Source organism: Rosa rugosa, chromosome 4, assembly GCF_958449725.1.
Source record: "Rosa rugosa chromosome 4, drRosRugo1.1, whole genome shotgun sequence".
Lineage (NCBI taxonomy): Eukaryota > Viridiplantae > Streptophyta > Magnoliopsida > Rosales > Rosaceae > Rosa > Rosa rugosa.
Genome location: NC_084823.1, coordinates 53727465 through 53793617, shown reverse-complemented (window position 1 = coordinate 53793617; position 66153 = coordinate 53727465). Strand labels below are relative to the sequence as shown.

General features: G+C 39.6%; 16 protein-coding genes across 16 annotated transcripts in view; 10 read left to right on the top strand and 6 right to left on the bottom strand.

Annotated features, from left to right (window-relative positions):
- Nucleotides 1-235, top strand: part of LOC133743762 (protein Dr1 homolog) — a 3052-nt gene extending 2817 nt beyond the window's left edge. Inside the window, exon 6 of the mRNA XM_062171793.1 lies at nucleotides 1-235. This exon is cut by the window's left edge and continues 195 nt beyond it. The gene's annotated coding sequence lies outside the window, so the exon portion shown is untranslated.
- An 860-nt stretch (nucleotides 236-1095) lies between these two features.
- On the top strand, nucleotides 1096-2210 carry LOC133743763 (protein MIZU-KUSSEI 1). The gene has a single exon (XM_062171794.1). The coding sequence runs from the start codon at nucleotides 1099-1101 to the stop codon at nucleotides 1924-1926; it is 828 nt and encodes a 275-aa protein (XP_062027778.1). The 5' UTR covers nucleotides 1096-1098; the 3' UTR covers nucleotides 1927-2210.
- A 3783-nt stretch (nucleotides 2211-5993) lies between these two features.
- Nucleotides 5994-10423, bottom strand: LOC133743891 (kinesin-like protein KIN-8A). The gene is given in 8 exon segments (XM_062171962.1): nucleotides 5994-6338; nucleotides 6341-6392; nucleotides 6580-7266; nucleotides 7595-7960; nucleotides 8048-8140; nucleotides 8251-8301; nucleotides 8703-8976; nucleotides 9499-10423. Coding segments are annotated over 8 exon segments (2349 nt in total). The 5' UTR covers nucleotides 10278-10423; the 3' UTR covers nucleotides 5994-6291.
- Nucleotides 10424-12152: 1729 nt separating this feature from the next.
- On the top strand, nucleotides 12153-16430 carry LOC133743127 (DEAD-box ATP-dependent RNA helicase 51). The gene is made up of 12 exons (XM_062170908.1): nucleotides 12153-12644; nucleotides 12731-12916; nucleotides 13327-13512; nucleotides 13758-13841; nucleotides 14331-14372; nucleotides 14588-14659; nucleotides 14785-15084; nucleotides 15252-15290; nucleotides 15395-15499; nucleotides 15629-15697; nucleotides 15782-15907; nucleotides 16039-16430. The coding sequence occupies exons 1-12, from the start codon at nucleotides 12243-12245 to the stop codon at nucleotides 16222-16224; spliced, it is 1797 nt and encodes a 598-aa protein (XP_062026892.1). The 5' UTR covers nucleotides 12153-12242; the 3' UTR covers nucleotides 16225-16430.
- Nucleotides 16431-17549: 1119 nt separating this feature from the next.
- Nucleotides 17550-18446, bottom strand: LOC133742434 (early nodulin-like protein 6). The gene is made up of 2 exons (XM_062170082.1): nucleotides 18110-18446; nucleotides 17550-17997 (listed from the first exon to the last, which is right to left on the bottom strand). Exons 1-2 carry the CDS (start codon nucleotides 18282-18284, stop codon nucleotides 17672-17674), a joined length of 501 nt encoding a protein of 166 aa, XP_062026066.1. The 5' UTR covers nucleotides 18285-18446; the 3' UTR covers nucleotides 17550-17671.
- A 513-nt stretch (nucleotides 18447-18959) lies between these two features.
- Nucleotides 18960-20312, bottom strand: LOC133742432 (piriformospora indica-insensitive protein 2-like). Its single transcript, XM_062170081.1, has 2 exons — nucleotides 20184-20312; nucleotides 18960-20089 (listed from the first exon to the last, which is right to left on the bottom strand). Exons 1-2 carry the CDS (start codon nucleotides 20292-20294, stop codon nucleotides 19007-19009), a joined length of 1194 nt encoding a protein of 397 aa, XP_062026065.1. The 5' UTR covers nucleotides 20295-20312; the 3' UTR covers nucleotides 18960-19006.
- A 1137-nt stretch (nucleotides 20313-21449) lies between these two features.
- On the top strand, nucleotides 21450-26093 carry LOC133742429 (uncharacterized). The gene is made up of 7 exons (XM_062170078.1): nucleotides 21450-21609; nucleotides 21820-22033; nucleotides 22486-22609; nucleotides 22730-23067; nucleotides 23384-24338; nucleotides 24892-25070; nucleotides 25239-26093. The coding sequence occupies exons 1-7, from the start codon at nucleotides 21524-21526 to the stop codon at nucleotides 25335-25337; spliced, it is 1995 nt and encodes a 664-aa protein (XP_062026062.1). The 5' UTR covers nucleotides 21450-21523; the 3' UTR covers nucleotides 25338-26093.
- Nucleotides 25550-27162, bottom strand: LOC133742430 (peptidyl-prolyl cis-trans isomerase CYP26-2, chloroplastic). The gene is made up of 2 exons (XM_062170079.1): nucleotides 26120-27162; nucleotides 25550-25808 (listed from the first exon to the last, which is right to left on the bottom strand). Exons 1-2 carry the CDS (start codon nucleotides 27010-27012, stop codon nucleotides 25706-25708), a joined length of 996 nt encoding a protein of 331 aa, XP_062026063.1. The 5' UTR covers nucleotides 27013-27162; the 3' UTR covers nucleotides 25550-25705.
- A 103-nt stretch (nucleotides 27163-27265) lies between these two features.
- On the bottom strand, nucleotides 27266-29079 carry LOC133742431 (single-stranded DNA-binding protein, mitochondrial). The gene is made up of 4 exons (XM_062170080.1): nucleotides 28780-29079; nucleotides 28430-28656; nucleotides 27595-27695; nucleotides 27266-27482 (listed from the first exon to the last, which is right to left on the bottom strand). The coding sequence occupies exons 1-4, from the start codon at nucleotides 29029-29031 to the stop codon at nucleotides 27406-27408; spliced, it is 657 nt and encodes a 218-aa protein (XP_062026064.1). The 5' UTR covers nucleotides 29032-29079; the 3' UTR covers nucleotides 27266-27405.
- A 2194-nt stretch (nucleotides 29080-31273) lies between these two features.
- LOC133745999 (uncharacterized) lies at nucleotides 31274-34275 on the top strand. Its single transcript, XM_062174153.1, has 4 exons — nucleotides 31274-31599; nucleotides 31736-31857; nucleotides 33255-33437; nucleotides 33661-34275. The coding sequence occupies exons 1-4, from the start codon at nucleotides 31378-31380 to the stop codon at nucleotides 33758-33760; spliced, it is 627 nt and encodes a 208-aa protein (XP_062030137.1). The 5' UTR covers nucleotides 31274-31377; the 3' UTR covers nucleotides 33761-34275.
- Nucleotides 34276-35715: 1440 nt separating this feature from the next.
- Nucleotides 35716-38875, top strand: LOC133742300 (zinc finger BED domain-containing protein DAYSLEEPER). The gene is made up of 4 exons (XM_062169972.1): nucleotides 35716-36221; nucleotides 36361-36588; nucleotides 36730-37586; nucleotides 37690-38875. Exons 1-4 carry the CDS (start codon nucleotides 36182-36184, stop codon nucleotides 38599-38601), a joined length of 2037 nt encoding a protein of 678 aa, XP_062025956.1. The 5' UTR covers nucleotides 35716-36181; the 3' UTR covers nucleotides 38602-38875.
- Nucleotides 38876-39084: 209 nt separating this feature from the next.
- Nucleotides 39085-43023, bottom strand: LOC133742301 (uncharacterized). Its single transcript, XM_062169973.1, has 7 exons — nucleotides 42344-43023; nucleotides 42061-42195; nucleotides 41249-41616; nucleotides 40001-40745; nucleotides 39804-39900; nucleotides 39666-39720; nucleotides 39085-39435 (listed from the first exon to the last, which is right to left on the bottom strand). Exons 1-7 carry the CDS (start codon nucleotides 42834-42836, stop codon nucleotides 39376-39378), a joined length of 1953 nt encoding a protein of 650 aa, XP_062025957.1. The 5' UTR covers nucleotides 42837-43023; the 3' UTR covers nucleotides 39085-39375.
- A 686-nt stretch (nucleotides 43024-43709) lies between these two features.
- Nucleotides 43710-47264, top strand: LOC133745030 (uncharacterized). The gene is made up of 3 exons (XM_062173033.1): nucleotides 43710-44214; nucleotides 44911-45980; nucleotides 46207-47264. The coding sequence occupies exons 1-3, from the start codon at nucleotides 44174-44176 to the stop codon at nucleotides 47262-47264; spliced, it is 2169 nt and encodes a 722-aa protein (XP_062029017.1). The 5' UTR covers nucleotides 43710-44173.
- Nucleotides 47265-54261: 6997 nt separating this feature from the next.
- LOC133745160 (protein CHUP1, chloroplastic-like) lies at nucleotides 54262-56499 on the top strand. Its single transcript, XM_062173157.1, has 3 exons — nucleotides 54262-54568; nucleotides 54665-55317; nucleotides 55557-56499. Exons 1-3 carry the CDS (start codon nucleotides 54457-54459, stop codon nucleotides 56433-56435), a joined length of 1644 nt encoding a protein of 547 aa, XP_062029141.1. The 5' UTR covers nucleotides 54262-54456; the 3' UTR covers nucleotides 56436-56499.
- A 2409-nt stretch (nucleotides 56500-58908) lies between these two features.
- LOC133745709 (oleosin G-like) lies at nucleotides 58909-59745 on the top strand. The gene has a single exon (XM_062173828.1). The coding sequence runs from the start codon at nucleotides 58935-58937 to the stop codon at nucleotides 59493-59495; it is 561 nt and encodes a 186-aa protein (XP_062029812.1). The 5' UTR covers nucleotides 58909-58934; the 3' UTR covers nucleotides 59496-59745.
- Nucleotides 59746-60750: 1005 nt separating this feature from the next.
- Nucleotides 60751-61984, top strand: LOC133745029 (uncharacterized). Its single transcript, XM_062173032.1, has 2 exons — nucleotides 60751-61083; nucleotides 61166-61984. Exons 1-2 carry the CDS (start codon nucleotides 60751-60753, stop codon nucleotides 61982-61984), a joined length of 1152 nt encoding a protein of 383 aa, XP_062029016.1.
- The last annotated feature ends 4169 nt before the right edge of the window (nucleotides 61985-66153 follow it).

The following is a 66153-nucleotide window of genomic DNA, read 5'->3' as shown; positions in this document are numbered from 1 at the left end:
GGCAAGCATCGCTCATCGATTGTGCTTCTAATATCTCTACAATTTATGTACAAAATCATTTGACTAGTTTGCTGGCCTATGCCAATATGCACTCCTAAGTTGTATTCTCGTTATGGATCCATGTCTATAAGTGAATGTAATTAGTGCGAGTTTGTCCGAATCCTGGTCTCACAACTTTATGTAATTATCTGGTGTCGTTATTTTAGTTATAGCTTGCTAGCATTTAGCACTGTCACTGGCTTTACTGTGTAGTATCTGTGCGATGCAATATCCCTCTTCTAGCTTCGATCGTTGATTCTTTCTGGGTTTACATCTCTCCAATCAACGTTCGTCTGATAAGATAGTTCCACTAAATGAATCGTTTTGATTAAGATGCTTCAATGGTTTAGTGGTTGGGGTCCCCCACAAACATTGAAGTGCCAGTTCGCAGGTAGGTGAAGATCGAAATGTTAACTCTGTGCCCAACATAAGCCATGCCCATGAGAGCTCAGGGACTTTGATATTGGAATAGAGACCTGTTTGAGAGCCCCAATAAACACCACCACCACCATACCTCTGGCACTAGAAGAAGACATGGGCATGGTATGAATTGCTCACATCAGCATGTCTAGTGTGAATAGTGATGGCTTTGCTCTTTCTCCAGTGTGGGTTTTGGGCGCAAATCCCTTTACTGTTTTTGTGATTGAAGTCAAAAAGAGGCAGTCAAGCAAAAAATCCCTACTATACAGTAACAGTATACACCTTGCTTTGCTTACCCCACCAGAAAGTGAACTCACAACCCCATTGTCTCCTCAGATTCCCCATCTTTTCTGTTTTCAAAACAATAAAAATCTTCACCTCCATTGTTACAGTTTGGTGGGTCAGTCTATGTTTCTTTTGTCAGGATTCTCTTGGGCTACTAGAAACAAAGAGAGAATTAATGTACAAACACCACCTCTCCCCACACACCACCACCACCACCACCACCTCTTCCTCAATAAAAGAGAAGAGACCAGAACTACTCTTTCTCTCTCTCTTTACTCCACCAACCACCCTCTTTAAGAACACTGCCTCTTCCCCTTGATTGCTTTCAACCTCTTATGATACACACCTACGCTCATGGCAAAGAGCTTGCAGGACTCCTCTTCCAAAAGACACTTCCTCTGGACCAACAAAGTTGGCAATGAAGATGATCATGATCATGATAACCATGAAGATGGAGTAGGAGTAGGAGTAGGTCTTCCAACCTTGAAATATTCTCTGTCAAAAGCAGTTTCTGATGAGGAAGAGAAGAGAAAGGAGGGTCAAGCGACTCAAAAGGTTCAGCTACAGAGAAGGAAGCTCCAGGCAGCAGCAATTTCGAGGCTCCGGTCGGTGCTGACCGCGTTTGGGAAGAACAGGTCAGGGCTCCCACTGGGTCTGGGGCCGAGAGTTATAGGGACCCTTTTTGGGTCTAAGAAAGGGCATGTGCATTTTGCTCTCCAGAGAGACCCAAATTCACACCCGGCTTTCCTGATTGAGCTTGCTACTCCAATTAGTGGGCTTGTGAAGGAAATGGCTTCTGGGCTTGTGAGGATTGCTTTGGAGTGTGACAAGGAGGAGAAGAAAACAGAGGATTCGAAATCGAAGTCGAAAAGTTCAGCTGTGAGGTTGCTGGAGGAGCCTGTGTGGAGGACTTACTGCAATGGCAAGAAGTCTGGGTTTGCTAGCAGGAGGGAATGTGGGCCCAAAGAGTGGAAGGTGTTGAAGGCTGTTGAGCCCATTTCAATGGGTGCCGGGGTCTTGCCTCCTGGGAATGAAGGTGAAGCTGGGTGTGATGGTGAGCTCATGTATATGAGGGCCAAGTTTGAGAGGGTTGTTGGGTCCAGAGACTCTGAGGCTTTCTACATGATGAACCCAGATAGCAATGGAGCTCCTGAACTCAGTATCTACTTGCTTCGAGTTTAACTGAGCTCGGATTAGCCACTCTGTGCTTCAAGTTCTTGAAGAGTAAGCTCTTGTTGGAAGCTTAGTTCTCTCCTAGTATTTTTGTTTCCTTTTTTTCTTTTTCTTTTTTCCTTAGGTTGGAATATTTGGGGAAAATGGTTAGTGGGATTATGTCTTTCATATTTTGTTAGTGTAGGTGGGGGGCAATACATTAGAACATGATGGTAGGTGGTGGGGGCATGAAGGTGTACATGTATAGCTTTTTCCAATCCTTAATGAAGTGATGATGAGACCTAATGTTAATGCAATCCTGATTGTCATCTTTACTAATGCTGCTTAATTTATGATGGACTTGTTTGTTTTTTGACATGAAAAGAGGTTTAAATTGTTGGAGAAATTATATATGGTTCTTTTATATATGCCAAGTTAGCAGGTAAGCAGAGGAATTTGTGATATATTCAGTTTGTAAATCAAATTTTGGTACAATGCTTTTAGAATATCCAGTTATCCATCATGCTATCATTCAGTTTGTTTTGTGATTCTGTACGCTTGACTTGCCATATCAAGAAAAGAAAACAATATTATTCTCTCATATTACCGGTTGCATACAATTATGTATTTATCTCTCTTATCATGTGATTCTAAGAGCGATAGATACAAAATTCTAATAAACGACCATTTCTCTATCTCTCTCATCACATGACTTAGCATATAACGAGCGAGATAGATCATAAACAATCAGTGGCGGTGAGGAAAGGTCTTTACTTCAATGTCATACTCCAGATCAGTAGACTAGCTAGTACGATGATTCCTTTGCTATTTGTAAGGGGCCTCCCCCTGCATAATGTTTTTGGTAATTATAACTCTTGGGACATCAATATGTAAAACACATAAATTGCTTTTCTTCTCTGTAGCTGAAAGATCTGTGCTTTAATCATATGATAGCTTCAATGCATAGCCAAAAAGAAAAAACTTAATGACACAAAGATGCAATTCTCTTTTTTCCTTTTGTCTGTGTGGGTCTTTCTCTTCTATATAGGATAGCTTCAATGATAGGTTTGATGTCTCTTTTTTGCTTTACTGTTAATTTCCTTTCCTGTTTAACTTGTTTCCTTCTCTGCAGTAATGGTGATTCACACACATTCATACAATAAAAAAACCAGCATTTGGTCCAAAAGTATAGGCTATTCCAGTTTCCAATCATTGCTTTTGATATATAATTTTGTGTTAGAATGATCCCAAGATAAGTTTACTAAAGTAATCATAGAAGTCACCAAAAGCTAAATATAAAATGAAAACCCAAATCCAATTCCTGACAGCAGAATTTTGGCTTTTGCTTATAATTGACTGCTTTTTTTCTCTGTTCTTCTTTTGTTTTTCATTTTCTTCTGCTAAATGTAAATCTTGTTGACTGCTTTTTCCCCCTTGGCATTTGATTCCCTACTGAATTTAAATGACTACTGCTTACATTCTATTCACTATGTGAATCTGCATCAGCAATCTGAAATGACATCCTTAAACCCAGAAATGAAATCCAGATGACATTCTTACAAGGGTAGTTCGGTCATGTTCTGTAGCTTGTGTTACAGTCCTGGTGTGCCAGACTGCCAGTGTCTGTCTTCCCCTTTTATCCTAGTTTCAAGGCTTTCATGTATGAAGTATATGCCTTTTCTTTTTCTTTCCTCTCTCTGCAACCACAATGAGAAAGAATAATGGGAAGGAGAAGGCCCAGAGGACAATTTGAAAGGGTGCTAATGGATGTGTTACAGCTAGGATTATGTTATCGCAGGAATCGAGGTTCATTTTGATGATCATCCCCCCATCATTCTTCAAAGGGTTCAAAAGTTGGTGGTGGCTCTACCTAAAGTAAGGCCACTGCTTTGCTCAATCATTATTTCAATTAGTACAATCATATATCTCATTTGATTTGCGGATTAGAGAGTTGAAACGAGAATATAGTTCATTTCTCATGTTTCGTAAGTAATCGAGACCATTAAGCTCTTTCGGGTTTGCTTTTTCTTTTCTTGAAAAATATTCCGCGAACTCAACGGGATCTTAGTACAGGTGGACAATCATACAACCCGGAAAAGGCAACACATATAGGAGGATTGAACTATAAGTTAATCCTAGACTACACACAAAGAACAGCATTGAATTGATTGCGTGTTGCCCAGAGCTCTAGTGCATTGGCCCAAGGTTGGTTGTCGTAATTAATGACTACTGCTATCTCAGGTCCAAAGTTGGGTGCATGGTGCCATATTATTGTAGGGCAATCGTACCTTCTCTATTGGGAACATACATGTAGATAGCTATGTGACCTCAAGAAAGTTAATGGAGTGAATGAGAGATGTGAAACATGTAGGGTTTGTTCTTTGGAATATTAAATTTTTTAACCAAATTCCTGCACCAAGAGGTATCATACCTAATATCTAAGGTAAATAAGTAACAGCCCCCACTCAAAATTATGTAAACCATTGAAGTACTCCATAGGTTCGGAATTTGTGCAAATGGCCGGCCTAGTCTAAGGTAAAGTGTTCGAAAAATTGCCTCAATGAGGCGACGACAATAAAAACTAGACAAGTAAAGCAAGCTAGCGTGCATACTTTTTCATCTCGCTCCATGAAGAAAAGGTCTTGGTTTCGCTGCCTCCGGGTAGTGGTAGTCTTTATTTGCCAAGTGATTGCTACAGCAGATAACATATTTAAGCTGTTGCTAACCACTGTAAGTGGCCTAGTGGTTCTTGTCTAATTGGGTGTGCTCCCCAACCTAGGTTCGAACTCCGAAGGTGTCAAAGTGGTCAGGCACTGTGCTGCAATGCACAATTGAAGCATTTCACATGCGCCGAAGGAGTTTATCTTGGGCCTAGAAAGTCTTTAATTAGGTTCCCCTTGACAAAGTCAAAAAAAAAAATATATATATATTTAAGCTGTTGTTATGGGAGGGGACCAGACTAAAGACTCTGAGCCCCGTGCGCGGAAGAGCTGATGATATTGCTCAGACTTTAAGCTCAGCAGGAGGCCCGGAAATGCAGAAAAGCCTTTAGCTTTTTCTTCTCTTAATGTCTTAATCTGTGGGCAGCCATTAATCTTTTCCTTAATTGGACAAGAGGACGAAATATATGATATCTACAAGTGGAAGTTAATAAGCTTAAAATGCTTAATTATGTATAAGCAGAAGCAGGGCCGGATTAGCTAGAAGTGGACTAGCTTTTTGATCAAGTGGTGCTGTAGTGGTGAAGCTTATTTGGTATTCATGCACACAATGGGTTTGGATTATCATCATCATGGTTTCAGTGTTTGATAATCTTAAGACTTCCAGAAGGAAAAAGGAAACTGAAAAAAGACAAACAAAAGAGAAACAACTATTAATAATCTATATATGTACCCACAGACTATTTCTTTTTCTTTCTTTTTTTCGCCAAAGGGCGCCAGCTCTCTCAATGCTTTGGATTTCCCATTACTGTGAATCACAAATAGAAATTTCCTTCCAGATGGTGGAATTTTATTCATCTGTAACTCAAGGATTGATATGTAAGGCTGTAGTCAGCTTAGCTCCATTTGGTTCACTGGAGCTCATTCTGCAGTTTATAGTCTAGAAGTGAGTAATGCTGCATTGAGCCTGTTGGGGTTTATTAATGTATATTGATTCGTTTAGTGATGCAAAACATATCATTGCTGCTTGTTCTTTTCTTTCGCTGCCATTCATCGCAAATTCAAGACTGATGTTCTTGCTTTAGTTTCCAGCAATACTCTTTAGTTTGGAAGAAAAGATGAAGAGCCCCTAAAAGAAAAGGACTTTGAGTTTGAGCCATGTTCACAGTCCTTTAAGCATCATGGGGGTATAATTTGGAAGTAACAATAATTAAAAATTAAAAAAATTAAAACCAGCAAAAAAAGTACTCAAGCCACTTTTACTTTAAGTAACCTTTCTGAACTCCACTTGAGAAAAGAGGCTCGTTATGTTAACTTGACCTTACACGCTGCAACGTAAAAAAATGTGCTCGCTTCTTCTTTCTAAAATAACAAGAACAAGCAATAATGCATTCATCTGGGTGTGCACTGATGATCTCTAAATGAGCTTGGAATAAGTAACCATTATTCTGACGAAGAAACAAAATATTAAACTAATGAACTGTGTTTTGCTGACTCTACAGAAGAAACAGTATGTAGAAAGAATGATGTGATGAACACAGACTCCATTGTGATATGATTGATCACAGCAGCACATGACATAAAATACAAGTAACAGCAGCCCCGCTCCTACCCAGTAATAATATTTCCACCAGGTAACAGCCCGCCACTTTAGCTAGAATGCCATAATCTTTCCATTTTGCAGACAACTCCAAGTAGTCCTTTTCTCTTTCCCTTCATCTTCATCCTTCCTGTGTTACTTCAGACGCTCGGGCTTTTGTCGTGCAAAACCTGGCTGGTATAATTGATGATGTGCGGTCCAAAAAATATCACAAAGCAGAAACATGGATAGACAAGCTGCATCAGTTGCAGAACAAAGGACAAGGCATACATAAAAGATTAAAGAGAGCATGTTTTCATGGAGGATATTTTAGTGATAGGTCCTGTAAATTATTTTTTAGAAGTTTCATATGAGGGCCTGTTTTAAACCATACACATTTTTCAGAAAGTATTTAAGGGAAGACAATGAGAAAAATTAGACTACCTGGAGAAGCATGGAGGGAACAGCAGGTGGTTCACAAATAACATGACTTCTAGTTTTCCTTCCATTGTGTGTAGTAACTGATGGGCTATTTGCGGTTGTTATGTCCCAAAAGCTTCGTTTTTTCGCTGTTGGGACTGGTGACCTGAAACGATGGCTTGGACTCTTCAACTCACCTGTGCTTGGCTCCTTTGGTCTCAAGCTAGCCCTTGTGACTACCCTCTTTGTCCCCTCCCTCCCCACTGCTGGTGCTGGTGTTTGGTCACTTTTCCGTGAAAGATCACGAATAAGATTATCCTTCTGCTTTAGCTGTGAAGTATGATCCTTCTTCATCCTTTCTATTTCTGCTTCTAATGCTTTTACTGTCTTTTGAAGCTCTCTAACTCCTTCATCAGCCCCTCTTCTTTTGGATTCAGGTGTGAAACAATTCCTAGCCAAGAAAGATGGTCTGGGTTTTCTCTTCTCATTTGCTTGGGCAGACGACGGAGGAGTCAAGAGAGAGGTAGCTGAAGAAGGGGTTGGAGATGCATTGGCAGCCAAGGATTGTGCTTGGACAACTAATAGTTTCTGTTGATGACGTGCCAGTTGTACTCGAAGTTCACGGTTCTCTTTCTGTAGTTCAAGTAATAGTTTGGCACGATCAGTTTCAGATTCAGGTACTTCCACTACTTCCTCGTTCACCTCAGAGGCCTGCAATTGTGTAAGTTGGTAAATATTATTTTTATCATTATGAATTGCCATTAAAATTACAGTGCAACTTTTGGAACTGACATGTTGAAAGAAGAAAACCAAGCATGGAATTTTGAGAAAGACGAAAACCAATGCCTGTTGCTTATGATAGTTCAATGAAACTAGCAACATACTGACATGAAACTCTCAGATGGGCAGAGTAATACACAATGTAAAAAAAGAAAGATAGAGCATTACATGTGACACTTCAACAGTTGATATCATGACTGCATTTTACACCATCAGTGAATGAGTGGAAATTGAAGAATGATATGTAAGGAGGACTGACCTTGGTCCTAATTTCCTTTGCTCGATCAGCCCAGTGAAGGGTGTTTTGGGTTTCACCAAATGAGAGGTTACATGGGCTGATGTTGGCAATCATTACAGTGTTACAATCTCCTCCTAGAGAATCCTTGAGAAGTTGGGTCAACTTTGAATTTCGATAAGGTATGTGCTTCTTTCCCTCCACGAGAGCATTGATGCAGCTGCTCAGTGCTAGGAGTGACCGATTTATATTGGCACCCTCAATAGATCTTACTGTTCTCTGATCCGTGGCAAGGGCTCTCTCGGACCCGGCAAGATCAATAAGTGAAAGCTTGCCTACTCTGTTGACCACATTCATAGAAGCATCTTTTACCTGGTATTCAACCACAACCTGGATACAGAAGAGAGGCATAAGAAAGAAAGAAAAAAAAACTGAATGGTACAATTGTAAGTTTTGACTTGAGAGCTCTATTGTTACCTGTAAAATAGCATGGGAGCGAGAAGAAGTTTCATTACAGCGAGTTGGTTCAGTAGTTCGGTTTTGGTTTCCCCGCTGAAGCAATTGCATAACCTGCCACAAGACAAAGAAACAGCAAAAAATATATTACCTTCCGGAAACCTATATCTAACCTATCAAAATCCAAATCACCTAAAGAGGGGAGTTAGAATTTAGAAACGTACTTCATCGGTGGAATAAGCTCTGTATTGTGTAAGACCGGCTGCCACCATTCCCTGTAACATACATTTCAAAAAATATCTTTTAACACACTCTAAAGATTTGTATCAAGTAAAAATAAATATAAAAGTTTTCTTGGAATTATAACTATTGCTATCAAATAAATCTTGCATGTATCAGAAGTTTTTTCCAGGTATATGAATGGGATATGTAAGATATTGAGCTACCATTTATAGAGACAAGATACACAAAAAACATGTTTCTATGTTTCAGAGTAATAGCATATCGCCCTTACATTTACTCAGAGTGACCTTAATAAATATTGGTACATTTTAGAGAATAAATTCCATTTCTGAAAAGCCAGTTACATCCTTCCTGGTTAGTAAAACCATCGTGGTATTTAAGGAAATTTTGACACACTATATATGACAGCAACATAACTTACAGAGAGGCAGACCTGTTTATCTTCTCTAAGAACCAGAGGCCGTCCGGGGGAGAGCAAATCCCTGACAGTTTCATTATAGACTTCAAGATAGGACAGATGAACCACATGATTTCCATCACAGCTCCTCTGCCTTATCTTTGTAAAGAGGTCCTTGATCGCCAAAACCATCACTCCCGGACTCTCCAGAGTGCCCAGCATTGTGTACGTTTTCCCAGCTCCCGTGGCACCATAGCAGAAAACTGATCCATTCCTCCCCTGCAGAACTGCTTCCACAAGCTCAGCTGTACTGAAAAACCAAATAGTGTACCCTTTTTGTCAAGCCTTCCTTATCAAAGGAATGAACAGGTTCATGAAACTTTTTCCAAATCACACAATGACTTCTTTCAAATATGGAAATCTCAGCTCTTATAAGTTCTAACACACAACTTTAGCAACAATTCTTTCATAGCTGCACTAAATAACCAAATGGGCACCCTTTTTCTTAAACTTTCCTCAATAAATGAAGGAACAAGTTCATGAAAGTTTCTCCAAACCACACAAATCACACAGTGACTTGTTTCAAATATGGAAATTTCAGCTCTTCCAACACACAACATTACTAACAATTCTTTCATAGCTGCACTCAATAACCAAATGGGGTTACCCTTTTTTCTTATTTCCTCATTCAATGTTCCTAACCAACCCAACAAAACCCTAACTACATCTACAATCAAGTAAAACTAAAGCAAAACAAGCACATGCATGATGCTAATGAAGAATTTCAAGCTCAAAACTTTTTAAGGCAAAAATCAAAGAACCCAAAACTGACCTGGTGGAATAAACTTCCTGCTGAGAAGTAGAATCTGGAAACGAAGCATCAAACGTGAAATGGCGACCCCTCAGCCTCTTCAGCCTCAGATAATCGTTCTCGTTCGCAAACTCCGTCAAGTACACGTCACGCCGGTTCACGATCCTCACACAGCACCGAGAACCCCCCTCCTTCTCCTTCTTGCTCATCGGCCGAAGCCTCACAAACACCATAATCCGGCTCCCACAATTTGGGACTTTCGTCTCCAATTCTCGCACATTCTCCATCTCCGGCGCCACCTGAGAAATCTGACCTCCTCCTCCGAGGGAGAGCCGCCGCGCCACCCTGGTCGTCGAGGGCCTGGCCTTTCTTGGAAGCGAAGTGAAGCTGAGAATCCGGTCGGTGGTGGTTCCGGCGACCGCCGCATTCTCCTTCGCGTCGTCGTGGGCCTGTCGTTGGGCCTGGGCCGGAGGCAGAGGCAGAACGTAGGTTCTTGTAACGGCGGAGTTGTGCATCGCGTTGTTCTCTCTCATCACGACCCGGCTTCCGGGTCGGAGCCCCGACTCGTGCTCTTCTTTTCTACACTTCTGGGTCGCGAGTCGGAGCTCCGACGGGTCCGGGGGCTTCGAGTTTCGCAGAGCTGCGGAGGCTTGCTTCTGCTGCTCGTAGAGTAGAGTCAAAGCTTTCATCTTTTCCTTCAATCCATGGTGTGGGTTTCGCAGAGGAAGAAGATTTGAGTGGGTCTGTTCTTGATCCGACCTGGGTTTCCGTTCACTTTGCGACCGAGTTGATACAGGCATTTTAGGGTTGTGAATTTTTGAAGTTTTCTCACATGCCCAGAAAAAGTTGAAGGTGACGACCCAGTTGATAGATTTTCAGAAAGATTGAAGCTTTTTCCAGAATTGCAGAGCAGAAATAGAAGTTTGGGAAGATCAAGATTGTGGTTTTGGGTGTTTAGTTTGGAGGGGATTTTGAGCCGTTGGATTGGGGGAGATGAGAGTACTGTTGGGTTTTGAAAGTTGATACTGACACTCCAGATTCTGCTACTTGCGCTCCAGTTAAGTGGTTCTTTAGTTTGAATTTGGGGTTGACTGGAGTGGAAGAAGCAATTGAGGGAGGGGCGGTAAGGTTATTAGGTTATTGCTTTTTGAAAATTTTGAATTATCTATTTGTAACGGTCAAAAATGTTGTCAGTCTTTGCTAGCCGGTAGGGAGAGAGCTGTGGGATCGATTTAAACCACGTGGAAGCTTCTTCTTTTTTGTAAGGTGAAATTATTAAAGATGTATTCTTTTGAATTTTTAAAGTAAAAGTAGTAAAATTAAAGTAAAAGGATTGTATTTTTTCAAACAATTACTTCATGAATCAAGGGGTTTAGATCCATCTTTTTATGGTGTTTAATGGATAATCTACTAATTTAATGATGAGCAGATGAAAATATATTATTTTATGAGATATGATGTGACAATACTGATTACTTTTTTTTTAAAATTAAGATAAACTAACAATTACACATCTAAAATCACAAAACTCGTATAACTATTAGACTTAAAGGGATTATAAACCATCATTTTGTTTATCTTATGTCAATGAAATGATGTTATGTTGGGGTACTCGTGTATTTGACTATGATATGCATGATTTTGTTGCAGTGAGTGGAACATAATTGCAAGCATTGGCCATGATTATATTTTTGTAACCTATTTTAATGAAAAATGCCTTCTAAGAGAGGCCATTAGAGTATCCTAATTATGAAAATTCATGCACATGTACTAGAGTTGACAAGTCATGATCATGCTCCCATATCTTAGTGCGCAAGTTAAGCACAATTGACCCTCCCATAATGAAACTCGATCATAAAAGGGACTTGTAGCTTTCGAGATATAAATAGCAGAGGTTGGTGCCACATTTGCTAAACTATGGCATTCATTTGCCACTAAGTAATAGCATAATGCAAATGGCTATGAATCCTGCACCAAATAATATAAAGAATAGTGTTGGGGTTCTTCTAATTATGTATATGTCTGCACATTATATAGTAATAAGTAATTGATTTAGACTGCTTATCTCTAGTATGATTAACTAAATTAGTTAGAAATATTGAAGTTGCAAACATAATTCACACCAACTCACTTACCTATAATTTCAAGCTTTGTAGCATCATTGCCACTCAACAATCCTTCAAAGACACGCCATCGCATTTGTTGTTTTCTCTCTTTTGAAAAACTCAAAGCATTTTGAGAAATGCCCAAGGAAAAATTATGAGAATAGTATATAAAAAATCAGATACAGAGGTACAACTGCGAAGTTAAGCTATCGTCCGAAACTACACCGAATACTATCACATGTTTTTAATTATTTATTTTCTGGACATGTTTTCAAATATCAGACCTGAAAACATCGGATCACAATCTAATGACCAAATTTATTATTTACCTATGGTAAATATGCTATAACATTACATGGTGGGCTAAGTGAGTGTCTAGTTGGTTCAATCCAGAGTGTAAATGGGCTGAGTTGAATCATTGTCATGGTTCAAAATTAGAGTAACCCAAAAATGGGCTGGGAGTATAGTATTTTGAGGCTTTGAGGCCCAACCAGATTTTATATTGTTGGGTCGAGCCCAAACCCGAGACCGTTGGCGAACTACTAGGGTTTAAGTTTAACGACCAAACCCTACACAGAATCACAGTTCACCTTCTCCTACATTCTCACCGTTTCTGAGACCCTAAAACCCTAACCCGCCAAAACACTACAACCAGTCGCCATGACCGACCCAATCTCCCACACATCTCCCATGGACGACGCGAAGAAGAGGAAGCGCAAGAGAAACAGAGCGAAGAAGCCATCGGAATCGGAAGTTGCAGAGCAACCGGAGCCTCAAATTGAAGAAGAAGCGGAAAACGGAGAAGGCGAGGAGCAAGCTAAGAAGAAGGAGAAGAAGAGGAAGAAGTCGAAGAAATTGAAGGGAGAGGAGGAAGCGGCAGAGGCTGAAATCCCTAGCGAGACCAAAGAAGAAGAAGAAGAGGAAGAGGAGAAGAAAGAGAAGAAGAAGGTGAGGAGTGGTGGAGGGACTGGGATTATGAGCACAGTGACATTTGCTTCATTGAATTTATCGGAGAAAACTTTCTCGGCCATTCAAGAATTGGGCTTTCAGCATATGACTCAGGTATGTAGTGATTGTGATTTTGTTAGCTTCTAATTGATAATGTGTTGTTTGAAATAAGTAACGAGGTTTTGAAATTGCGAATGCAGATTCAATCCAGAGCAATCCCACCGCTGTTGATCGGAAGAGATGTTCTTGGAGCTGCAAGGACAGGGTCCGGGAAGACTCTTGCTTTTCTGGTGCCAGCTGTGGAGTTGTTATATAACGCAAGCTTTTCGCCTCGTAATGGAACTGGTGTTGTTGTCATTTGCCCAACTAGGGAACTTGCAATACAGGTGAAGACCCTTGCTTATTAATGAATAATGGTACTACGAGTTACTTAGGTTTGATATGGTATTTGTTCTTAGTGTAGTCGAGCTTGATACAATTTGGGCTTGGTAGAAAGTATTGCCTTTAGTTCGTTTAACCTCTAGGACTACATGATCATTATACCTGTCTTGGAAATGGGTTTTGTGAATAATGTTCCTTCTGATATCTCTGCCATAAGAAAGTTAACTTCTCAATTTAATGCAAAATTTTTGGAAAGAATGATCTATGTATTTGCAGAAAGTTGACATGTGTATGTGAGAAATTATGCTTTATGTCTAATCAAAGTTAGAAAGAAAGAAAATCTGTTGTTGCAATTGGTGATTTACATTTGAAGTTCATAATTCTGTCCTGACCCATTCACTGTTGGAATAATCAGTCCCATGCCGTGGCCAAGGACCTTCTCAAGAATCACTCGCAGACTCTTGGTTTGGTTATTGGTGGTTCGGCTAGAAGAGGAGAAGCAGAGCGTCTTGCAAAAGGAGTAAACCTATTGGTTGCAACTCCTGGTCGCCTTCTTGACCATCTGCAGAACACCAAGGGATTCGTATATAAGAACTTGAAGGTATTTGTTTCATCATTGTTGCCGTATTGTTTCAATTTTTCTTTTTTGTGTTTACTTTGTGACTTGTGAGACTTACTATTTACTGAATTGTAGTTCGAGTCTTTGAGATGTTATGCAATTTGTGTTGCTATAGAAGTTAACTTGGTCAGATTAATGACATGTCTTTGATTAAGACGACATAGCCTTTATAATGACCTCACAACATTTGACAATTTTTTAATTTCTTTATTCTCTTTGGTTTGCAGTGCCTCATCATTGATGAAGCTGACAGGATACTGGAAGCAAACTTTGAGGAAGAAATGAAACAAATCATTAACATTCTACCAAAGGTAAACGATATGATTGGTTGAAGTCTTGATGATGCTAATCATGTATGATTACTTCACCGTTTATCTTGAGCCTGTTTGTTTTAGCTGAAGTCTTGTTGCATTAACCGGCTTCCATCAACTTCTCTTGGTTTCATGGGATAAAGGCAAACAGCTGCGTGTTTTAGTTGTAGTCTTGTTGCATTAAATGGCTTGCATTAACCGTCTTAGTATATTTTGTTTTATTCTTTTAACAGATAAATAATTTGAACAAACTGGGTAGTTGTGTAGTATTTTACAACACAAAGATATTGCCACTTAAGAAGTGACATCAAGTATGAACCATGATGCATACAGCACTCAACATGTGTTTCTGGTTTTCTTCTAGTAGCTGGACTACAGTAGTTCAAATTAACTCCTATGATTTTTTGTTTTGTGGTGTTTGTTGTAATTACAAGTGGACTTTCACCTTGTTATATGCTTTAGCTGATCGAGTTTCTATTGAATGTGCAGAATAGGCAAACAGCTTTATTTTCTGCAACCCAGACTAAGAAGGTTTGTGCATCTTATCTCTATCTCATAGCAGTTATTCAGTCAATCTCTTGCTTTCCACATTATTTTCCATTGTTATAGCATAATTTATGAACTTGACATGCTGCCATAGTTTTGTAGTTTCTAAATGTTTTTCTCTCTCTTCTTTGCATGGTTGCGCTGCCCATATGTTACATGGGTTACTTCTTATAATAATACTTTTCCCATTAAACCTGTAGGTTGAAGATCTTGCTCGCTTGTCCTTCCAGACAACGCCTATGTATATAGATGTGGATGATGGGAGAACTAAGGTACTGGTCTTTTGGATTCCACATTAATATTCATATATTAAGTCCACTTTATACTTATAAAGATTTATTTATTCTTGTATTTTAGCGGTAATCTTTAGAACCTGACAAGATTGTCTGCACTACAGGTCACGAATGAAGGGCTGCAACAAGGCTATTGTCTTGTGCCAAGTGCCAAGAGATTTATTCTCCTATATTCCTTCCTGACGAAGAATCTATCAAAGAAAGTGATGGTCTTCTTCTCTTCTTGTAACTCAGTGAAATTCCACTCCGACCTTCTTAGATACATTAATGTGGATTGCTTTGATATCCATGGAAAGCAAAAGCAGCAGAAGAGGACAAGTACTTTTTTTGACTACTGCAAAGCAGAGAAAGGAATCTTACTTTGTACTGATGTTGCTGCTCGTGGCTTGGATATCCCCGCCGTGGTATGTTTCTTTTTTTTTTCCTGTTCTTTTTAGTTGTCTCTGTGACCTCAATAGGGGAAAAAAATTTGAACAGTATGCTATGTCAATATGCTTCTTTATTAGAAATGTTTGTGTTGAGTGGTCATATTAATTGTAAGCTTCCTTCTGTTTCCTTTCTGTGCTTGTAGGACTGGATTGTGCAGTTTGATCCTCCAGATGAACCCAAGGTGTGTAATATTTTTTCTTAATCATACTTTATTTGATTCTGGTCTCTTGTTATCTTGTTAATCCGTATGCTGAATACTGCGTACCATGGGATTGGTTCTTGCAGGAATATATCCACAGGGTTGGTCGAACAGCTCGTGGGGAAGGTGGAAAAGGAAATGCACTACTTTTCCTCATTCCTGAAGAGTTGCAGTTTCTTCGCTATTTGAGGGTATGGTTCATACTGATGAAAAGAATCCTATAACTTTGTCCGTTTCAGTCTTATGTGGAAGCTATGTAATACGTGTAGGTTTAGGGACTTGCTTTCCCTTTCATATTTCATATTTCATTTTGTTTCCAGGAGGCAAAAGTCCCTGTTAAAGAGTATGAATTTAATGAGAAGAAGCTAAAAAATGTGCAATCTCAGCTGGTACGTTTCTGTTCCTTATTGTTAATTATTAGATAATAACTGATTTCACGAAAATTTAAGTTAAAATTGCTTCGACTGATGCAGGAGAAGTTGGTTGCCAACAACTACCATCTGAACCGTGCAGCAAAAGATGCATATAGGTCTTATCTATTAGCATATAATTCACACTCTATGAAGGACATCTTTAACGTTCACCGACTCGATCTCCAGGTACTTATTGTTTTCTTGTCCAACGATAATTAAGTATTGCTAAAATCTAAATTCATCTCTAGTCCTTGGATATGTTTCAAACTCTAATAACTTTGTGGAATTCTGATTTAATTGCTATGTTGTTCATACAGGCAGTTGCTTCTTCATTTTGCTTTTCTAATCCACCGAAGGTAAATTTAAACTTAGACAGCAGTGCATCAAAGTTCCGGAAGAACATGCGTAAAGTGGATGGAGTTCGACATGGAATCAATCCTAACAATCCTTATGGAAGGCAAAGAGGTGGAGATGATGACATGAGACAATTTGTGAGACATTAGGAGAGCCTCGCCCTGCAGCTCTGCAGTAATTCTGCACAAGTTTTGTATTTTTCTTTTCTTTTGGCTGATGGAAACAAATCAGTGTAGCAATTATCATGAGATTGGAGACACCGTAAACCTTATAAATTTTTTAATTAGTGTATTGGATACAATGATACATGTCTTCTTGACTACTTATGTGGGTAAGCAAAAAAAAACTTAAATCATATGAATGTGTATCTTACATGTGGATACAGTATTATGTTTCATGTCTATCCTGCGTCTACATGTAGTTCATCTAGACTATGTACCGACGAAGATTCTTTCGCAACGATGTGATATCTTACATGTGGAGATTTTGATTGATTTACCGGTAAAAGTGTCTTTATTTATATATTTTAAATTTTTAATACAAGCGTTTCTATTGGGATCTCTAAATTTGCTTAGTTGACCTCACTCTATTATGAATTATTAAATGACATATATAACTTCTTATAAAATGATTATTAAGGACAATAATTATACAAAAAAAAAATTATATTTAATTTCTCTATACTTTCCAATTCAATAATATTATATTACATTCTTTATTATTTTCCTTATCTATTTTTATTTTCCAATTTCACTACATACTCATTAACGCATTTATAGATATTTAATAAGAATTAAAACTATAATCAAGATCATGTGACATAAAAACTTTTATCATCATATAGGTTGAACGCATATTGGTGAGGGATAACAAAAGAAATCATATTATGACCTAAATCCTAGTCTATCTATTATATTTGAAAAAAAAATGAAAAAAAAAGAGCTAGCAGTGAAAAGAAAATCTAATAAACTATTAAATAATTAATCATGAGGTATAGAAAATAGAGAAAATAATTAAACATTAAGAAAAATTACTTTCATTTTTTTTTGCACATCTACAAGAGAAAAAAAAAAGTAAAAAAAAAAAACAATTCTTTTTTTATTAAAAATTAATTTTTAAAGCCCAATACCTTGTGTTTTTCTTTTTTATTGGATAAGAGATTTATGTAATCTAGTTAAGGAATGAGTATGTAATTAATGATGGTTTGTTTGCAAATTATATGAGTGAGGTTATTTCAGGAACTTAAGTGAGGTTTAGTGAGTAAATTTAGTATTTGAAAATTTAATAAGAGGTGTAAAAAGCAATGAGGTCTTATTCAAAAAAAAAAAAAAAAAAAAGCAAGGAGGTCAAGTAAATAAATTCGGAGGTTTCAATAGAAAAACTCTTTTAATACCGATGAAAATTTTGTCCGCAATAAGTTATGAGAAAACTAATAATAAATAATAACATCTAGAAATTATGAGTAAATTAAAATGACATCTTCAACATATACCAATTTTTAAAATAAATTCAACTTATAATGTTAAATAGTCTGTCTTGCTCCCTAAAATAAAATACACCTACTCATCCAAGAATTCTACATACTAGAACAATTACTTAGAACAGGAAAACCGCAAGGAATGACACAATGCAAAGCATAACAGTTGCAGAAGAAACAGCAGCAGCCATTGCAGCAGCACCATTCTTTTTCTGCGAGTCTATAGAAGGCTGAGGAGGGCTCGCCGGTTCCAACACCTTGATGATCATCTTCTGGCCTCTCGGACAGTGCCCTTTCACCCCACTTATGAAGTAGAACAACCCCGGCCGGGCCAACTTGTACTCAGTGTTTCCATTGTTGTTGAAGAAGATCGGACGTGCCGAATGGCACTTGTCATACTCGTCCTCCGTTACCACCATCACCGAGTCTTCCTTGTAGCTGAAATCTGAGTTGCATAGAAACAAAAACATTACAAGAGTAAATAGCAATGTGAAGCAAGAAAAAGTGTACAGCCCCTTGTTAGGGTTACTGTGCTAGTAGTAAGCCCTAGTACTTACGAACAGTGTCGTTTACTTTGAACCGGTTTGTTGATGCCCATTGGTTGTAGTCATCCTTTGATTTAGGGACCTCCCATCCACTCTTCCCTCCAACTTCAAACTGGATGCAAGTCGCAACAAGGAAATGGAAGGTGGAAAGAAGAAAAAGCAAGACAAACACCTTGGAGGTTTCCATGTAAGTAGAAAAAGTATTGGATTTTGAAGGGAGCTCTCTCTTTTTAGGGTTTTTGTAGATCTCTAGCTAGCTTTGAAAGAATGAGATGAAGTTCGTAAAGGTTTGGGGGGGTTATATAGGAGGGCTGAGGTTGAAGTTTGTTGTTAGTGCTGAGAGAAATGCGTGAGGATTCATGGGAGTGAAAAGTGGAGGTAGTGGGGCTTGTGGAATAAAAACCTATCTCTTTGACTTGGTACAACTGTTTTTCAAATGGCAGGCTGCGGTAAATAAAGGACAACCTTATCCGGTAAATTCTTGTAACAAACTGTGTTTTCTGAAATGAAAAAAAAAATCTGATCTGCTCTGAAGAACTGGTGAAGCAGAATTGGTACACCGTACACTGGTGTACTGGTTTGATCACATGGTAAAGTCATATGCATATGGGCTACTGAGTACAGAAAAAGCTCTTTGACCAAGCAAATGAATCAACAATATCTTTTACAGGTTCATAGGTTGTACAACAAGAAAATATGAAGTAGGGTAAAAAATTTGATTCTGATTCCTTTATAGACAAGTATATGATAGGAATTGCTTAATTGCTTATATAGAGGAAATTATTTGGAGCAATTTTTGACAGGGGAGAAGTTAATATAGTAACTTCATTAATTTCATTCAACGTTACAAGTTAGAGGCTTATGATCTCTACGGTTACATTTCAAAGGAGAGAAAAACAAACAACAATACTATAATTTGGAATTTGGAAAATTATCAGAGGAAATAGTTGTTTCTTGCTGGCATGGTTTTACCCCATGAGGAACATACTGTGGTGAACTTGATTCAGCTCGGTAACATAGATTCGGGTTGTTCCAAGCTCCAAATCGCCTCCCCATTTTCCGATAGAACCCTTCTGAGAATTTAGCTTCTCCTGTGAAATTGTTTCCATAGAGGTAAAGAGCACCAATGCAAGGCAGAGATTCCAGCATTGGAGATATTCTTCCTGAGAGATTGTTATTGTTGAGCCCCAAAAACCTTAGCCTTTTCATTTCTGCCAAGGACTTAGGAATGTGCCCTGTCAAAAATGTGCTTGAAAGGTCCAAAATTTCCAGCTTGTGTAGATTATGCCACTGAATTCTGACGAGGCCACCCCCAATTGGATTGTTGGATATCACCAATTCTTTCAAAGAAACCATTTCTTGAAGTGACTGGACCAAGCCACCTGAAATTTTGTTACTTCCAAGATCTAATAGTGTGAGACTTTTTAGCCTTCCAAGCTCTACAGGCAACTTTCCCTCTATCATATTGTCGCTTAAATCAAGCTTTAGAAGTGAACTCAAAGATCCAAAAGTCAGAGGTAATGAACCAGATAGCTTGTTTCTGCTTGCATCAAGTATTAAAAGCTTAGTCAATCTTCCAAGACTTACTGGAATCTTACCAGAAAGATTGTTTCCTGCTAGGACAAGCCGCCTCAAGTTCACTAGATTGCCTATTTGATTAGGCAACTTGCCTTGTAACCCATTTTGTAGCAGCACTAGAGATTGCAGCTTTGTAAGGTAACCAAAAGTGTTTGGAATTCTCCCAATGAGACCTGGGTTTGATCGAAACTCCAAGGATTCTATACTGTTTGAAAGCCTTTCCCAGTTTAAATGGGAAATTGTAATTGGTGAGAGGAAGCAATTGAAGAATGAGAGGACCTTTAAGTGCTTGAGATTGAATAGGTGATGTGAAAATTCTGCATTTGGGGTGCAAGGAAGATAGTTGTCATAAAGTGGTCCAATGTTTATAACAGCAACATACCAGAAACCATTGTAGAGATCACAATAAACTCCCTGTGCATAACCAATACATCATTTATGAGTTTCTTAATAGAGGGTTCAATTTAAACATTGTAATTGAGTACTATGTCAAGATTCGAATAATTACTTGTATCGGAGTCCAGCCACAAGGATCTGGATAGAGATCTGAACCATTCCACCACTTCCCCACAAAGCCTTGGATAGTAGAGTAAAGGGCTTGTTGCTCTTTTTCCTGCATAGGTGAAATTGAAGGGTCTGCTTGTACTACAAGCAATACAAAAAAGGCGCTGCACCAGAAGAACAAAAACAGAACAAAACGCTTCATGGCTGGTACAACTAGTAAAAATGAAGAAGCGCTTCTTCACAAAATGCTTCACAAAGAGAATTGAAGCAAGCAAGTTTATAACGAAAGGGTCTGTTTCAGAATGATTTGTAGTTAAGGAACAACAGCAATATCAACAATAATAGATATGAGAGCAGTTGGGAGTTAGCTAATTATTTATGGCTTATGAAAGGGAGTATACATAGGATTAAGAGGGTTACAGACTACATACATATATATAGCTAGCATAGGCTGCAGTAAAATAATCGTGGAATTTATGGTTTTATGGTGAAGATTTGCAAAAGTTAATTACCAAAAAAGAAGAAACAAGTGGAGTAGACTAGACTAGCTGTGTAGTCTGGGCTGGATTAAAGGATTATGTGTTATGAATTCAAGGCAGAATTTTCAGCAATGGTTTTTGCAGGAATGCTGCAGAAAAGTGTATTATTAGAACAGGCAGGCATGTGCATGAAATTAAATGAATGCAAGGATGGTAAGCATGGCTAGCTAGTCATCTAATTAGAACTGTAAAAGTGGAAGCTTATTATAAAGCGAAGTGCAGGCCTACTACTTCTCATGTCATTTCCTACTACTTTGGCAAGTTGCCAAATATATAGTTTTGGATCAAATTATACTGGCAAAGTGGCAAAGTCATTCCACGGCTATAAGTTTTTAACCTATTTACTTAGGCTCTTGTTAGTAATTTAAAGAAAAACAATCAAATCGCGGGAAAACTAGACCCCATAACTTTCTGAAAAAAAATAATTGAACTTTTTCAGAACCATGATTTTTACGCCATACTGTGGACTATAGCACAATTTTTTTTTTTGCCAAAATCACATCTTTTTATTTTGTCAGAATAATTTTCTCACCCTCATATAATAATTTTTAAATACTTTTCGAATCAACGGAACTCAGCAAATTCCCTTTATTTTTATAATTTTGCAAAGTCAGAAAACAATAAAATTTTAGTAAGGCCCATAGAAACCAGGTCCAATAATATCTCCTGGCCCATCCTTAGATGAGCTGGGTCGGTAGCTCGGTAAGGCTTCGTGCACCTGCCCAAGATCTGATAGCCCATTTCTAGACGAGTCGAAATTGGATCCTCTGCTATCTTGAGGAGCTGAGTTTCTCTCTCTAAAACAATGGCGAAAGATTCCGAGAAGAGGTTCAATTCCGTCATGGACAAGCTCTTCTACGCTCCCAAACCTTCGCCGACCTCCACTTCCAGGTTCGTTACCCTTTCGCTTTCCTCCCTTCACACAATTTTTTAGGTTTCTGAGGCTCCGCCGGAGCTCACAGAATCGCCGCCTCAGCTTTTGTTATTGTTTTAGAAAAATCTATATATGAATTTTGTGATAGCTAGCTAGCTAGCGTATTGTTGCATATGAAGAAAATTTTACTTAGGTAAATTATATGAGTTTCGTTTTTGTTTTAACAGTGTAGAAGCATCGAGAGGTAAAAAGCGAGCGCATCCGTCTTCTGCATTGGCGCTGGTGGAGCCGAAATGGAGAGGTGTTAGACAGCAGGGGTTTCGGCATTGCTCAGCTCCGGCTTCACCGTCTCAGCCTCCGGTGTGTAGGCCGTGGGACCGGGGGGATCTTATGAGGAGAGTAGCTACATTCAAGTCCATGACTTGGTTTGCGAAGCCCAAGGTTAGGATTATGTCATGCAATGATTTTCTAGCTATCAGAATTAGCTCGGAATGTGGTACTCCTTAGGTTTAATGAGTCATTTGCGATAGAGAAAGTGTATAGTTTGTTTTGATAATGCTGCACCTGGCTCAAAGTTAGTGTTGTAAGCCCAGGAAACAAAGTCACAAATCAGACATATTCGGTTGTTTAGTTTGTTTTTGACTATATGTCAAACTGAGCTTCACATTGAGACGGTTATTGTTTGATAAACTGCTTCTTTGAACAAGTACTATGGAACCTCTTCGTCCTCTAATCTGAATTTTTGATATCAGTAGGATACTACTAAGTCCATTTTTTCCCCGTTTATTAGATGTCTGAAGGCTATATGTTTACTTTTGGTGAAGTGATATTTGATACCCTCTTTGATACTTCATTGTTTTTGGCTGGATGATAATATCTCCAATTTTTAACAGGTGGTAAGTGCTTTAAATTGTGCCAGGAGAGGTTGGGTCAACATAGATGTGGATACAATAGCCTGTGAATCATGTGGGGCACGCGTCCTGTTTTCTACTCCATCATCTTGGAATCAGCAGCAAGGCATGTTATGTTACTCTTTATGCTAAGTATTCTAACAATTAAACCGGTGCTGTAAGTTGTGCAGCAATATTTGGTTATGTACATACTAAACAAAGTCTATTTCCTGTCTTCTTTTTTCAGTTGAGAAGGCAGCTTTGGTATTTAGTTTAAAGCTGGACAATGGACATAAAATGCTTTGTCCATGGATTGACAACGCCTGTGATGAAATGCTGGCAGAGTTCCCGCCTACACCACCTCCAGTTTTAGTGGATAAATTTAGAGAGCGCTGCTCTGCGATTTTACAACTTCCAGTTCTTCCTGTGATATCTTCTTCAGCCATTGAGTACATGAAAAGCCCTCAGCTTGATCAATTTCTTGGACAGTCTTCGATATTTTTTGGCAATGGGTCTACTGAAATTTCTAGAATAGAACACTCTGATGATGAAGGCAGTGCAGAGTCTGCTAAGTTGTATTATCAGGTTTGGTGATTATACTATTGCACGTCTATCAGTCCTAATTGTTTTGCATGTTGTGTTGGAAGTCTTCATATATAAATATCATCATTAACTTGCCTGTTGTCATTGCTAATTATTTACTTTTATTGAGATATGTGAGTCCTTTTACTTTCCAATGGATTTTTATTTGTGCTTTCTTCATTTGCATATTGTAGTTATGGTTAATTGACTTAATTCTGATCTTCTTACTCCAATTAAACAATTTTTCCTTCGTACTACAGATTTTATAGCATTCTTGCTTTCTTAAGCGGACAAATGATGTTTTGAAGTATTTATGCAGGCACAGAAGCTTATAAGCTTATGCGGTTGGGAACCTCGCTCACTACCTTATATTGTCGACTCTGAGAAGAGGTTGAATCAGTCTACACTTAAGGCAAATGTTTTGAGTTCATCTCATTTAACTGCTAGCGGCCAATATCCTATCATCAGTGTGCAATATGCCAGTAATCATGACCTAATTGAGGCAAATGAAACTTTCAGCAGTTCTAGTGCTCTACAGTCTGAATCCAATTCTGTGGTTTTAGATTGCAAGCTTTGTGGAGCTAGTGTAGGATTATGGGCTTTCACTACCGTTCCACGGCCTGTTGAATTATTCCAATTAGTTGGATATGCAGAAGAAAATTCTGAAACTCATCTTGGAACCCATGATTCAAGCACTGAAAGTCATCTTGGCAATAGGACAGATGTGGTAAGTGCTGGCTCAGATGGTGCAACAGCGTCGAAGGATAGATTTTCAAATTTAAATTTGACAATTGCAGGGGGTCCCACACCAACAAAACAGAACTTCAAAGCAAAGATTTCCTTACCTGTTATTGGCCAGAATTTAAGAGCTCAGTTTTCATATAATTCTGAATTCAGAAAATGTTTATCTGTTAGCCAAGAAGACATGCAATCTGGATCCCAAAAAGAGAATTTGCTTCAGGGGGGAGAATGTTACCTAGAAAATGTTGGATTGGAGAATTCAGAAGTTAGTGACCCTGGTCATTCTACAGCCCCTGATGCCAATAACACATATAAAGGCGGTGAAGACAACAATAACTTGCTGGTGATGGCTTCTAGCAATGGAAATTTGTTAGATTCAGGAACAGTTGTGGAACATAGGCAGACTCAAGAGTCTCCATGTGCTCCATCTAGCTTGGAAGCCAGTGCAGTTGCCCATTGCACCTCAAACCATGAAGTTAGTCAAGAGAAACTGCAAATTCCTGTAAACAATGAACTTGTGGCCTGCAATACTGGTAAGCATTTTATTTGCATGGGAGCACGTATTATTATTTGACCATTAGAATGCATGGATGTTATTATTCTTGGCTTGAATTAGAAATTTAACTTGTATTAGACTTGTCCCAACTGTTTTAGCATTGTTACTTGTTTTACTCATTAATTGAGGTAATCGACATATAAATGTTGGCTGATATGTTAGCTGATCGCTTACTAAGTTTGCTGGTCAACTGCAATGTTAGAAGACTCTTTAACCTGATGGGTAAAAACTTAAAGGTCCTTTTTGAGTTGAATTTAGTACCACGACCTGGTAGTAAGACACATTGATAAGGTATCTTTCTGAAAGTGAAAACCATGTAAACAAACTAAGTCAATCATCTTTGAACAAAAACTTTTCCTGTCCAAGTTTTTGTTTTGTCTGGATATACCTCATGAGTCATGACACTTAGAAGCATTGCTTTTTTATATGAGGCGATTAATGGCTGACAGAATCCATCTATACTCCCTCATTGACTTTTTGTATTTCATCAGAAAAATGGGTGTAATGATTTGCTTTGTCTATTCTTCTAGGGAAAGATCTAAGGCATCCATCCCCAGGTGGCACGATGGAGTTTGATTCTATTAAGCAGCATAGACATTTCTGCCCCTGGATTGCATCAACAGGTAATGGAGCACCTGGATGGAAACAAACACTCTCAGCTTTACAACGTCAAGATGGGTGTTCTCCTTCATCTGCATCCATAATCAAGGTATTTGTGAAGCCAACTTATACTGTACTATTAAAGCCTTTGTAACAAATGCACGTATGTTTGCAAGCATGTTGTTTCTGTGTTTTGCATGTATATTTTGGGTTTGTTTATGGTTGTATAACTTTTTCCTGAAGAGAATAATCATTTAGCCTGTGATCATTTGTACAGGTTGATGACCCCATTACTTCAATCAGAAATCTTTTCATGTCTCCATCTCCGAAAAGAATGAAGCCCACAGTTTTAACAACTCGGAGTCCTCAACAATAGCTGATTGATTATTTTGCTGCTTGTAAAAGGATCTCCAAGCAGGTCCAGGAGTGTTGTGATTATGATATTGAAGTGGACAGTAGCATTCCCATTTGAAGCCTTAAAGTTGTTTTAGTCATTGTACAAGATTAGACCTGTGACTTTCCTTTGATACCTCTACTGCCAAAGTGCAGCTCCAGCACTGAAGACATCAAACTATAGCATTCACCTGGTTGATTAAGCAACTTACTATTTGAAGAAACATGGTATTTAGGTTTTTGAGGGATTGAAGCTGATTGGACTATTACAAGATTAGATGTATCGCCTGGAAGTGTCTCTGACTCTTACAAAAATGTAGAACAAGAAAAAGGCTGGGAAAGAGTGTTCTTTTACTGTATCAGGCCACAGTTTGTGACAACTACCTTGGCGTAAGGGCGGTTGAATCCTCTTTCTGCAACGACAGCTCTCTTATCTCCTATCAGCTTGGCCACCCTGCCAATAAAACAGCACCTGCTTGTTAGTGTATATCATCACAATGGTGGAAGGAACTCTAGGAGGATTGAAGTATAAGAAGCTGCAGATGATTTTATCCTTATGTGATTGGACTCTGCTTCGTTAATTCCTGTATTTGTTTTGACAAGGTCGTAAAACACTAATTTTGATCACTCGGACTCGTTACGAGTGTTATATCAGTGTATGCGAACAATGGAAATGGTCATATGTCTTCATAGGATTTTCCATATAAAAGAGTTGTGGTATAACATGTGTTTGCATATATGGAGATATAGAGTTGAAGCACTCACCTAAAATAAGGCGAACTAGTGTTCTCTTGCACGGTTTTCACCTGGCCAAGCCTCACCACGACCTCCATACCTTCCAAAACTCTTCCAACCACCAAAGTCGAAGCATCGAGCTCAGGTGAATCTTTGGTAGAAATCACAAACTCTGTTCCGTTAGGGGCCGTACCAACCTCCTCCTGATCAATCTCCAGCTTCCCTCCCCGCGCAACCAGCTTGATTTTCGGCGGTGGTTTTGAAGGGTCTCTCACAATAATCCCCACAGTGCCAGCCTTGTTCTTGATGCCTGGACACTTTTCATACAAACTCTCCCACTCTTCAGTGAGCTTATCAACTTCCAAACTGCTTCCTGTGCTCTTTGCGAGCTCAGCATCTACACCATAAGATCTCACACCACCATGTTGCACATAATTTGGCGTAATTTTAACAAACTCTTTCCTTCTGTAGCTCACCCCAGCAGCTCCACTGACAAGATTACGAAATCGAGCAGCCCCAACAGGAGCATCATCTTCCTGTATCCCGATGACAATGCGGCCAACAGGCTCTCCGTCAATTGATATATCAAGAAATGCACGCTTTGTTGGGCTCTTATCACCGCAAGTAGGAGTAGCGTTTGAACTTTGTTCTTGTGCATTGCTATCGGCATCAACCACATCCTCCTCGGCCTCTGCTTTAGACGGTAGAAAAGCCTCAATGCTCTGCGAGCCCAGGAGGAGAAGTAACAGAGAATTGCTTCGAATTGCAAGTTCTCTACGTGATAGCTTACAGCATTGTTTGATGGAAGGAAAAGATGAAGAAGTAGGTACACCTGGGACTTGTAGAATGGGTAGTGGCGGTTGCGGCGTCGGAGGATGAAGGCATTGAGTGGAGGACTGCAAGAATTTTGGGATTTGTAACATGGCGAAGGAGTCTGTTTTTCCCTGGGTTTAGTTAATATGAAATTTTGGCCAGAGAATCACTCTGCCACTATGAGCTCCGTTTCCTCTACCCTTTGGGTGTCGAGATTTTGTGGATAAGAAAGATCCAAAGCCTATCCAAATGCATTGGAATGCCTCATTTTTGTGGCACTTAAAAATCAGGCCAACCCTATGGGGACCCATCATATGATTTTGAGAACCCAGAATAGTAGGAAAACGTTTACGGTTTACCACATCAGGATAAATTAATTGGTCTTTCACTCGGTCTAAATTAATTGAAGAATTGAAGCACCAGAACAGAATATCAATTAATTACAAAAGCTAATATTGGTCTTTCATCATCTAAAACCTTTGATACAGCTTAAAACAAAACTTTCAGAAGTAGCCAACACCTCTGAGCCCCGTTACTGTTGGCTCAGCATCATTTCCTTTACCCAAAAACACAAGGCGACCTGCAAATTACAGCAAAGAGTATTTAACACGAGGAAAAAGGAAAATGTAAATGCAAAATACCAAGAATTCACATAGGTTGATAGCACAAAGTTTAAATAGGCAAGTGCATACCATTTCTGCGAATAGCAATCTCTCTAACTCGTCGAACAAGCCCAGTTGTTGGGTCAGTGAAGATTTTGGTCTCCAGATTACCTTCCAAGTATAAAATTGAACTGCAAGAAAGGAAATGTCGACGTCAATTCATTACTTCCAGGTGAAGAGTTCATTACAAATCTCCAATACAAAAGAAAAAAACCAAGATTTCGCAATCAAGGAAAGCAGTAGAACATGATCAAAATGAAGACGAAGCAGCAAGAGGATATTAAAGTTTTCTTGACATTAACGACAGAAGACGCTCAAAATGTAATGATTTGCCTATGATGCCATACAAACCAGGGTCATTTAAAAACCATTGCAACCTTAGAACACAAGCCGATGAAGCAATGGAGGCAATATTTTCAATTCAACACATAGATTTCCACGACAGATGCTCATCATAAGGTTCCATATTACTACAACCTCCACAACAACTCTGCTTCCATGGATTCGCTACATCCCTAACCCATCGACCTGTCATCCCCATTGCATAGCCTTCATGGTTACATCTTGCTACTGAATTACTCTAATCACATCTCCACTGACTTGTTCCTCCTGTCCCATTTCAATCCTAATAGTTGCGGATTTCTATGCTGTCGTAATGAAAAAATTTCTACTCTTACAAATCTAGAATACTTGCTACTCAGCTATTAGTCACGAAAGAGCCCATTCAGCCATTCAATTACACTCTTATTTGTACCGAAAAGAGTAAAAACATGATCTGTTTAGTGTTCATATCATATAACCACAGATAATCGGAACGAAAAACAAATGGTGCCATGAACAAAGCTAAAGAAAGAAGCTCTCTTACCCAGGCAAAGCATTCTGCACCGCAATCTTGCCGAGCCTCTCCGGATAAACACAAACCCTGTGCCACTGAACCACACAGCGGTTGGCATACTCCGTTGGGTTCTCGGTCTCAAAGGGCCTCCGGTTGTTTCGAATGCCGCCGGTCCCAATTGAGAACATGGTCACCTGCGCCCCACTCTTCAGTCTCTTCTGCAACGGACTCTGCCCCACCTGCCCCACCAGTATCGCCTAGTACCCAACAACAATTAAAACCCTAAACCCTAAAAATCGAAATTGAACAAAATGCACAATCAAAAACCCTAAACCCTAAAATTGAACTGAAGGAAATGCCCGGTGGCGCGTGAAATGCACCTTATAAATGCCAACGTCGACTCCGTTCTCGAGCGGCTGATCGTAGATACCGCGGACCGGGTTGGGGGCGGAAGGCTGTGATGGGGTCGGGTCGGACTCTAGGTCCGAGGTGATGGACTCGTCTGAGTCGGAGGTGACGTGGGTGGTGGTGCAGAAGCGCGTGGAGAGCACGGTGCTGGGGTTTGAGTGGTAGAGAGAGCGAGAGAGGAGTAGTCTCCTTGAGAGAGAAGCCATGGAGGAGGAGGCTGACATTTTCCGGCAGCAAAAATGGAGCTCTAGCTTTGTGGAGGTTTTGGGGAGCTTAAACCCTTGGTGGTGGTGAGAAAACCCATTTGGGGTCTGAAATTTTGACCCGAGCCCATTATTGTTGGGCCTATGTTTGAATTTGCAAGTGGCTCAATATCATTTTTAACAGTGGGTCTCAACTATTTCGAGCTGAAAAATTAGTTCAAAACTCTGATATATAGATGAAAATAGAATCAAAAAGAGATTTGACGGTTAAATAGAATAAAAAATGGTGTGTAAATTTTGTTTTTTTGTAGTGTGGATTGTAAAATATGGGGTGTGAATTTCACTTCCCTAAAAACTACTAATGTTTCCGTTGTGTCACCACTGTAAAGCAAATAGAGTTGCCTGTAGAGCGCTTTGCTAGTTAGTGCGTAATTGAATACAATTGTTTAGTAGAAAGTCATGATATTATTTCAGGATGTTCTCTAGGTGCCTATTATAATCAGGGGTTTAGGCTCAATGTCCCCCCCCCTTGTATTCAACAGTTTCATTAATCAAGGCTTGAGGGCATCCGCACCAGCCCTTTATTCAAAAAAAAAAAAAATTACTAATGTTCCAAACAAGATCGAATTGATACTTTAACAGAATATATAATTTTGTCCAAATGATCAATGCTATATGTTAATAAGAATCGAGAACATGTTATAACAACAAAATTAGGTGCTCATGAACTTAGTTGAATCTTCAAATGCGAATTTAGAAGAGTATGAAATTTCTTCTAAATTACTTTTCTCTCTTGCATATAAAAAACACCGGTATCTTTGTCAATGCAACTGCATTGATTGTACGCTAAATGGTTTGTGCAATTAGCCTCACATACATAGTAATTTGACGCCTTTAGAGAGAACGAAGACCTTTTACCCAAAATCAAAGTGTCTACTCCTCAAGTTCTTCATCTCCTTCCAAACTTCAACCCGCGAAATTGTCGTGGCTTCACAGTTCCAAAACTCACGACAGTAAATACTGTGGGAATCAAACATAGATGTTTGAACAAGATGCTTCACACACCTCTTTCTCCGAGATTTACGGTTGAAAAATTTGGAAACATGATGGCTTGAAAGATATAGCGTTACGTGTTACTTGGGGTCCAGCAATACATATACATCTCACCACACGAAAAACGTCAGAGATGAAGCCAAGCAAGACCTGCAAAAACTGAAGTCATCTGGCAGCTGCTGATATGGATTCTACTTCCTTTCTTTGCTCCCATTATAAATATTTGATACAAATAATATTATAGCTAAGGAAGGAAAGTTAGTGACTTGGAACCCACAACAATGAGGACAAACGTACAAGAATATAATACATACATTTGCAGGAAGCAAAGAGACAATGACTGAAATCCAGAACCTGCTGAGGACACTAGCGCTTTCCTCTCGTCATTTCCGGACTTTTGAAACTCAAACCTAGCGCCACTCATTCATTCATGATTTCATTCTATCCTTTTTCTTTTTTTTTTCCTTTTGGCAAAGTCATATCCTTGTCATTTAATTTCTACATTTAATCGTTTTAACTTTTAAATAGTTACTAGATTAGTGGATCATATAGAACTTTTGAATGATAATTGATCGAGTCAATTTTGGATGAATTTTCGATAATTTCAAAAACAAATGGATGCCATTTTTATAGGTCTAAACAAAGATCCTAAAGCACTAAAAGGCATGATCGAATTTAAAAGTTCAAAACAGCTTTTATTTTTCAATTATAATGAACAAAATCTCATCAAATCATAAGAAAATCCTCTGCCAAAGTCAAATGCGATTAGGCCAATTATGTATTGTAACTTAAAAACAGAAAAATTAGTTTAAGGATTCATACCAACTCGATTGAAAGGCTAGGTACGTAGTCTTCTCGCTTGATCTCTAATAATCATAATATAAAGAAATCCGAAAAACTTAAAACCAATGGAGAAATACAATAGTGCTCCACTGGATCATCCTTTGGCATCTAATTTCTAGGACCACATTTTGTTATAGCAAATACATTTAGGATAATTTATTTTGTTGTCTGTTATATTATTGGATTGTACGTTGTTTTTATGTTGGTAAATTATTTCATTTGGTTATGTCCCTCCCAATATATATGGTACTCTTTTGGCCACATTAATGACCTCATAGCTAATATAGTAATATATGCTTGATCACACTAATTATTTAGCATCATCTATGGGGTGAGTTAGTAGTAGCAATGTGATTGATGGTGATTGATTGATCCACAAATCAAACTAATTTAAAAGAACCAAAGACAGACAAACTTTCACAAACACTCACGCACAATCTGTGTTTTCAGAGGGGCAGAGAAACAAGAGCTATGGATGTGAGGAGAATAGTAGTGGTAGTTGAAGATGTTGAAGCTGCAAGAACAGCTCTGAAATGGGCTCTCCAAAACCTCATACGATTTGGGGATTTCATTACTCTTCTCCATGTTTTCCGAAGTTCAAGATCTAAGAGCAAGAACAAAACCAGGCTTCTGCGCTTGAAAGGGTTCAAATTGGCCCTGTCTTTCAAGGATATCTGCGACTCCTTCCCCAATGTAAGCAAAAAGCTTAGTTTGGATTCGAAGTTTCAAACTTTATGTGTTATTCGGGTACCCAATTCAGATATGTAGTCGCCCATTTGATTAGTTTTTATGATCAAACCAGTGTATGTGATGATTGATGCCAATACAGACAAAGGTTGAAATGGTTGTGACAGAAGGAGATGAAGAAGGGAAGAAGATTGCAGCAATGGTGAGGGAGATTGGGGCTTCTGAGCTTGTTCTTGGACTCCATGATCACAGCTTTCTTTACAAGTAAGTTTTGAATGGACATTGGTTAGCAAATTTGATTAGAATCATTGATTAGGTGACTGATTATGTGTTTGATTTTCACTATTATGGTTGAGATGTTTGGGGTTGTTGATATTGGGATAAGAATTCAATGCATGATGAAACAGTCAGAGATAAGGTGAGCTTCCTAGGAAAGTCCTGTTCTACAAGAAAGAACTAGTCAAACTGACAGATAGGTTTAGGTGAATCAATTCACATTATTCACTGAACTCATAAAAAAAAAAAAAACATGTTCTTTTCTTATTCTTGTCAATATATATATGTATATTGCGTTTATATCACTAAATCAATAACTAATTAGTGGTTAAAATGTACTTTTTACTTAATAAGCTTTGAGGAAAGTTTCTGGTAATTAATATCATGGTCTTGGTGGGAAATGGGGACCCTATATGGTTCATCTGAGTCACTGTGCATGTGACATGTTGGTGATATAGGATAGCTACTCACAAGTTTTTAGTCAACAGTTTGAGACATGTACGTAGTATTGTTGGGTGACTCTGTAAAGTACAGCATCTTCTTCAATGAATAAAAATACCTCTTTTGGCTATTGACAATGAATCATAGGCCAATTGATTCCAGAAAATGTGAGGCAGATCCCGTATTTCATAGTGCCATTCTCATTTTTCATGATTCTTCGTATTAAATCCAGCTATTTACAGATAGAGGCAGGAAGAGTTTCTTTTATTTGTTGTTCATTTATAGGATTCTTTAATTTTAACGGATGGTCCCCTTTTATTTTATCCATCAAACTATATAATGTCTCAATGTTTGCACACACATACATGTATATATTATAAGTTTAGGAGTTTAGATAGATGAGTAGATCTGTCCTCTGTTTTGGAATTAACATAGCTTTGGAATATTTCCTTGCTTTGCTCGAAATCATTTTAATCCTTAATGTACTGTTTATTCTAAACAAGTTAAAATAGGCTAATTAATAAATAGTACCTGCTAGATTTGACTCTCTCATTTCAAAAAATGGCTTTAGTACTGATACAAAAAACATTTCCATGGAAGTTGGGACATTGTTTAAGGCCATATACTTATCATATAAAAAGATGCTACCGACTTCTTATGCATTATAATAAACATGCAGAACACAAATTCTTTCTTAATAATTTCCCCAAATATATAAGAACCTTGTCATTTACTAGTTCAAATAATTAAGAAAAGATTGGGAATCTCATTTGAGGCAAGCTCTACTAAGGAAGCCGTATATTCATTCCAGATACCGATTAAGATTAATTATCTATTACTTTTGACTGCCATGTTTGGATTCTTGTACGTGAAGTAGTAAGGTTCAATTAGGAACAGAAAATGATATGACGGCAGTGTTTTTATTCATCATCTGGTTTATATAGGTTGGCAATGGCCCAGGGCAACAATATTGCAAACAACTTCATGAATTGCAGAGTCCTAGCCATCAAGCAACCTTCTTCTTCACCTTTGAGGATCAACAAGGCCAGTGCTCCTACTCCAGCAACACCAGTCTTGGACTGTTCAACCAACTTAGACTTTTCGCAGATTGATGTTGCTGGTTTACAGTAAGACTTTTGTTTTGACCACATTTGACTGATCAATTACCTTGTTCGTATATGCTTCCTAATTTTCAAGTTTTTGGGTTTCTTCCAAGACAAGTAATACTTCTCTATCACGAGTTTTATTCAAGTATATGCATGCTTCTTTCTTTGATCATGCGACTTAAGTTATAATTATACAGTCTCCGCCATCCCATTTGATTTTGTACATGAATTTATGGAATTGCAGGATTCCTGATGTGCCTCCACCAAAAATTCCATACAAAATCTGCCCAAACCCTTACGCAATCATCTGGAAATCAAGGAGATCAAGGAGATCAAGGAGGTAGTAGGGTAGCAAGTAGTGAAGTGGTTGAAGGGCGTTAGCATATCATCAGTTACTGTTTTATATATTTAAAGCTATGCAGGGAGCAGGTTCAGCTGATTGAGCCACATTTTGGGCACAAAAAATGATTGATTTGGGGCATGGCATGGGTTCTGCTACAGCTTCAATTATTAGTTTTTTTTTTTCTGGTCGATCTCACATAACACACACCCATGCACATACACAGATAGCAAACAAATAGTAGAGAATTATTGACATCGTATACATTTTGAGTTTTTCATAACATCATCTTATGTCATGGTTTTTTGTCCTCAAGTTGAGAAGAATTTGCGTGACCACATTTATGTTTGATTGTTTGTATCAAACTACATGCGTGAGCAACCTACAGAGGGGACTCATCATCCTTATGAAAGGACAAATTACAAAGGGTACTTGTAAATCTATCTTTGACTTTCGTGCGATTTTAGAGTTAACTTTATATCTCATGTCATTATCTGTAAAATAATTTGGATAAACAGCCAATGTGCGAATAAGGTATCCATCTGCAATCAAGTGTAATATTATTTGACATGTGATACCCAAAAGGGGAAAAAAAAAAAAAAAAGGGAAAGAAAAAGAGAGGAAGGAACTTTCCACCGTGTCCCCATCGAGTCACCATACGTCCCCTCAAAAGAAATGCATCTCGTCTAAATTTGAACTCAAAAATTATTATCGAAAATTATCACAACTCATACAGTTAGCTAGTTTATTCTTAATACTACCTAAAATATAATTTAAATAACTCTCAAAACTCATAAAAATTTGAATAAAATTTTCCAAACCTAATTTTTCAGTATAAAAGATATGAAATCATCAAACAACTTGCTATCTGAAACCTCTGCCCAATCAAAGCTATAGCTAGGGCATGGGGCTCAACAAATGAGTGACCACCCACCAACATGGTCGAGCCGCCAAGCCTAAACCAAACAGTCGTACACTTGAGCCGTTCGCCGCAGAGCTTCGACAATCACAGTGTTTCAATTCTGATGTTAATTTGGCCCATAAACAAATATGCATCTAATTCTTTTCTAGGGTTTCATCAAGCCAATTAATTGGGTGAATGACCCTCCTCCTGTTGTCCTTGATATTTTTTAGAACGTCCAGGAGATCATTGGAATTCGCTAGCTCACTAAACCCAGGCCAGTAGGTAAAGCTGATGAGTCGGTCTCGCTTGGCTAGTTGCTGCTTCTCTCTATGAAATCCTTTATTACAAATGCTGAGAAAATTAAGCATCGATTTCCCTACAGGTTTAGGTTCTCCACGATAATGCTTATGAATCTCTCAAGCTAGCTTTTGGTCAACAAAACTCTCTATATTCTAGCTTCCCTAACGTATAATTCACCGGATATATATATTTTATCCAGAGCGGAGCCGCTCCTTTTGAAATTAACGTGTGAAGTTTGAGTTTTTGGTCACTTTTCGGTCGCATATCCACATCTTGATCATTCATTTTTTAGGTACTAGTGTATAGATCATCTATACAAATTTTCAGTCAAATTGATGATCGTTAAAGTATCTAACTCGCTTAAACTAATGGACGGACTGAATCTGTCAACCTGAACCGTATAAGCTTTAAGGCAGTTATCAATACCTTAACTATCATTATTTTGGCTGAAAATTTTATGCAAACCCTTCTACCCAAGAGTCACAGCTGTGAGAAATGTTATTTATACTTGGACGTAGTATAGTAGTTGGAGCACGCTCTTTTCCTCATTTGGCGGGAAATAATAGCTTGGGCTAAAAAAGAAAATAAAAGTGGGCTGATGAAACCCCTTAGCCCAATCCAATGCTCTATAGAAGTTGGGCCCGGGGCTCATCAATTAGCGACCACCAAGTTGCTCGAGCCGGCCAAGCCTACTTAGCCAAGCTCACTGAACCCAGCCCAGCAGGTAAAGCCGATCAAATCAGTCTCGCTTGGCTACATGCTCCCTTCTCAGACTCTCTCTGTGTCCGAATCTCAGCGTTTACTTTATTTTAAGCTTGTTCCCTTTTCTTTCTAGTTTCTAGATCTAATCCCCTTGCTTGTAGTGAGTGAGTCAGATTAGCTCAGAGGCGTCGCTCGCCCATAGACTCCAAATTTCAAGCTCAGCTAGCTCCATCCCCACCCCACACCCACACCCCCTCTCCTCTTTCTTCGATCCGGCTCCGATCCGGCTCACTATTCGCGCCGATCCGATTCCAGCTTCCACCTCTCTCTCTCTCCCTCCCTCCATTTCTTTCCCTCTTCTTTCCTAGCAACTGACTCAGCCACTGTTAGTCCTTTCAACCAAACCCTTTTCTTCTTCTTCTTCTTCTTGGATTTTTTTATTTTATGAATTTCAGTTTTGGTTTCCCGGAAAATGTGAACGGAGATTCCTAGGCTGGAACAGTAACAGTAAATAAAAGGATGGACTGGGCTGCAAGTAACGCTTTCAAAAATTTCAAAGGTAACTACCACTGGTAACTAGTTTCCTGCTTTGAAATGGTGTACCGATTTCAATAGGGTGCCGGTAATATTTTGATGCTGGCCGGTTAGTTGTATTAATATTTTTGATACGAGAATGTGTTGCTGGATGGAACGTACAGATGTGGAACCCAAGTCCATCATGGAAATGGGAATCATTCCGCACATTGATGCAGGTGATATTGGTTTGGGGTCCTCAGACAAGGGGAACGCTGCTACTCCTCCTTCAACAAAACCGAGAAAGAAGACCATGACGTCCGTTTATCTCAAGTTTTTCGAGACAGCTCCGGATGGAAAAAGCCGCCGGTGCAAGTTCTGTGGACAAAGCTATTCCATTGCTACTGCCACTGGTAATTTCTTTTTTTTTTGGTCCCAGAGTGTACGTAGTTGATGTTCTAGTTGTTGTTGGTGCTATTGCCTCTCTCGTTTGCAATTGTTACATCACATTGCCTCTGCGTGCTATTATTACTGATCTTCCTCTGTTGGTCTAGGCAATCTGGGGAGGCACCTAGGTAATCGGCATCCAGGGTATGATAAGTCGGGGGATGTTGTTAGTGTTTCCAATCCTTCACCACAGCCCATCACTGTAATCAGGAAGCATCAATCTCAAGCAAAAGCAACTCAAGTGGATTATGAACATTTAAATTGGTTGCTCGTTAAATGGCTTGCTTTAGCTTCGCTCCCTCCTTCAACCTTGGAAGAAAAGTGGCTCGCCAACTCTTTTAGGTTTTTGAATCCATCGATACAGCTCTGGCCGAGTGAGGATTACAAGAAAATATTTCGTGATGTTTTCAGGAGTATGCAGGAAGTAGTAAGAGCATCTATGGAAAATGTTTCTTCAAAGGTCTCAATCACGCTTGACTTTTGGACTTCTTATGAAAGGATTTTTTATATGAGTGTCACCTGTCACTGGATTGACGAGAACTGGTCTTTCCAAAAGGCAATGCTTGATGTTTGTCACATTCCTTTCCCTTGTGGGGTTGTCGAGATCTACAACTCTCTAGTGAAGGTTCTTAGGTTGTACAACATTGAGAGTAGAATACTTTCCTGCACCCATGATAACAGTCAAAGTGCCTTACAGAACTTGGATGGTCAGAATGTGGGGCACTTCTGTTATATCCCCTGTTCTGCTCACACTTTGAGCTTGATCATAGATGATGGATTGAGAACCATAGAACAAGTAATCGCTAAGATCAGAGAGTTTGTATTATGTTTAAATGCATCATCAGAGATCTCAGAGGAATTTACTCAATTGACTGCAGCTTACCACGAAGGCACTTGGAAAATTCCACTTGATACCTCAACACGGTGGAGTGGCAACTATCAGATGCTTGATATTGTATGCAAGGTACTTGCTATTGTGCTTTTTTAAGTAATTACTTGATGTTGGGCAGGATCCTCTAAGTGAAGCATCGCCGATGGATAAGTGACAGTTTTTTTTCCTTTTGCAGGCTTCTAAGTCCATGGATGCTGTTATCAGGAAGTATGAGACACTAGGCAATAGAATGCTGCTGAGCTCTGTGGAGAAGAATGCAGTCAATAATGTGCATCGATATCTAGAACCCTTCTACAAAACCACAAACAACATGTGCACAAACAAGGTGCCCACAGTGGGGCTGGTTCTCTTCTTCATGGATCACATTTCTGAGACGATTGCTACTTGCAGAGATTCACACCTTTATCCAGAGTTGAAGAATGCTGCTGAAGACATGGCTAAGAAGGTTAGAAACTACAATAGCCAGGTTTGCAACATATTTACCTACATGACAGCAATTCTTGATCCTCGAATTAAAGGAGAGCTAATTCCTGAGAGCCTTAATTCAGACAATTTTCTTGAGGAAGCGAGAACCCATTTCATTAGAAACTATTCTATCAATCATTTCCCATCCATGACTGGTGGATACAGCAATCAAGAAATAGAGGAGGGAGGTAATGTCTCTTTTGCTGAGGAAATTGCCCGAAAGAAAAGAAGGGCAAACACGAACAATTCCAGTGATGAGCTCACTCAATATCTGTCAGAGCCTCCAGCTCCATTAGCAACAGATGTTCTCGAGTGGTGGAAGGTCAATAGTATGCGCTACCCGCGACTTTCTGTAATGGCTCGGGATTTCTTGGCTGTGCAGGCAAATTCAGTGGCACCTGAAGAACTGTTCTGTGGCAAAGGTGCTGAAATTGATAAGCAGCGATTTTGCATGCCACATGATAGCACACAAGCTCTCCTTTGTATAAGGTCATGGTTACAAAGCGGGATGAAGTTGAAGTACAAGACAACCGAAATAGATTTTGAGCGTCTGATGGAATTGGCAACAAGTGCTGATAATCATAGTAGTAATGCTGGTTCGGAGAAGAAACAAAGGCAATGACAGAAACACAGCATTGCAGGGTCTGGGAACTAATCCCACTTCAAAGAGGAAAAATGGCATTGTAACTGTTTTAAAAGGCTTTGTTGTAACTTTAGGCCACGTTTTCATATATGGATGTACAGTTCAAAATTGTGATAGTGCTAACCAGAGTAAGAGACATCAATCACCTGATGATTGAACATATTTTGTTGCAGACATAAACGGAAAGATTTCTGTTTGTCACTTCAAGGAGATATTTGTCAGTGAAAATAAGGAGAATATAAACATGACATTCCGGGACACAGTGTTCTGGCATCGGGAATGACGATACCACTGATTTGGGAAATTGGAATGCTCAATTCAGTCCTTTGCTTAATCCACTTATTGGATATAAAATAGATATAATGTTCTCATTTTCTTATACCTGCTGGGGAAGTATTGAACAAAGAGTTTATCAAGAATTCAGGTCAAAATGGCAAGTTACTTGATTTTCTCAAAAAAAAATAAAAAAAATGGCAAGTTACTTGACAAAATTCAATAACTACATGATACACGAAAGCACCTCCAAAAACTGTCAGGAGAGGCTACAAAATGCACTCTTCACTGAGCATATTTACTAAGAAAATTGCAAACTCCAGCTACTATGAGTTGTTAACATCGATCAAAAATAGGGTTTTGAAGGAGTCCCCAATCCAATGTGTAAAAAAAAAAATTAGAAGTTTTATTCTCCAGTAAAACAACCACCAGTCTGTAAGATGCATCCTATCCATTTAAGTGCCTTATCATCCAATGATGTCAATACAGGTGTTCTCTGCCATATTCCCGTACAATGACGGGCACGCTAGTGGGTGGAATCTACAGTGAAGCAAAACACAATATCAAAACTAGTAGTTATCCAGAAGAGTAACACAACTTTTTCACCACTGATCGCATGAAGAATTGAGAATTTTTGATTTGGCACATGAACATTTGAGATGCTTACCATTTAGCTCCAAAAAGAGATAAATGCCTATAATATGTCAAGTCATAGATAATGCTAATTATGAAAATTTCTGGAAATCTTCCAAGGGCTAAAAATGACTTACCATGCCATAATCAGTGACAATCATGGAGACATAATCTGCTGGGGTAGCATCATACCTGTTACAGAGCAGAAGGGTATTCAGAATCTTCAAGACAAGTGATCAATTCGTTCCATTGTTTATAATCATATGAAAGCTTACATTAAATTCAGAAGTTGCAGATTTTCCTTATTCGCCCAATTTTCCAGATAGTTTATATCAGTTCTTCCAGAAACTTTTGCAATAGCATTTGGATCACCTGCAAGAAATATGAAGATGTTGTGTAGTCTATCAGGTTATGCAAATAAAAGAGCAAAACAAAAACACAATCTCACAGTTGCATACAACAATAAGCATACCTAGTTCGTTAGAGCAAATGGAATCAAGCTGTACTCTTTCATGAAACTTGTAAGCTTCACAGCAGACTAAGACTGGAACGCAAAATGCATGAGCAACCATAGCAACACATGCAGTGCCAACTCTCGAATATACAGTTCCATTAGATAACACCGAGGCAGCTCCCAAAAACACTCGTGTTACTTCATGCATGATATAAGACACGGCATTTATATGAGTATACGTACAAGTCAGGCCCTTTGCTACCAGCCTATGAAGTAATGCTTGGCCTTCAAGCTTTGGACGCGAGTCTACAATCACAACACGAAACTGTTTCCCGAGTTCATGGGCGTGTAGAAAAATCATCTCAACAACACATGATGATCCATATGTGAGTAGAACATCACCATCTCTAATCTTTGTAGCAGCATGCCTAACTATCACCTTATCAGCAATAATTATCTTGTCATTTATAAATCGGTCAATTTCTGAACAAAGTGTGGATTTAGCTTCAGACTCGGAAAGGCTCAATGGCAATTTCGCAACACGACTCTTTATAAACCTAACTGCATTTCCCATGCTAATAGAAAGTGGCCTGCATTCTATAAAAAATGAGACGTAACTACTGATTTTTGCTGTTAAATCTCGAACAAGAGTTTTCTCTGGTGGTGTAGAGTAGTCTCTAATAGCTTCCTGAAACGCTTTAAGCATTGCAATACAACGAGCATTACCCCCAGATATATCCCCAGCCAAATACTTCAGTCCAACCTGTAAATATGCACCAAATATTTTTTTTTTTTTAACAATATACAGAAAATAACCAAAAAGAAAAAAAACATTGACATTACTTTGGACATGTGTTGAAGAATGACACTCGTCCGTGAAATCTGTCTAAATTATTCTATATCCTCAGACTTCAAAACTGCTTAAAACAGCATGTGCACAGAGGCCTAGTGGAAGCTTTGATAACTTGTCATTTGGTAACTAACTTGATGCTCAATTTCTTCATGTGTATTACTTGTCTATATATAATAGACACAACACTTGGTATTGAATTGTGTTTATATGCATGGGCCAGCAACTTAGCTATCAGTAACAATGATTTCAGTCATCACATGAGTCCAACCAGATACAAGCATGTCTTTAGTGTCATGTCCAATATCCGGTAATTCTATATTGAAATACTAATCAAGAGAAACATTTGAAATTGAAAGTTGAGCAAATAAGCACTAATGATGAAGCAACAAGGATTAGTTTCCTTAAGGGAGTACCTTATAAATGGCAGGATGCATGGGATCAAGTTGAAAAAACTTTGACTCGAGATCTGGAAGCTGAGTTCCCCGTTCATATTGAGGCAGATGCCGGAACAATTCAACTCTGTTTTTAGCTTCTGTTTGATTGACCACAGCACGCCTTTTTGCCTTTTCCACTCGGCTCTTATCATCAAACTGCATACGTGGAGGAGGAACATCTTTCCTCCTATCTGTTGGTCGATCACCACCCTTCTTGTCAGAAGCAACCACTGAAGATGCAACGGCAGGAGTATCTTTCTTTTGCATCTCTTTCTTTTGGGAAGACTGCTTTACAGGTTTACTCGTAGCTCCTCCTCCAGATACAGGGGTAGGTTTTCTTCCCTCAGCTATAATTTTGCAACGGGAAAAAAAAAAAAGTGGTTTACATCTGTGACTAGGGGAAATTCCACATACACTAGAAATCAAATGTGAAGAAGGTCAAGAAAACACAAAATACTTCAAAAGCTTTTTGAATTCAGCTTCCAGTTATTGCTTCCAAGGTAATGTTTCCACAAATCACCGCAACTAATTCAACAGTTACATTTGGAAGTTGCAATTGAACTTGCGTAATCACCAACACACACACAAACTGAATTGAAGAACCAAAACACTTCTATCTCAACATTCAGCGGTGCTAAAAACAAGTCCAACCAAAATGCCATTAAGCTTGTTTACAAACCGTTCAGCGACTATAGCTTTTATTTCCTCATAGACTACATGAGACATTAATCAGCTAATAGCAGCTAGACTTCCAAATATATAAAAAAGAAAAGCAGAGATCATGTCCAAACCTTTGGCAGCGGCTTTCGCAGCACGTTGAGCCTCCTGCAGGGCACGCCTTTCGGCCTTAGTCGGCTTAGCTTTCGACTGTTCTGAACTTGTAGGAACTTCATTCTGCACTTTCGGAACCACCTCTGCACTTTTTTCTGCAGAACAAAATCAGCACAACAACTCACTCACCTAATTGATACGCACTTCTATCGGGCTCAATTTGAATCGTATTCTCAATCAATCAAACTAAACCAACAACTTCGAATTCAATTTCTGCAATTCAATCAAGCACACTCAGCATACCTGGAACTTCAACAGGCATTCTCAAAGCGGCGGATTCAAATCCTCCGCCGGGCAAACTCGAGGCCATCTTGCCGGAGCCGCTTCGCCGGTACCACTGGACCGAGGAGTTCTCCTCCGAGAACCCCAGAGTCCCATCCTCGACCCTGCTCGACGGCGACGAGGCCACCGGAGAGGACCCTAACAACGACTCCGACGGGTTGTAACTCCCCACCGGCACTTGCTCGCCGGAATCCATCCGCCGCATCGCCGATTCCGGAACCGGCACGGCGGCCGTGCGGATCGCGACGGTGTCTGAAAGGTGACGCGAGGGGGGGATCATGACGGGAGAGAGTGAGTTGCCGGCCGGAGATTCGGAGAGAGGAACAGAGGAGGCTGGGAGTGCGGGTCCGGATTGGGTCCGAACCGGTAAGGGCTCGGCGGGGATGGGAGTGAAGAAGCCGACCTGGCGGACCTTCGGGTCGATCACGGTTCGGGAAGCGCGACGCGCGTCCATGGAGAGTGAGAATCAGTCGTTAGGGTTTTCCGGGAGGAGCTTAAAGCTGCGTTAATGGCAGAGGAGGATTTAAGAGATTGCTTGGAGGGTTTTTGTTTTTCCGAGGAAATTTAGGTTATCGTATTGCCCAAGCCTCAAGTTTAAAGCTCTGGGTTTTGGTCAGTTACAGATTAAAAAATAAAAATTCAAAATAAAACTCTTTTGTATTTATAGAACTGATAGAAGAGAAATCAAATTTGTCACCCTCTTCTACTTGGAACCAAATTCAACATAGAAAAGAGTGATGCAAATAAGCAAGAATTTGTGGCCCAATTTTATTTTCAAAATATATATAAATTACAAGAAGTGATCAAATGAGACAAAAGAACATAAGGTTAATTTTAAATGGTTCAAATTATATTTTGACGATCTAAGTTTTGTGCTTTATATCATGATTTATGAATTATCATGTTCCCTGGCAGTGCGGTTTCACCTTTCTCCTATTATGTTTGAGACAGATTGTCAAAGTTTAGTTTCTACTATTGAGGATGAGGGGGAGGAGACTTAATCCTTAGGTCGTATTATTGAGGATATTAACTTTTCTCTTGGGATTTTAATTGGTTCTTCCTTGAGACATGTGTATCGTGAAGCTAATATGGCTGCCCATAATTTAGCTAAACTAGCTTTACATTCTTCTTTTAATCTTTCATGGAGTGGGCTTGTCCCTCCTGATATTAGAGGCTTTGTGGCTTCTCATTGTACTCTTTGATTGAGCAATATAATTTGATCGTCCTTCTCTTCAAAAAAAAAAATGAATTATCATTAACATATACAATTAGGTTTGTTTCACAGGTTTGTACCAAAAAAAAAAGGGAAAATGATCATTTACCCAATTTTTGGGTCATTTAACCCCATTTACCCAAACAGTCTAAGAGATTCCCCACTTAATCAACAGTTTTCATTTTTAAACCCCAATTACCCAATCTTTTCCTCACGTGCCTGTTTTATCCAAATTTGCTGACCCTTTTGCCCCTCTATAACTGAAACGCTTTCAAATTGTAACAGAAACGTGATTTAGGGAGCGAAGCTCTCCGAGTTTAGAGAGAGAGAGAGAATCGGCCGGGATTGTAGAGAGAGAAGCTCCGTGGTTTTTGATAGTGGAGCTGTATCATTTTAGAGAGGGAGAGAGAGAGAGAGGAGCCGTGCGATTTCAAATTCTGGAGAGAGAAGCTCCCTGGTTCCGGCGTGCGTAGCTCTCCGGCGATTTCAGTGTGGGAAGCTCTCCGGCGATTTGTATTTAGAGCTGGTGGTAGAGGATTTGCGAAGCCTAGAGAGAGAATATCTGCTGCTATTTTCAAATGGAGCGAGGTCGAGATGCTCTGTGTGTTCCTCCACTGCGGTTTGTTTTTTTTTTCTTTAGCTCTATCTAATCTGTTTGAGTTTTAGCTCGATTTAATCTGTTTAACTAACAGATCTTCTTGTGTACGAATTGTTGTGTTATTTTCGAACTGAATTTTCTGAATCAGAGATTCGTGTTATGTTTGTTTTGGTTTTGAATTGTTGTTGCAGTTTTGTTATGAATTTCCAGGTGTTTTTGAGTGCATTGTGTTAGTTTTGATTTTCTGTATTAATTTCGTGTTTTTATTGGTGAATTCATGATTGGATGAGGGTTTGAGCTGTTTCCGAGGTGATCTGGTAGCTCTGATTAAATTTTTGGGAGGCAGTAATATTTTTACTGGGGGGCAGTAATGTGTGTTCAATGATATTTTAGTATCTATAATTGTTGCCTGCTGATCTTTTATTTGAATTCATTTCAATTTATTACATTTTCGAAATTGTTTTTGCTGTTTTGACTACATTATTGGGGACCAGTAGTATGTGTATTGGGGGGCAGTAATGTTTTGATGTGATATTAAATCGCTGTAATTGTTGTCTAGGTATCCTTTTCATTATTTTAAAAGTAATTTGGTACTTCTGCTATTTCGTTGTGGTAGTTTTGATTAAATCATTGGGGGGCACATCTCAATTTAATGGGGGGCAGTAACATGTGATGTAGGTTTAATAATAGATTCGTTCGGTTGTGTTTTCTTCGCAGGTCTATGGTTGATCCTCTGGTTGCTAGGTGCCTTTACTCTGGCAAAGGTTATATGATTCCTTTGAATCAATGCATGAGCTACTCTGAGTTGTATGAAGACATTTTCCGTACATTCCAGTTTTTGCCAAGTGATATTATTGAGCTTCAGTATTCAGTTCCAGGTTGTGAAGTTTGTTTTCTTCGTAACGATCGTGATTTCCAGATGCTGTTTTGCTCTGCTAGAATACATAGGTTAGAGTGTGTCGATATTTCAGTTTTAAAGATTGGGGGAGGTTGTAGGAGAACTTGTTCTGTGGATAGTGGGTCGGAAGTGATTGATGAAGATGATTATTTGGGTGATGCATTCAGGACTGAAGTTCACAAGACGTATTTGTCTGATGAGTGGAGTTCTTATATTCATCATGTCGGGGATAAGTTTCATGGTGCCGCTGAGCTCCGTGAGAAGCTCAGGAAGTATGCAATTGCAGTTGGTTTCGAGTTTGTTTTGCTGAGAAATGATTTGGACCGTATTCATGCAGTCTGTGCAAATGTTGGAACCGAAGGATGTGATTGGCATCTTCGTGCTTTTTCATCATCTGCCAATGGTTGCCTTTACATAACAGAGTTGAATAATGTTCACACTTGCAAGGGTGTAGTGAGGACTCAAAAGCACAAGCTTTTGGGATCCAAGGTTGTCAAGACTTGCATTGCTGCTGATGTTAGCTATAATCTTTCATTGACTCCAAGGGAAATTATGAGCAAGTTCAAATCAACTTATGGGTTTGATATTTCCTACAAGGTTGCCTTGAAAGCAAAGCATCGGGCTAAGGAAGCGATTTATGGTTCCGATGCAGACACGTTTAGCAAGTTATCTTGGTATAAGGAAGCTGTTTTGCAGAGTAATCCCGGCTCTTCTTTTGTGTTGGAAGTTGAACCATCGACGAATCGTTTTCAGAGGCTTTTCGTAGCTTATGGAGGTTGTGTAGAAGGGTTTCAATTCTGTTTGCCTGTGTTGTATGTTGATGGAACGTTTGGTAAGAGCATTTACAAGGGGCAGATTCTGTCTGCAACTGGAAGGAATGGGAATCAAGGTAACTGTATTGTTTATTGCCCCCCCTACATTTATTATTGGCCCCCAGTAATATTGGCTTTTGTTATAGTTTCATCTGTGTGCTTAATATTTCTTGTTCTAGTTTCTTTCATTGTGATAGATATCATTTTTACATTGCTGTGCGACGCTGTGATAGGTTCCTGCCGTTCAATATCAACATTATTGGCCCCCAGTAGACTGATTTTCCAGTGATCTGGTTTATGCAGGTTTCTACCCTCTAGCCATATGTTTTTGTGATTCTGAGACAGATGCAAACTGGACATTCTTTTTCAAGCATTTGAAGAGTCTGCTTGAACCTCAAGGAAGAGTTATCACATTTATTAGTGATCGGGGTGTTGGATTGTTGAGTGCTTTCGATAAGGTATTTGCTGGTAATCCTCATCTGTTTTGTTACAAGCACTTGGTGGCGAACCTTGCCGGTAAATATAGGGGTAAAGGTAATTCAAAATTGATTGAAGATGTTAAGCAGAAGTTTTTTAAGGTTGCATATTCCTCTACTGAGAAGGAATACCGTTTCAATTTGCGGTTGCTTAGAGCAGTTGGTGGTGCCGATATTATTGACCCTTTTCTTGCTGAATTGCCTGTGGAAAATTGGTGCCGTGCATTTTATACTAGTTGCCGATATGGAATTATGGCTAATGGGATTGCTGAATCATTTAACTCTTGGATTGCAATTGAGCGTTTGATGCCAGTCTATTGTATGCTGGACCAGACAAGAATTAAACAAATGGAGATGGCCGGTAAGAGGAGGGAAGAGGCAGAACGTTGGACCACAGAACTAACTCCCAAAATGGAGGAAAGATTGAAGGAGCAAATGGAGAAATCTCGTCGTTTCAGTGTCCATTATTCTAGCCCTGGAGTTTATGAGGTTCGATCTGACTTTTCATATGTAGTCAACATCTCCGATCATTCATGTTCATGTGTGAAATGGCAGATTAATTGTTTTCCTTGTCCTCACGGCCTTGCTGCATTACAGGCTGCTTCTGTAAATGTATATGATTATATTGATAAGTACTTTCAGGTTGATATGTTCAAGAAGAGCTACAGTTTTCCTATCTGTCCGATAACCAATGTTGATATGTCTTCTTCAGAATCTGCTTCTGAATGTATATTACCTCCCTTTTCGAAGAGGCCCCCCGGGAGGCCTAGGGTGAAGCGGTTCAAGTCGGTTGGAGAGGCTGAAAAGAAGCTGATTCGTTGTGGTCGTTGTGGCAAAATGGGCACTCATAACAAGTTGAGCTGCACTGAACCTCTCGTTCAGTAGTAGTATATGTTTCTGTAAAGAGTCGTTACGTTTTGAATTTGTCTACTGGGGGGCAGTAATTGGTTTATGGGGGGCCAGTAATTGTGTATATTCAGGCACTAATAATCATTTTTCTTTTAATATGTCAGATTCTTACAGTTGGGATGATTAAAAGATTTTTTACACAGCTGAATTTAAATTTTCCAACAGGTTTAATGCTTACAGGTGGTTTCTGGGGGCCAGTAAACATATTAGTGCCCCCCAGTAAACACATCAATTCAAGGACTCCTTGTATATTCAGGCTCAAACAAGCATTATTCTTTTCGGAATACAGAATTATACGTTTGGCTTCTTTGCAGTTGCTTTTAGATAGTTTAAGTCAATTTTCCAACAGGTTTAGCTGTTTTTAGTGCTTACAGTAGGTTTCTGGGGGGGGGGGGGGGCAATAAACAAATTCCTGCCCCCCAGTAATGTCATCTTTTAAATGTTGCCAACAAATTTAAAAGCCAACTGAGTGACTTCAATACATCTACTGGGGATATTAGTGGGGCCCAATAGTATTCTGACCTACAAACAACAAATTACTGGGAGGTAGTAACATGTCTACTTTGGATCATTTTGTGTAAGGTGCATGCTTCTAATTGAAGTCAGCCCAATAATGCAGTTCATTTCACCATAGTTTCAAGATAAGGCTAGTACGAGAACTTTACAATCCCTACTCTTCGGATACAAAATCTACATTTCTAAATATGTTATATCTTATCTCGCTCCTCACTTTCTGCCCAATAGTAGGTGCATGAACCTCTCAAGCAATCTCTTCCTCATGTTGTCCCCGCCTTCCTTGGTTGGTTCTATGCCATTTACTATGCTCTCCATGTAATGGAGCATAAAGGGCCCGCAATCACCACTGTAAAAAAGTAAAAATAATTTATGTTTATGAATGTAGGCAGCAACGACAAATCTTACACAACTATTATGACAAATAGGTTGCTTTAATTTACTTACGATGATGTGTTCTGTTGCGGGCAGTCAAAGTCTTCAAAGAGTTCATAGTCTGTCTCCACAACGTTATTCTGTAAGATCCAGTTTCTGGTTTGTTTTTCCTCCTCAGTCATTGCTTCTTCAACAATAATCAGGTTTTCCTTATCATCTTCGCCTTTGCATTTTTCTCGAGTGATATTTGGATCTTGGCTTTCGCCCCGTATTCTCATCTTAGTCAAGTTCACAACATGTATGAATTTCTGTATGTGCTTTACCTGTTTTTTGCAGACATGGAATTTTAGTTCAACAAAAGCATGATAACAGTATGGAAAACATAAATCTGCATTTGTGGAATTACTACATACCACTCTTGCTGCATTCAGTTGGTACTTCTCCTCATTGGTGAATTCATTGATTGGTGGCCTCAATGAATTCATATGTGTGAACCTCCTTGTTTCATTGTCAATTACCAGCAATGTGTAGTGCATGCTTGTTGTGTGGTGAATTGGTACTAGCACCTTTTTGAAACGGAAGACTGACCACAGGGGTTCATAAATCATTGTCTCGACACCACACTCAAAAGGTCTAGTGTCCTCATCTTGTTCTTTGGTCTGTTCATACTTTATAGCATAGTACTGCATACAGAACGTAACCAAGTTAATTCAAGGTCAAACTAAAAAATTTTGGGTAATAATCCTTTCCTGACTACAATAAAACACATTACTGGGGGGCAAAAATGTGCCTACTGGCCCCCAATAGACCGACATATACCACTTGATTTACATCCAAAACGAAAGAAATAAACAGAACATCTTCAAAACACAAAATGATATATATTCAGTGCCAAAAATTGGGGAATGATCACTCTACTGCCCCCCAGTAGAATGATTACTTCCCCCCAATAAACACAAATTGTATGCCATAATTTAGACTAATACACAATGTTGCTTTCCAAAAAACACAGAATTCAATGTGTTTGGTTTAGGCTACTTACCCCTGCGTCGACTGTGAGGAATCCCACTTGCGCATTTAGCTTTTCTGCATCAGACTTCAACAACTCCATATAAACGCTGATCACCTGCAATTGGGTCATTGGATCTTTCATCAGAACATTAAAGGTGAACAATAGTAAGGAAAATTGAGTGAAATACGCATTTTACTGGGGGGCAGTAATCATTGTCCTGGGGGGCAGTAAATCATTAAATGGAGCCTTTCATTGAAAGACTTACATCAGTTTCGTTGTCCCCCTCTTGGATGATTACTCTTAGGTCGTGCTTGGTGATCCGGCGTAGAAGATCAATGCTGGTCCAGTACTCGGTCCTATTCAAACAAAACCATTTGATTCCAATGCGGATTTTATCAATATGATAAACAGAAATTGAATTGTTGTACCCATTTTAAACCAGGCTGTGTACTTACGTGTCTTTCACAGCAACGTTGAAGAAGTCTCTATAGTGCCTTGCCACTGCCGGGTCCAGTGTCCTCCATGTTGGCTTATCGCATTTAACACCCTTGATCTTGATATTGTTCAACATTTTTCTCTGGGCTTGCTGCATGATTCCTGCTTTCTTAGGTGCAGCTCTCTTCGTAATTTTTGCTTCTTCCGGAGTGTCGTACTCCCACTCCTCCTCTCTAGCCTTCTTGGCAGCCCTCCGGTATGTCTTCACGTTCTTCACTATAGAATGTATCTCCGGAGTTTTCTTCTGTGGTTCCTGTTTGGCTGGGGTCCCTTCCCTCGGTTTTTCCTTTCCCATTACTCCCATCGCTTCCTTCTCAGCAATAATCCTTATGATGTTATCGATCTGTTCATCTTCCTCTTCATTCCCATGTACTTGTTGCCCCGGTTGTAAACGGCTTTCATCTTGTTGTCCAGGTATTTCCTCTGCAATAGGAAACGCTGACGTCACCGTGTCCGTCGACTTTCCCACACTGGCTGCATAATGGGTCTCCTCTCCTACGCTTTGTCCAAAGTTTGGATTTTCATCCTCAACTTCATCTTGGGGGACCACTTTCGGCATGAAAGGAACTATCTCAAGTTGTTTTTGTGGTGGGGGGACCTCTCCTTTCTCCTTTTCAAGCCGGATGTACAACGCCCTGATGAGGTTATTTTTTGCCCTCTTTTCAATTTCCAGCTCTTTAATCCTCTCATCGGCAACCTTTAGTTTGACCCATAGATCTTTGTTCTGTGCATTCAGTTCCTCGTTTGCTTTGGCAAGCCTTCCTAGCTTTGCCTCCATTTCTTTGGTGGGCTTTGACTCACCAATTGCTGCTTCCATCTCCCTGATTAGTTCCTTGATATTCCCCGTCAGCCTTTCATTTTGTTCCTCTTCCGTTTGGCTTGCCTGGGGCACCTGCCAAATTTTGAACCAAAACCTGTAAGTTATTGGTCCCCCATAATGTGTTTACTGGGGGCCAGTAATAATATTATTGCCCCCAGTAGACTACCATAGAAGCTCATATTTCATATTAAACAAGCCAATTTTTAAACATTAACAAACAAACATCAGTTATTCAGGTCATAGGCTTAGTTTAAGGTATAATTGAACATGTGTCAACAAATTACTGGGTCCCAATAATGTATCTATTGCAACCCAATTTCTGGCAACAGACAAGCTCAGTTGAGCCACTCACCCAGTTGTCAAAGCTTGGTGTGTCCTGCACCTCATCACCCATCTCGAGGTCTTCCAGTCCAATTTTCCCTTGCCACGGTCCAGCTTTTATCAGATCCTGTTACATTTAACAAGTCAGTAATGTGTAGTAAACATTGGAAAGAACATAGATGTAATGTTTTTGTAATTTGCTTACCACGGCTAAGTTCTCGTTCCTGTACAGCTGTTCCAGGCTAAATATTTCCTTTATCGACCATCGGATGAATCGTGGAGTTTCATTCTGCTTTCCAAGTATCCAGGTCTTTGCCCTGGTCTTCTCAAGGAACCAGTAATATATGAGAAGAAGGCATCCATTCAAAACAGATGGACTGTTCCTCCTATACTTTTGTAGCCCTTCCATCAAGAAGTTCAGAATTAATCTTGGCCAGTTGTACATGTTTATCTTCTCAATCCGTTCACATACGGCGACCATATCCCATGTGATCTGAGCACCGGTTCGGGTGAAAAAGAATGTGCTGAATAGATATGTGATCATTAGCACGGCTATCTTCCTGGCATCTTTCTCTTTTGCCGGCTTTGTCAACTCAGTTACCAAATACGATTCCACCTTTGTTCTGAGGACAGCATGCGTCTTTAAAGGGCTGCCAAAAATTGGAGAGTCTTCCATCTCTTCCCTCACCACCCTCCTGTTCACATTGAACACTTCTCCTTCGGCCGGGAGGTGAAATAAAGTCGTGATATCCTCCTCCGTTATTTCCATAACAACATCCCCAAACTTCCACTTGTTGTCTGTGCGGTCGAAGTGCCTCATGAGTATCTCCAGGTCCGCTTCATGCTTGTGTAGCTGGATCTCGGTTATCTTGTCCTGCCAGAACGGTTCCATCATTTCTCCAAAGTCTGTACCCTTCAAAATCTCCTTTGTCTTGTCTGGTATTCTATCCTTGTGTGCATTGACCATTCTCCAGAATGCACTGAGCGTGCACTTCTGTTGCTTCCATTCAATCTTTGCTTTTTCGGTCTCACTTTTCTGCTCTTCCTTCTTGATTTCAGCTTTCTTTTTCTTCTTGGCCTTCTTCCTCTTTGTTTTTTCTTCTTCTGAATCCTCTTCCTCTTGAACAGGTTTCCTTTTTGGTTGTTGTCTTGTTTTGATTACGAACCTCTTCGTTGTCTGTTCACCTTCTGATTCGGATTCTTCTTCTGATTGTCGTCCTGAATCTTCATTCACTTCTTCTTCAGCAGATTCTTGATCAGAATGATGTTCTGCCTGTTGTCGCTTCCTCTTTCTGATGTCGTCAAATTTTTTTTGCAGGGTTTGGTTAAACGTTGTATCAGTGCAGTTATCTGAACTCTCTGAACTCCTGTCATCTTCTTCTGAGTCACTCATTATGGTGAATCTTGGTCTACCCATTCTACACCAAAACAAAACCAACATGATCATTCTAAAATATTAAAGAAAAGGGTTCTGACCCCGTATGCAGACATTATTGGGGAGTAGTAATGTGTTTACTGCCCCCCACTACACCATCAGAAATTTCACCAGATTGAAAGATTCACAGTGTATTGCACATTATCACAAAGAAAAACACAATGATCATTCTATAATCAACAAGAGATGATGACTGTCTTCTGAGGAAGACATTATTGGAGGGAAGTAATGTGTCTACTGCCCCCCACTAAACCATCAGAAATTGCAACAGATTCAAGTATTCACAGTGTATTGCACATCATCACAAAGAAACACAATATTTGTTTTAGAATCAACAAGAGATGATGACTGTCTTCTGAGGAAGACAGAATTGGGGGGAAGTAATGAGTCTACTGCCCCCCACTAAACCATCAGAAATTGCTCCAGATTCAAGTATTCACATACTGCACCCCAATATCTGTCTACTGCCCCCCACTAGACTGACACAAACCTCACACTTTCCATCAAACATTACACCGGTTCCTATATTTCGCTGTTTATAGAATTTATTCACACTCAAAGCAACAGTTAATGTCTAAAAACCAACATTATGATGGTCAATAATATCTCTACTGCCCCCCAGTAGACTGACACAAACCACACAATTTTGTTTCATTTATCGACTACTGCAGTTTAACACTACATTTACTGTGGAATATCAGTTTCAGTCCGTCAATAAATAAAGCAGTCATCGTTGGCCCCCAATACAACGTCTACTGGGGGGCACTAATGTTACGACTTTTATGGTTATGACCCCAGAATAGGCGTTCAATAACACCTCATTTTCTCTAAATGAATCGACAAGCAACATTCGTATCAGATTTTCTCAGTGAGGATACCAGACACCCTATATTTTCACCGATTCTGGAACTTGCAAAGTCGCTCGAGAAATTTCACAGAAATGTAACCAAAATGAAACTTCAAATTACTTTAAACGTAAGATTTTGTAATAGGTTCTTCAGAAAACATGAAAAAACTGGAAAACGGAGTCGGAAATTGAGTTTTTACCTGTTTCGATATCTTCGAAGCCGAAGAAGGGAAAAAAATTGCCGGACCTTGAAGCGTCGTCGCCGTAGAACGGTCAGAATCCAGGTGAGAGAGAGAGAGAGAGAGGGAGAGATAGTGAAAGAGGGAGTGAGGCAGAGAGAGAAAACGAATCGGTTACGGAGGGAGGAAGAGATTTGACCCAGATTGACGCTTGATAGAGATGGGTAACTGACGAGTCGTGCGGTTTTAGTGTAGTGGCACTACCGTAATAACAATTTCATCCGGAGCCTAGATGAGTCATGACACAGTAGAATTGGGTAAGTGGGCACAAACAGTTAAAGGTGGAGTGATTGGGCAAATATTAGGTTAAAAATGGGTAACTGGTCTCAGCCCCAAAAAAAAAAAAGGTTTGTTTCACACGCTTAAAATCTTTTTTTTTTTTAGATAGGAATTTAGCCACAGATGCACATAAATTCTTGTTTAACAGTAAGTGAAAGTTCCACTTCTTCTCATTGCCATGAAGAAGTTGTTCAAGTCTGAATGATCAACTTGGATACTTGGATTGATAGCTCCACATCTATCCTTCGCTTCTATTTCTAGGATTTTTCTGAGGGTCCTAGTTGTTTAACAATAGGGTGAAATGCCCCTTCTTCTCAGTTGCCATGAAGTTGTTATAGTCTGAATAATCAACTTGGGTACTTGGATTGATAGCTCCATATCTGCTTAATAATTCACATGAAACTTTAGCTAAAACCTTGACCCAGAAAGTTCTTTATGTATTTGGTTTTATCCACAATGTGCATCCTTTAAACTCATGATTAGGACCCCTCTAATCATATTTTGGACCACCACTTCTAATCCATGGACTATCAAAGTGGCAAAATATCCTGCTTGTCTTCTTGGCTACCTGCTAAAAAGAATGGGGCCAAAACATCAATTTGTTTTAATTAAGGAAAAAAAAGAAAAAACAAAGGAACAGAAGAAGCTCACAGAGTAAATTATAACATGTTCTTCCAATAACATTAATGCCATTGTATGGGATAAGTCATACAAAATCAACCACTCCATGTTCACCTTCACCAGTATTGCTTATACAGAGAATTCCAGAGCTTCTGATACCTGCAATGTCCAACAAGTCTGGCTTTGAGCTTTTCTAACATCTTAAGGCTAGATGATAATTAAAGTAAGCTTTCTGGCTGCAGCTACAATTGCAGCATATGCAGTTTCACACAAAAACAGGTGCAATTCCATCAAGAACCAATCCACCATTATCAACCCTCCAGGTACTTCATTCAATCTTTGCCAAATTTACTGAGAAAAGTAGCAAGTTTTGCTTTCTATATGTGAATATGATGGTGTTTAATTTTTCTGTACTCAAGAGAATGATGACTCAAACTTCCATCAACAACAAATTGAAGGAGAGATGGAAGATGAGAAGAAGTCTGAAATTATTAGAAGCAAAGAATTGAAAAGGGTGAATGAAATAGAAGTGTTACATAATCTAGTGAGGGAGGTGCAGCAGAGGAAGCTGAGTCTTGAGAGGAAATTGGTAGAGCTATGTGAGCTACGAGAAGAGAGATCTTTTATGTCTCACTTGCAAAGGCATCTAGACAACAAGTCGTTGGAGATTGAAATGCTCAATGCCACCATTGCTTCAATGCAGACTGAGAGAAAAGATCTTCATGAAGATGCCAAGCAATGTGTCTTGGCAAGGAAGCAACTGGAAACGGCGAGGAAAGTGATAGCAGAATTGCAGAAGAAGATGAATTATTGTAATGAGAGCAACATGAAGGTGAAGGGAAGGCTGTTGATTGTGGAAGAACAAGTTTCCAACCTGCCTAGGGATATAGATGAAGGAAGCTCAGTTAGAGATGCTATAGTTGAGAAGAAGCTCCAAGGTGTGAGAGATGTTGAGTTACAAATTTTGAAGATGAAGAGGAGAAACAAAGAGCTTGAGCTTGGAAAGAGAGAATTAGCAGTCAAATTGGTTTCTGCTCAAGATAAAATTACTGCCCTTTCCAACATAACTGAGGTACATCGAAATTTCATTTATTCCTTTACTTTTTCTTTTTTTTGAAAATTTGTTCCTATTGCACGAATTGATGCGACATTTTATAGTAGTAGTTTATTTGTTGAAAATAGTAAGCTTAGTTCCATCATTTGGTACACAAATTTGTGTCCCTAAAAGTACTTGTGAAAGTGAACTTGCACATATTAGTCAAATTATTTTCAATATGAGTAAATTACAGAGTTGTCCTGTTTCCATTTCAGAGTGAAAGCATTGCCAAGATTGGAGAGGAGATCAGCAAGTTGAGGCATACTAATGAAGACTTGTCGAGACAAGTCGAGAGGTTACAGAACAACAGATTTGATATGGTCCAACAGCTTGTGTACCAGCGCTGGCTCCACACTTGTTTGAGACTTGAAATTCAATCCCACAATAGCAGCAAGATTTCAAATCCCACCTATGACAGTGCGTCCCCTCAGACATCTACGACTACTCTGAGTGATGAAATGTTCGAGACAACTACCGTGGAGTTGGATAGCTCATCTTCAAGTAGCCAAAGAAGTAGCAGTACTGATAAGAAATCTGGTTTCATGCATAGTATTAAAAGGTGGGGTATTAGAAAAAGCAAGGATGCAAGGTCCTCTGATGGTAACTCCTTCAGCAAGAAAGGCCTAGTTCGCAGGTTTTCGACATCAATGGTTCCGGAGAAAGTTTCAATATTGAGAAACAAAGGTGACAATGCAGTCAAATCAAGAGGAAGGAGAGTCTCATTTACTGATTCAGTTGGATCAACAGTTCAATCCGAATGTGTATTCGATGATCTTAAGGAAATAGGAGCTGATGAGAGGTCTGACTGCAACTCAACAACTAATTCACCTCAAAATGGTAACATTGAAATCAAAGGAGAGACACACTATGAGCCTGCATCATCACCTGAAGTGACTATTTCTTGTACAACTCCACACACCATCAAGGAAAAAAGCAGCATTACTCAAGTAAACAAGACTGAAATAGCTATGTCTTCCTTTGGTAATCAGGAAAACAAGGTTGACACCAATGTTGTAGGACTTGTTGCTGCTTTGTTTTTCATTCTCTTCGTCTTAGTTGCCTGTTCTACATTTTATTCAGCTAGACCCCTGTGAGGTTAACACCAAAATTACCAACTCTGTCTTGTTTATCATTTATGCATTGTGCAGTTCATCATTAAACATATGATGCGATCCGTGAATCCAATAACAAATAAGAGGGCAATTACTTAATTAATTTTCATCAACCACCCCACCATTGCAGGTGGATAGATGGTTGCATTGAACTATCATGACAATGATGTACCGGATGTGAAGGCCACCAAAAGAATATCTACTCGAAGATTCTTTTCCTGTGATGCAAAGTAGCACAAGTCTAACTACTCTAACTAGATCATCAAATAAGAGCACACTCACAACAAATCAAAATCTTTTATGATTAGATATAAGTAACACAACTTAATCTTCATATTGATGATAATTACTCGTTAAAGACAGTAAATTAGTAAAGTTTAATATTGGGTTCTTGACCAAAAGCACCAAAATAACAAAAAATTATCTCACTTACCCCAGCAACAGTTTTTTCTTCCCACCTACACAATTTAACAACAAATGACTATTTTGCCCTAAACACAATTAATAAATTACAGCTTCACCACTCAATATCAATCTCTCTGACTCTCTCTCCTCTCTCCCCCATCTCTCCCAACTGACCTCCGGCTCTCTCTTCTCTGGCTCCGGCGATCGACCCAGTCCTCTCTCTCCTCTGGCTCCGGTGCTCGACACGACCCTCTCTCTCTCTCTCTCTCCCCTCCAGCTCCGGTGACGACGCAGCAACTCGGAGATCGGAGGAATCCGACTTCGTTTCCGGTTTCATGTGGTGTCGCCTTCCGTCCTCACCGCCCTCAGGGGCATCGCCGCGGACCTCAGCGCCGCCCTCAAAACAATGTCGTCTTACTCCAAAAGCAAAATCTTCGTCCTCATCCACTGCCTCTCCCTCTGCAAATCCCTCAACGAAAACACCGTCGCCGTCTCCGGCTGGCTGGCCCTCCTCGACTCCGCCGTCGAGGACCTCCCCGATCTCCGCAAAAAAATCGCCGATCTCTCCAGAGACATGAAGCAAGCTCAATTCAAAGTAAGTGAAGTAATCCAAGCTCTGTAAATCAATTCCTCACTGTTGTTCGAAATTGAACCTCTCAGTATTGAAATTTAGGTCACAGAGAACGAAGAGAGAACTGATTTGGACCAGGCCGATCCCGTCACGGCGAAGCAGACGACCATCATCCACGAAGGACGTCAGCGACATGGAAATGAGTGAATCAGATCGGGTTTCGAGGAGGCTCTGGGCTCGAGCTCCCGAAGGACGTCAGCGACATCATCCACGATCTTTGCCTCGCCGGAAGACTACTTCCGGTCTCGGGTATGCAGTCGGAAAGATGGGAGAAGATGACATGGGTGCCCCGATCATTTTCTGGTGCCCAATCAGTTTTTTTTTTTTTAGTAACGGGACAGTGAAAGAAAAAAAAAATTTGAATGTCTATTGGGGGGCAATAGACGTCTATTGGAGGGCAATAGACGTTTTAAATTGATGTAATCTCCTTTTTTTTTATAATCAAAGTTTTAGTTGTCTAAATTTAGGGAGATTAATTCTCATTTAAGCGATTGAAAATCCTATTGGAGGGCAATAGACGTCTATTGGGGAGCAATACATGGCTGATAGTCATCTATTGAGGGGCAATACATGGCTGATAGTAGTCTATTAGGGGGCAATAGAGGTCTATTGTCCCTCTATTGGGGGGCAATACATGGCTGATAATCATCTATTGGGGGGCAATACATGGCTGATAGTCGTCTATTGGGGGGCAATAGACGTTTATTGGGGGCAAAAAAACTTTCCGGTGAGATTTTCAGCAAATTCCGGTGGGCGGTAGCCGGTGACTGGAATCCGGCGACAGTTGACCGGAATCCGGCGAAAGTTGACCGGAATCCGACGACCGTTGACCGGAATCCGGCGACCGGGCTCCGGCGAAGTCTCTCATGGTTTCTCTCTCTTCCATTTTTTCTCTCTCTCTCTAAGTAATAAAGGCGTGAGGGTAAACTGGTATTAAAAAAAAAAAAAATCTTAATGGGGTATTAGAGAATACCTCCTTAAAGTGTTTTGGGTAGGAGGGAATTAAAAAAACTTAATGGGGTAAGTGAGAAAAAAATCTCTAAAAATGGTGTAAATGGACAAAAACCCTTTAATATTAAACTAAATCTCCCTCACTATTATAAAGTCCGGTTTATAGGCTTCATCAAAATTTCAAATGTCTAAACGAAGTTATGAAACTATCCCAACATGAAATAAACATTAGCAAAAGTTTCACCAATTAAAGACCAACCCCAAGTTCCTCTAGCCGGAAAAGACCACAGCTCCTATAGTGCAGCTGCGCCACAGAGAATCCGATACAAAAGTCCTATCAGCTCAGTGCTAGAACAAGTCAGTCTCTGATCCGACACCCATCTAGGAGTCCCAAACCCCTCTTCCCTCCACGTGTCCCTTTGCATGTCATCATCCCCACACCTGTCCCTTGGCTCCATTTTTATTTACTCACCCTCTCTCCCCCTCACTTCTCTATGACACTCTCTCTCTCCGTCCCCCGCTCTCTCCAACTCATCTCCTCCATGGCGGACCGTCACCAGCAACCCCACCAGGCCCAGAACCAGAACCACCAGCAGCACCGATTATCAGCCCAAACCAGACCCTCCCACACCTCGTTTCTAAGTAAACTCCAAGGCCACGTCCCAAATTCCACTCAACTCATCGGACTACTCACCCTCCTAGTCTCCGGCGGTATTCTCCTACTCCTGACAGGAATCACAATCACCGTTACGGTTCTGGGACTCATCTTCTTCACTCCAATCCTCATAGTTTCCAGCCCGATATGGGTCCCACTCGGGACGGTGCTGTTCCTGACCGCGGCCGGGTTCGTGTCCATGTGCGGGTTCGGGGCCGCCGTCGTGGGCGGGTTGTCGTGGATGTACAGGTACTTCAAGGGGATGCACCCGCCCGGTTCGGACCGGGTTGATTATGCTCGGAGCAGGATTTACGACACGGCTAGCCACGTCAAGGACTATGCTAAAGAGTACGGTGGGTATTTGCATAGTAAGGTCAAGGATGCAGCTCCGGGAGCTTAGCCGGAGCGGTGAGATCTGGTTGGCTGTTGAACCGGAAGAGATGTTGGACCGGTTTTTTTTTTTTTTTTAATTTACATTTCGTGTCTGGTATTTGGTGTGTTTCTCTTTTGTTACTTTTAACTTTTTAAGGTTTTACGTTTTTTGGCGCCGAAAATTAAAGAGGTTTATTGAGTACATGGACTTGCTCTTTGTTTCTGTGATGGAATCTGCCTTGCTTTGTGCATCAATGGAGTAGTAACTGTTGGATTTATGTCCTTATTTTCTTAGTATTTGGATACCAGATTAAAGTTTATTTCAAACTAAAAATCAAAATGTCAAGAGGAACCGAAGTATCAATTTAATGAAAGCACAAAAGAAACCAAACAGATTTTCAGTATTTGGCAGGAAAATATTGTGCTTTGAGAGAAGGCATTGTGTTATTGTCTTTGAAATATGTAGTTCTTCAATGATGAGATATGGAGTGTGGTCTGTCTGTGGGTTTTTACGACGAAGCACTAGTGTACGTGCTCCTTCTGGGTGACCGGTGGGTTTAGACAGAATTCATAAATGTTCACGATCTGTTTCTTATGTGTGACAAAAAAGTGGGTTTCAGATCAAAAACAATATAAACGATCGATCCTGCATTATATAGCCCTAAGTAAGTAGTTAGTACTTAAAGCAACTTTGTTGCCGTGGCCTGCATTCCTCTCAATAGGGTTTATGCCTTCATGAGGACAAGGTTTCAGCTTTGGCTGGGGCTGGAATATACTCTATTCCCCAACAGTGATCTTCACCTCTTTAATAGAGTTTTTTTTTTTTTTTTTTCTGGTAAATCACAACCCTAGCTAGTTAAATTAGGTTTTATGTCCATCATGTTTCCTAATCTCAGTTTGATTATGTTTCCTAAATTTACCGAGAATTCTTTAGTTTTTACAAATTACACCAATATAAATAGGGAGCCCTAACGTTGAAAGCACAATATTGTTTATATATAGAAAAGAAAAAGTACTCTGTCCAACATAAAAGAGATAGCACGCCATCATTGTACTTATAGAGCCTTCACGCCGGCGTCACCAATAGCTGAACCAGCCTCCCGGATCTAATGAAGAGAAAGGTATGTCCGACTTCTGAAATTGACGACCAGAACAAATCGATAAAATTAGAGTCAGTGGATCGAATTAGTGAGTTCCCAGATGATATTATTTCAAGCATATTGTCCCTCTTGCCGCTAAAGGAAGCCGAAGCTACTAGTATTCTCTCTAGTCGATGGCGGTATATGTGGGCATTTTCAACTAGGAATCTTTATTTTGATGCTGATGAATGTCTACGTCACTTTCCGACCCTCAGTCGAGAACTGAGAGACCAGAAAAGTCGCAGATATGTCGATTGGGTCGATCATGTGGTGGAACAACATAGGGGATCAAGCATTGAACAATTTAGGGTTTGCTTTCGTTTAAATAGTCGTTTTGCAAGTTCCCTTGATAAATGGATTGAGTTTGCACTGGAAAAGAGGGCTCAGGTCCTTGTTTTGGAGCTCTTGCTGCTAAGTGATGAGTGGTTTAGGAAAGATTCTTATACTTTTCCCCAGAAACTATTAGATCTAAACTACGTACTCTAATGGACGCATCGGTTTTGAGTCGCTCAAAGTTCTTGAATTGACTAATGTCGATGTGACTGATGAAGTTGTTCAGCAATTCTTGTCCAAATGTCCAGTTCTTGAACGATTATCCATATATTATGCTAGAAATCTGGTCAATTTTAAAGCCGCCGGTCCGTCAATTGCGTTGAAGCATTTGGTGATCAAGCATTGTTTTGCCTTAAAAAGCATTGAGGTTTGTGACGTAGCTGGTCTCATTTCGTTTACTTTTGCGGGTTATGAAAATGAAGTAAGTTTGTTAATCTTTAATCTACCACTTCTCGTTGAGATCCATGCATGCATATACATTCACAAGTTCCCTCTCATCCGTGGTTCTTTTGGCCAACTCTCACTCTCTAGTTGTCTTCCTCAGCTAGAGACCCTAGGGTTGTCGATCAGTAGTCACTTATATTTTGACTTTGAGCAGCTGAATGACATGTTTCCAATTCCTACATTGCTACCAAATCTAAAGCATTTGGAACTAGCAGTACTCGAAACAGATGCTTATGGTCTTCAAAAATTATCTTCTTTCTTGAAGGCATCTCCTCATTTGCAGATACTTGTATTACAGTGTATATTCTCATCTACCGAGCCGCCCTTTGAAGAACAATTAGGGCAAGCTGGTGAATGCAAACATCATAATCTTAAGGCGGTACAAGTGGTAGGGTATCGGGCGAGAAAAACTATTGCCCCGTATGTCAACTACTTGATAGAGAATGTTTTATCACTTGAGAAGATTGTTATTGATCCTCGTCGACGGGAATTTCATTATACTGGAATGGACAAGCGTATTGAAGAGGTGGAGGAGGAAAGGAAGGCATGCAAGAGATCACGCAATGCATCAACTGAAGAAACAAGTTCCTTCAACTATTGAATGTGTATGTAATTATGTAGACATCGAGTAAAGATTGTGTTAATTACTACGGTTTTATTATTTGTTGTTGGTCTTTGTTTTTTTAGCGATGTAACCTAAACAAACTCAAATCTTTTTCGATTATACATGTGACTTTGACTTTCAATGATATTTTTCTTGATCTTTGGAAATAATTTTTCACATATGCGAGATGTTTACTTTTCACATGTCGAATAATTTTGTTTATCAGGGCTTGAGTCACATATTCACCTGAATATAGGACAAACACCTAACTTTTTTTTTTTTTTTTAATTTAATAAATAGAGGATTAGGCGATATTAGCTCCTCTGTGACAGCCGATTTGGGGAGTCAAGCACCCACCCGCAATCTCGAAAGAAAGGGGGCCATCACAACCGGGAATCCACCGCCCATCCCTCTATTTAACTTTATTAATAAAATAAAAAAGGAAAGAATACAAAAAGAGGAAGGGGGACCAAACCAAAAACCTTCCCCAACAAAAGTATCTTCTAGACAGTCCCTCAAAACCAAGAGAACGTAAAGAGAAAAGAGGGTGTTAATCTGCACATTCATAAAAACATGCAGCAACAACGTAGATAATTGAAGTTGATCCCGTAGCTTGAAGTTGCAATTGTCAACTAACCATAGCAGCGCAGCACATTGAACTCCCACATTGCAAACACCTAACTTGTTCTTCAGGTCATTATCGTATATGACACTAGTACGTCATTCAACCAGATTGACTTCAATTTCTCGAACCTAGCTTAGAAGACAAGGAGCTTCAGAGTTACACAAACCACGCAGGTCGAGTTTTGGTTCATATATGAGAAGTTTATAAACCCTCAATGCATGACGTTTAAGCATCATTCATCGATCGATATGGAGGTGCCTCCAAGGCTCCAACTGCTACATCGTCAAAAAGTGTTCTCCATTCTCTGCATGGTTTTGACTTTTAGGGACAAATCCTAAACATCCATTTGCTAGTCCGTTCGAAAGTCTAAATTTTCAAGACTTTATTTACCTTTGCCGAAACAAAAAAAAAAGACCTAGGGGAATCAGTTGTAAAAATAAATTTCCAGCTGAGACGCATGTTAAGAGACTTGGAAGAGATACAGGATGAGATCCGAGAGTGAGTCCTCTGGAAACCCTAGCGTCGCCATCACTAGGCTACTTCTATGGAGGTTCCCATTGCCTCCGCACCCTCGTTCGTCGGCGTTCGTGCTCTATGGCTGATCGATCTCAACCTCGATGTGAAGGATGGCAAGATACACTTTAGTCGACAGCGCTGATAGGGCTGCTTAGCTTCGTGCCACGACCTCACCGTGGGCGGCTCCGTGGTGATCTTTATTCTCTGGGGAGGGGATTTTGGGGCGATGACATCCCTCTGGGAGGATTTTGCTAATTCGAGGATGACCGGTTATCAGTAGGCCTGGCAACGTGCGGGTTTCGGGCGGGTACGGTGCGGGTTATTAACGGGCCGACCCGGTAAAAACCCGTTAAGTTAACGGGTTTCGCAGGCTAAACCCGACGGGTTTGCGGGTTATCCGTTGGAACCCGTTAAAAACCCGTTAACAGATTTTTTTTTTTTTTTTTTTTTTTTAAGCAACTAGAACCGGTTAAGACTCATATTAATTGCGGCAAATCATCTCTTTGTACATTTCTTGTTGCATCCTCTCCCCTTTCCTCCGTAGATATAAATTGAGACTCATAATTTATACTCATCTACAAAAAAAAAAAAAAAAACATACAGAGGTTAATCAAATTCTCAAGACAAAGAAAACAGAGGTTTACCAATACATAAAGACAGAAAACAGAGCATTATTCACTACCAGCAGAAGCAAAACTTGTAAACTTATGCAGAAAAATATGCATAAGTTTGTACAAACTTATGTAGATAACAAGTATATAAAATTTATTGTAAAGGGCTGAGTCAAAAAGATGATTTCAAAGCTAAAAAAACTCAAATATAATAAATACATTTGAAAAACCACATGATCAAACACGCAGCCTTTCTCATTAATCCAGATTTTTTTTTTATACGGTTTGAACCTACAATGCCATTAGCCCATCATTGCAACTCTATCTCCTTCTCATCACACTCTGCGGTTACCAGTGTTCCTCTTTATCAAAATCAAACCCAAAAACAATAAATTAAACCCAAGCAAAACAACAACAATCCACATCCCATCAAACCCAGTTCACCAATAACATTAACCTCCAACAAAAACAAAAAGCCTGCTGGTCTAATCCCAACTTCCTGAACCAAAGCCAAAACGAATGAGAACCCAGAATTTCTCAAGGAAGAAGACGAAGATTCAGCAAATTAAATCCAACAAAACAGTAAAGTGGGTTCTCAGATTCAGCAAACCCAAATAAAGACAAACTGAGAACTGAAGAGAGAGATCAGAGATGGTACCTTCACTACCTTTAGAACCCAATCCCAGGCTTCAATGCTCAGATCTCTCTCACTCTGAAATTGTGGGTTTGGATGAAGAAGAGAGAGATGGAGTTATTGAGTCTACGAGAGAGGTAGAGAGGGTGAAAACGGAGCAGACAAGGGTTTGGATTGCTGAAAGAAAACGGAGCAGAGAAGAGTTTTAATTTTCATAAATAAATTAACGGGTTCCAACGGGCCTAACGGGTCTAGCACGGCCCGGCCCGTTAATTTACGGGTTTTTTTCGTGCGGGTTTTTTTCAGTCCGGATTAATAATTGGACGGGTTCGTGCGGGTTTCGGGCGGGTTTGCGGGTTACGGGCTCAAATGCCAGGCCTATCAGTGGCGGATCCAAGATCTAATTCTTGTCTAGGCTAATTAGAAGTGCACAAATTATTATTATTATTTTTTTTTTGGGAACCCATGCAATGGAAGGCTCATCCTTACGCCTTTATTATTTTCAATCAAAACATACAACGGAGGGGACATAAAACCAAACCCGGTAAATTAAAAACTACAAACATACATTTGTTGTAAAACAACAATAAACTAACTAAATCGTACCCTCCGAGGCCCACTCACTTCAAACTCAGCAATCACAAAATCATTATCAATGTTATCGGCAAATTCCTTTTCAATGTAGAGAACCATCAAATCATCAAAAAACTCATCTTCCATCTTATTTCGAAGTTTATTTTTTATGATGTTCATAGATGAAAATGCTCTCTCTGTTGTTGCTGTAGAAACTGGCAGAGTCAGCACAAGACAAATCAATCTATAAATCATAGGAAAAAATGTTGACTTTCTTGATTCAACTAACCGCTGACACAAATCCGACATAATAGTTGTGTTGGCAAATCTTAGATCCTTCTGAATATCTGCTAGAAAATACTCACACTCCATATCGATCTAAAGCAAGCATATCATATGATGTAAAATCATGATGATAAAACCTCAAAGCAAGATTGCAAACATCTTCACATTTAAATGATCAAAAATTATCACGTGGATCAAATGTACGTAGCACGCTAAGAATAAGGAGCTCCAACGAATTATCTGTAAATCTACTATCCAACTCTGCCAACTGAAAGTCTATCACAGCATTAAGTGTATTGACCCGATAATAATGCTCATTTGTAATATTTTGTTCACCAGCCCTTGTACTTTTCTTGTAAGGAGCAGACATATCTGGCATAATAATATCATACTCACAACAAAATGATTCGATCAACCCTCATAATCAAATCATCCCAACCATCTTCTCTCATATCTTGAAGTTTTTATTTTGTTATTGAAAGAAAATTGAGTGCATTCAAGATGTCTATGGCTTTTTTTTACAATGACTGACAAAGAAAATCAGTAATCTTCATGACATCATGCATCAAAAGCAAGCAAACAATGAGCATAATATGCATATGGACACTCTTCACGAAACAAAGCTTGTAAACCATTAAATTTACCCCGCATGTTGCTAGCACCATCATATCCTTGCCCACGCATATTTTCTACTTGAAGATCATATTGAGTAAGGACTTTGGATATCTCATCTTTTAGAGTTTGAGAACAAGTGTCTGCCACACTAAGCACTTTGAAAAACCGTTCTCTAATAAACCCATCACAATCAACAAATAGAAGAATGATAGTCATTTGTTCCCTATTAGATACATCAACAGCTTCATGAACAAGGATACAAAATTTGGCATCTCCCACTTCCTCCCGAATCTTGGTTCTAACTTTG

Coding starts and splice junctions, on each gene's coding strand:
- LOC133743763 (XM_062171794.1), top strand. CDS start 1,099: ATGGCAAAGAGCTTGCAGGACTCCTCTTCCAAAAGACACTTCCTCTGG.
- LOC133743127 (XM_062170908.1), top strand. CDS start 12,243: ATGACCGACCCAATCTCCCACACATCTCCCATGGACGACGCGAAGAAG. Junction 12,917..13,326: donor CTAGGGAACTTGCAATACAG/GTGAAGACCCTT, acceptor TGGAATAATCAG/TCCCATGCCGTGGCCAAGGA. Junction 15,291..15,394: donor ATCCTCCAGATGAACCCAAG/GTGTGTAATATT, acceptor TGGTTCTTGCAG/GAATATATCCACAGGGTTGG.
- LOC133742434 (XM_062170082.1), bottom strand. CDS start 18,284: ATGGAAACCTCCAAGGTGTTTGTCTTGCTTTTTCTTCTTTCCACCTTC. Junction 17,998..18,109: donor CAAAGTAAACGACACTGTTC/GTAAGTACTAGG, acceptor TATGCAACTCAG/ATTTCAGCTACAAGGAAGAC.
- LOC133742432 (XM_062170081.1), bottom strand. CDS start 20,294: ATGCAGGAAAAAGAGCAACAAGCCCTTTACTCTACTATCCAAGGCTTT. Junction 20,090..20,183: donor GTGGCTGGACTCCGATACAA/GTAATTATTCGA, acceptor GGTTATGCACAG/GGAGTTTATTGTGATCTCTA.
- LOC133742429 (XM_062170078.1), top strand. CDS start 21,524: ATGGCGAAAGATTCCGAGAAGAGGTTCAATTCCGTCATGGACAAGCTC. Junction 22,034..22,485: donor CTTGGTTTGCGAAGCCCAAG/GTTAGGATTATG, acceptor AATTTTTAACAG/GTGGTAAGTGCTTTAAATTG. Junction 22,610..22,729: donor ATCTTGGAATCAGCAGCAAG/GCATGTTATGTT, acceptor TTCTTTTTTCAG/TTGAGAAGGCAGCTTTGGTA.
- LOC133742430 (XM_062170079.1), bottom strand. CDS start 27,012: ATGTTACAAATCCCAAAATTCTTGCAGTCCTCCACTCAATGCCTTCAT. Junction 25,809..26,119: donor ACTAGTTCGCCTTATTTTAG/GTGAGTGCTTCA, acceptor TTTTATTGGCAG/GGTGGCCAAGCTGATAGGAG.
- LOC133742431 (XM_062170080.1), bottom strand. CDS start 29,031: ATGTCAGCCTCCTCCTCCATGGCTTCTCTCTCAAGGAGACTACTCCTC. Junction 27,696..28,429: donor GTGCAGAATGCTTTGCCTGG/GTAAGAGAGCTT, acceptor CCTTTCTTGCAG/TTCAATTTTATACTTGGAAG. Junction 27,483..27,594: donor GATTGCTATTCGCAGAAATG/GTATGCACTTGC, acceptor TGTAATTTGCAG/GTCGCCTTGTGTTTTTGGGT.
- LOC133745999 (XM_062174153.1), top strand. CDS start 31,378: ATGGATGTGAGGAGAATAGTAGTGGTAGTTGAAGATGTTGAAGCTGCA. Junction 31,858..33,254: donor GATCACAGCTTTCTTTACAA/GTAAGTTTTGAA, acceptor TGGTTTATATAG/GTTGGCAATGGCCCAGGGCA. Junction 33,438..33,660: donor ATTGATGTTGCTGGTTTACA/GTAAGACTTTTG, acceptor ATGGAATTGCAG/GATTCCTGATGTGCCTCCAC.
- LOC133742300 (XM_062169972.1), top strand. CDS start 36,182: ATGGACTGGGCTGCAAGTAACGCTTTCAAAAATTTCAAAG. Junction 36,589..36,729: donor TTCCATTGCTACTGCCACTG/GTAATTTCTTTT, acceptor CTGTTGGTCTAG/GCAATCTGGGGAGGCACCTA. Junction 37,587..37,689: donor TGCTTGATATTGTATGCAAG/GTACTTGCTATT, acceptor TTCCTTTTGCAG/GCTTCTAAGTCCATGGATGC.
- LOC133742301 (XM_062169973.1), bottom strand. CDS start 42,836: ATGGACGCGCGTCGCGCTTCCCGAACCGTGATCGACCCGAAGGTCCGC. Junction 42,196..42,343: donor AATGCCTGTTGAAGTTCCAG/GTATGCTGAGTG, acceptor TTTGTTCTGCAG/AAAAAAGTGCAGAGGTGGTT. Junction 40,746..41,248: donor TGCATCCTGCCATTTATAAG/GTACTCCCTTAA, acceptor GCATATTTACAG/GTTGGACTGAAGTATTTGGC.
- LOC133745030 (XM_062173033.1), top strand. CDS start 44,174: ATGGAGCGAGGTCGAGATGCTCTGTGTGTTCCTCCACTGCG. Junction 44,215..44,910: donor CTGTGTGTTCCTCCACTGCG/GTTTGTTTTTTT, acceptor TTTTCTTCGCAG/GTCTATGGTTGATCCTCTGG. Junction 45,981..46,206: donor TGGAAGGAATGGGAATCAAG/GTAACTGTATTG, acceptor TGGTTTATGCAG/GTTTCTACCCTCTAGCCATA.
- LOC133745160 (XM_062173157.1), top strand. CDS start 54,457: ATGATAATTAAAGTAAGCTTTCTGGCTGCAGCTACAATTGCAGCATAT. Junction 54,569..54,664: donor CACCATTATCAACCCTCCAG/GTACTTCATTCA, acceptor TCTGTACTCAAG/AGAATGATGACTCAAACTTC. Junction 55,318..55,556: donor CCCTTTCCAACATAACTGAG/GTACATCGAAAT, acceptor TTTCCATTTCAG/AGTGAAAGCATTGCCAAGAT.
- LOC133745709 (XM_062173828.1), top strand. CDS start 58,935: ATGACACTCTCTCTCTCCGTCCCCCGCTCTCTCCAACTCATCTCCTCC.
- LOC133745029 (XM_062173032.1), top strand. CDS start 60,751: ATGTGGGCATTTTCAACTAGGAATCTTTATTTTGATGCTGATGAATGT. Junction 61,084..61,165: donor AACTATTAGATCTAAACTAC/GTACTCTAATGG, acceptor GAAGTTGTTCAG/CAATTCTTGTCCAAATGTCC.